General features: G+C 40.4%; 1 protein-coding gene across 1 annotated transcript; it reads left to right on the top strand.

Annotated features, from left to right (window-relative positions):
- The first annotated feature begins 19882 nt into the window (after window positions 1-19882).
- BCAS1 (brain enriched myelin associated protein 1) lies at window positions 19883-67347 on the top strand. Its single transcript, XM_086623033.1, has 12 exons — window positions 19883-19951; window positions 20056-20137; window positions 27945-28528; window positions 34086-34241; window positions 34805-34849; window positions 39414-39554; window positions 42740-42775; window positions 43114-43317; window positions 51507-51674; window positions 57767-57832; window positions 61632-61898; window positions 67273-67347. The coding sequence occupies exons 1-12, from the start codon at window positions 19883-19885 to the stop codon at window positions 67345-67347; spliced, it is 1893 nt and encodes a 630-aa protein (XP_086479159.1).
- Window positions 67348-72089: the final 4742 nt, after the last annotated feature.

Raw genomic sequence — 72089 nt, 5'->3', positions numbered from 1 at the left:
TGAGACTAGTTCAGACCAAACACAGCCAGTCGTGTGGCTTGAGAGACAACCTGAGTCATGTCATGGCTTACACAGAGTGGGGCCGTGGCTGGACAAGAGGGGGAGGTAAATGCATCTTCAGAAAGTTTCTCATGCCTAGATTGGACTTTTTGTTCAAAATGAGAACAAAGGAGTGAAGTTAGACTAGGAAATAATAGGAAATACAAGGAGTTGATCTCAACAGCTGGCACATTCATGTTCTGTTCAGTTTATGCTAAAGAGAGAAATTTGATAGTCAATTAAAGAAGTGTTCAAGTCACTTTTAATTAGCCAAGTGTCAAAGAAATCTTAGCTTGTCTTGGGTTTTGGTTGTATTTCTTTATTCAAAAGACCATTAAAATGGTAACATACTGTGGCCTACCTAATTTTCTTTAAGGATGTGTATGCATGTCCTTGACCTGATAAAGCCTTGTTTTCTGGCAACGGAAGCTGCAGGACACAGATGTCAGAAAGAGTTGTGTAAAGTATGTTCTGAACCTCAGCCCCTTGCTGACACGGGTTTGAGGGCAGATTAGGCAAACTCAGTTTCAGAATACCCTATATCAGTTGCCAAATGAGTCAAAATCCCATGGCAAGGTAATCTCTGCCAAATTCACTGACTTTCCAAATTTCTTTTCCAAATAATCCTCGGTTTGACATTTCAGATGGCTTTTAGCTTGGTGTCAAGGATAGCATACGGCTAAAAGGTGGTTTCTGTTGGGGAAATGATGCAAATTTTACTGGCTTGGAAAAAATTTGGTGATTTTAACAGGACTTCACTTGAGGCATTGAGTTCTTTCTGATCTAGAATTCATAAACTGACTCCAAAAGTGTCATGCAAAGATAAACACAGCGAACAGCTACAAACCAGACCAAGCAGGTTTGTAAAGGCAAACTTCCAAAGTCATACCTGTAGGATGGATTGAGAAGGCCAGAAGTCCACATGCTCAGATTGCAATGTCCTCTGGGAACTTGAATCTAGATTGGAAGAAAATACCAGATATGGACAGAATTGAAGTTTGCTGGAACAATGGAACTTTTTAGTGGATACAATACCCTCATTTGGTGGAAATAACGTGACAGAAAATGGCTTGCTAATAGAAATGTTCTTCTTTATTGTAGTTATCTAGATGCCATTTAAATTATTGAACAATCAGACTATTGAACCATTGGAATTACTGTGATGAGACCTTTGGTCAGTCAATTATCCCACTGTCTCCAAGAGTGATCTAAGACCTTCAAAGCAAGGCAGGAAAAAGATGGGTTTAGCTATGTACCAAACATAGTATTCCTTATTAGGCATCTTTTAATCTCTAGTACAAGATTGTCTTACATCTTAAAATGTTTTATTTAACACTATTTCAAAAGCACATCAGTAGTAACCATGGTTATCCTGGATTTTCTTTTTTTCATGTGGCAGCCAATCTCCTTTGAAGGTTTCTCAAATCGTAGCTTCACACATGCTGTGGCTCAACCTTTGCCATTTGTAACAGTCACTGTGTTCACCATCACACCAGTATTTGAAAAAAGGAGATGCCAAGCCTAAAAGTGCCAGGTGTGAAGTTGTGAAGGAGACAGATGTGGCAGGAGAAACAGCATTTACCAAACTGATAAACTCCACACTTTATTAGGGATATAAAGGAGCCAAATGATGACACAGCTATGTGTACCTGAAGTATTGCTCCGACAATTAAATCCAAAAAAACCCAAGTCCACAAGAAATGCTAGTTGTGGTGGCTCACCCATGACATGTGTAGCTGACCTTACTAATCAGATTGATGGGGAAAGTGAAATGCAAACCAGACACAGCGTTCCAGGCACTCCCCAATGAGTCACCATTGCAGCAGGCAACTCCAATGAGAAGTGCTGATGGCCGATTTTCCATTCTTTCCCCATATATTACTTCCTTAACACTACCCTTCACAAATTTCTCTTTCTTGTGCTGTTGAACGCATGTCTCTGAACAGCTCCTTCCTGTCGATCATCTGCCTGCAGCTCTCACCAGCGCTCAGGGTAATGGAGAAATGCCAGCATGTGACTCAAGTAGAGAGTTTGGCCACTGAGAATCCTCATTTGCAATTCGGAGAGACGACGCTCCTTCCAGCTGCCTACATCACTTGTGACTACCGAGGCACATACTTTCCCAAACCCATTTGCAGAATTTGCAGTGGCGGCACTCCGTAAGGGCATTGCCAGACAACAGGCTCCCATTGATTGGGACATTCTTTCTGTAAGTACGAACAAGCTGCAAGTCACACACCTGTCATCACAGCCGTGGTAACAGAGAACGGCCTTTTGTCTGGCTCAGACGTTTGGGTCTTGCGCTGCAACGTGTGGGCTCAGCCAATTGGTAAATAGGTTCGGGTAAGGTTACACAGGCAAAAGTGTACTGAGTGTGAACGTCTGGCCAAAATCATCCTATGCTAAATCCGGATTAAGGCAAACTATTTTCAGCAGGTAATTCTTGCATTGGCAAATAAAGCAGGAGGGAAATTGTTCTTAGATGTGGACAAAACTTCTTAAATCCTACGAACAATTTTGGCAGGGAAAAAAAGCAGGGAAAAGTATTCCAATAAATTCAGAAGTTTTGTTTTCATTTTGTAAACTCTTCACATCTGTTGGTTTTTTTTTAATGAATTAGAGTGGGTTATGTCATGCATAGTTTCTGATCAAATAAAATTTTCCAGATGACGTAGCTCCTTTGAGGATTTCTTTTGCACTTTTTTGAGAAATATTTTCATTTCGAGTCAACCCTAAGTAATTCTTTCACTCATTGAACTGCAATGCTCATTGTTAAGAGATGCTTCCCAGATCACCTGGAAATGCAGGACAGAACTATGCAGAAAAAGAAAAAAGGGCTTCCCATCTTTTAGCCCAACACTCCAGATGGGAGATATTGCTCTCTGAAGGCATTTTGCCTTAGTGAGATCATCTCTGACCGGTCACAACAGTGCTGAGCAGGTTGAACTACTCAGATGCAGAAATGAGCATCCCCAATCCAAAGCGCCAGCACCCGGCTGCCGTTTTACCTGTTCGGGAAGGCTGGGGCGGTCAGGAACAGCGAGGTTCAGCTCCGGAGCAGGTGTCAGACTCTGAACCCTCCCGAGTGGATGCTGCCTTTCAGATCCCAGGGACTGTTTCACGCTGCCTCTCCCGCCCCGAGGCCCGGCGCGCCGCTCCCGACGATGGGCGGCTGCCACCTGCCGTCGGGCTGCCCGGGGCCGGAGTCCGGTGCAGGCAGCAGCTTCCCAGCTGGGTGAATTCATCCCTGGTTTTACACTTCAGAATCGTTGCGATATGGAAGTTGTGGGGTTTTTTTTTTAATTATTGCTTTTTCTCATGAGAAAAAGCATGAGACATAATAATAGTTACCTACCTCCCTAATTCATAATCAGAGAAAAAACACAACAAACCATATCGCTACAGAAGTAGCGTGGGTAATTCTATAATTTGATGACAGTTTCCAAATCAGATCTACAGGGTAAATTACCTTCTATACATGAATGAATTATGTCAGTAGCAGCAGCAGCCTGATCTGTGCTCTTATTATTTGTAACAACAACAACAATGTCCAATGTCTCTTTGAAAAGTGCTGCTTGGAGAAGTTACAATTTTTAATGTTGTTGTTTTTCAAACTGCAGTTCTGGACTTGCTCCCCCTGAGCTGTGGGCCATGTAAACACCAGCACATGTTGCTTCCTACTCTGTTCAATATTAATATGGAACTAAAGGCAATAGAAGAATAGAGAAGAGAGGAATAAAAGGTGCAAAGCAGGCAATAGGCCTCATAATTGTGAAAAGCGGTGCCAAAGGTTATCAAATTCCTTAAGTAAATGTGCTTACTAACGGCTAGAGAAGCTTACTAACAAGAAGATGCTTAGGTCTCTGTAGTGTAAGAGATATTACTTAATGAAGGATTGATTTCTTTTTGTCTATTTCTCAGCAGAAACCCTGGGTGAAATCTCAGCTCTCTTTCAGAGGGCTGCCTGAGCTCATAAATACCCAGAAGTCAAAAATTAGAGTGCCTTGGTGCACAAAAGAGCTTTTTTCCTGTTTTTCACAATAGAGCTACAGAAAGCCTGGCTTTAGTGTTAGTTTTGTTTAATTCATGTGATTTCTCACTAGCCCTGACTCACCTGACAATGACTCACCTTGTTCAAGGTAAACTTTCATTTTATTGAATTAGCAGGAAAAGATGATGTGGAGAGCAGCCACCATTTATTGCACTGCTGTAAAGAGCCTGTGAAGAAGCGGTTTAGAGGATAAAGAATAGTTTACACTAGAAAAAAACAAAACAGACTTAACTATGACAACAAAACATGTTTCAATGCGGGGACCTATGGGGAAGAAGCAAAGCAGGATACAATCAATTTGAAAAGGCACAAGTAGCAAAGAATAAAAAATTCATCATTTGACTTATACTATAAGCACATAAAAGGTTTTTAAATACATATCAAGCTGCATCCCTAAAAACAAGTTAATCTTTCTGTGGTCTCCTTTGAAATTAAGGTGACATTTATGCATTTAGTCTATGTGCATCATTTCCAAATCAGCAAAGTTGAGAAAGGCTCAAGAATAACCCTCAAAATGAACTGCAGCTCGACAGAAAAAGAAACATCGAAAGAATTTGTCATGTTTAAGTATTGGATGAAAAGTTGGATTGTTCATCATTATTAAAGGATGATTAAAGCAAAATGAATCATGGATTGAGAAGACATATTCTTGAGTTTTTATTAGAAGCAATAAGAGAAAGGTGTCAACAAAATGATCTCTTACACATCTCTTGCCCTTAAGCTATTCCTACAAAGGGCGAGTTGGGAGAAAAAAAAATGGTAGATGAGTCAAGTATTTGCACTCTGTATTTCATATTTTTAACATATGCAAAGAAATCTTTTTAATTGACTATTTTGAAGCTGGACTGCCTATTTTCTACTGTAAAATGGGGAAAATGCCAGGCATCTTTTAGAAGGGTTTCGGGTCTCATGGAAGCATGTGCTGTGCAGGATGGTCCCAGTGCCACAGCCAGGCACAGGTTCCCTCTGCCTTTCGTGGGAAAGAAAGGCACGAGCTGAGGTCCCTGGGAGCCACCACGGGACCTCCTGTCTGTGCGGAGACACAGCACGGTGCCAACCAGGTTAGTCACAACCAGAGGCAGGGCTGGAGGCTGGCACACACCAACTCCCAGCTCTGCAAACAGCCCCGGCTGGGAGTAGCCTCGGTAAAAGCCATGCGACTGTATGGGCAACAACTGAGAGCGGAATAGACTTATAAATCCAGGATCACTGTGTTTTGACTGCACCACCTCACAACATTTACCTTCATGTAGTTCCTATTGCACTGAAGTTCTTTGGCAACAACCCGCCCCATGTTGTTGTTTGTTTTTTTTCAGTTCAGTTGCTTCCACACAGTTATATCTTTACTTAACCTTAATTGTCAGCACGAGCACCTGGGTGCAGCCAGATACACATTGGGGTTCATGGGAAGGTGTGAGGATGTCCTGTCCTGTGCTCACATGGACTGATTCATTGTACGTGGTGCTGCTGGCCGAGATCTTCTGGCCATTTCCAGGTATGGGTGAGTGTTTATTGCCAGGAGAGGGCCAACTCACTTTTCTTACAGCCAGCTGTACCTAGATCTATGCTGCTCTCATTTTACCTCCCCACAGGAGGATTAAACTAGTGGAGGTGTTCACTGCGTAGTCTCAACCTAAGCCAGTACTGAAGCTAGCCAGGAGACACACCTTTCCACCCAGAAGGCATTCCCTTTGGCACTGTTCCCAAAGGCAAAGTGCAATCACTCTGTACTAACAAGACCAATAGGTGCTTTCACCTGACGCACGTTTGCTTCTGGGCTTTATCTCGTCTATAATTTGCTTCCTTTAGTCAGTGTTACTCATTCAGCTGTCACCTGGATGGTTTTATTGTATTTCCTCAATGTTGATTTGTAGAGACATGCAAGGCTTTCTGATACTACAGGAATCTGGATTATATCAGCTAGAGATCTATAATGGGAGAGAATCTTCAAGTTTAGGATGTTACAAATCCATGAAACCCAAGGGACTGTCATTTTGGTCATGAGTCTGTATAATGAGCTAGTTCCAAAGAGCCTGACTGCAAAAGGTGTATTTTCTAGATGCCACACAGTCACCTGTTCTGCATTAGAAAAACCTCTGTCACAGCAATATCAGCACCTCCAGTCCTGTTGCTAAGGTGCTCTAGAATACATTGACAGATTAACTCAATATCTGAACTCAAACAAATCCTTGGATGGCTAGCAGAGAGTGCAGGAAGGAATCCCCACTGTTTGCCCTTGGAGGAGTATCTGCTAGGGTTTCTAACTGGCAGTCAGAATACGACCTCTGCCATCCAAAGCTTGACTTTGAAATGAATTTTGGGTGTTATGAGGACTGCAGTGGGGCGACAGATAAGAGAACATCATTACAACTGGTGCTGAAGGACAGGGAAGAAAACACTTGGCATTAAGTTCTCACCTTAAAAAACTGTATCCTAGACATTTTCAGGTTAATTTGTGAGGGGACACAATTTAACTAGCTATCGAAGAGCAAGCAATTCACAATGTTTGGGGACCTATCTTTGAAATGAGGAATGAACAAGCATTTTTGCATTTCTTCAAGAGTCTGAATGTCTTTTTCTTGAAGCCCAAGAACAAGGACTTGAGGTTTGGCATCTCTGTGAACCCTTGGGAGCCCTTTTGCAGTAAATATCTTTGAGCTCCCCAACCCTCTGCAAACTGATGCTGAGCATGTGTTTGGAGGTAAAGTTGTCATCCTGTTTTACTAGTGGGCAAAATGAAGCACCAAGCACCAAGTTTACATTGAAAGTACAAATCCCAAGCCTCAGTCATGGAGCATAGGTCAGGTCATACCCTGGTGACTAAATGGCACAGTGTGTCAGATAGTAACCTGGCACTCCTGAAGAGCTTCATTTAAATTAGGTGAATCTTCTTCATTTAAAGCACAAGAACTGATACGTGATTTTGAATCCAGGAGTAATTACTCCAAGCTGCATCAGACTTAGAAATCTTCTAATTTTTTTTTATTATTATTAATCTTGAATTCAGATGTGACAAATTAAAATCAACTCAGTTTTATTTCTTCCCCAGAAATATTGCTCTTCAGTACAAAATTAATATCAGAGAGCTGCCGTTGCAGCACTGATCACTCATGGGAGGAATCACACTGGGAGGTTAGAGCTGAACTGCAATGTCAGAACTGTGCATGAGACGTTTGTTTAGCTGCTGTCTTCTTATGCATAGCTCTTACTTTTGCTTTAGAGAAGCTACAGTTTTAAATATTAAATTTAATTATGAAGTTACTATCTGGTATCTTCAAAAACGTATAATATTACTGGATTTAAGTATTGCTGATGTTACTGGTAATGAGTAACAGTTAGATTGTAGATCTCTTGAATTGAGTATGAACCCTGAATATCTAATAATTCCTCTTTGCCTCTTTTTTATGTATTGAGAATTATTTTCATGTTGATAATTAAAAAAAAACCTATCAAAATATTTCTAAATGCATTCAAACACAAGAGACTAAAACAAGCATCACCGAATCAACAAGACTATGAAATCCCAAGACGCATGTCATATTTTTTTGTACCTGAAACAACGGGTTTTATGAACCAGGAGGATTTACAAGTCGTCCTCCTGTGCTTCCTGAAATTCCTGCGTTGTTTCTCCCAGCTCACTCACGTCACATTCGCCATACTGAGTTTATCTGCTGGTGTAAAGTCATTGACTTCCGTGGAGCTGTGCTGAAGGACAGGCTCATTCTGTTTAAAGCTGGGAGTTATCCTCAAATAAAGCTTTAGCTTGTAACAATCAAGAACTTGATGAGCAATACGGCAGGCTCACAGAGTATAACTGAAGGGCTGAGATTATTATTTCGGGAAGGGAAAGGGGCAGCAGAGGAGCTGACAGAGGTCATAGCTGATATTTCAGTGGAAGCTCATCTCCAGTGGTAGCAATAAAATTATATGATATTCTTATTCTTCACAGCCATTCACTGAAATTAATGTTTCCTTAATAATTTAAAGCTTTTATTTCTTCAGCGTACTAAAGTGAGGGCTACCCATGCTTATGTTTTCACTTGACAGAAGTTTAGCAAATCATATTTTTCCAGGAAATAAAATTGTCTCCAGCTGCCCTAATCCTTCAGTGACCTGAGAGACCTCTCCTGTGCTGAAGAGGAACGTTAACTCTGCACATCGCAGCAGCTGCTGGAATTCACGGCTGGAGTTGTACACAGAGTTTTCCCAGGTCGTGCTCTGTGAGCACGAAGCATGAAAACAAGGTGCCTAAGAGGCCAGCCAATGTTGTTTTCTTGGGAAAAGTCCAAAGAAAAGAAAAAGAAAAGAAAAGAAAAGAAAAGAAAAGAAAAGAAAAGAAAAGAAAAGAAAAGAAAAGAAAAGAAAAGAAAGAAAAGAAAAGAAAAGAAAAGAAAAGAAAAGAAAAGAAAAGAAAAGAAAGAAAAGAAAAGAAAAGAAAGAAAAGAAAAGAAAAGAAAGAAAAGAAAAGAAAAGAAAAGAATTTGGACATTTTCCTGAGCTCAAAGCCATGAGGGAAGCTGGTGGTGAAAGAAAGGTTTAAAATCAACACCATGACAGAAAGGCAGGGCCGCCAACACCGCTTCGCCTTCCTGGCAGCTGACACCAGGCATTTGCCATGCTGAAACCTGACTGTGGGGACTTGCCCCTTGCCTGAAAGCCAGCACTTAACCCTAGCTCAGCCCCCTTGTCTGCTTATACAATCCTAACCTCACACCCGGCTGCTCCTCAGGACAGAAAAGCATCATAGACGTGATCCACGTGCATCACGTAAACTCTTGAAGATAATTGCTTCTTTCTCTGCTGATGCTGTTGCAGGTTGATGCTGATCATGACCAGGCCAGTTTCTCACTGAAGTGAAGAATGCAGTACGTGATCCACAATAAGCCTTTTTTTCCCTACTTCTTTTTGGTAAGCCAAGCTCCTCACATGTTATATTTCAGGCTTGGGAAGGGGACGGGTGGCAGACTGATGGGGGGGAAGGACAGCCAGCAAGCTTCAAGGCTGTGACAGCTGGCAAAAGTCGTGACCCAGCCTTTGCAGAAACTGTATTAACGAAGTGAAATTTTTAACATAGTATTGTTATCATCAGTGCGTATTTGATGGAAACATAAAATGCTCATACAGGAGAATAATTGTGGCTCAAATGCCTGTCCCACCCACTGAGGCAGTACGTATACAATAACTCTTTGTTTCAGTCCTGACACAGTAACCTTTTATCTGTTCTAGAAGCTCCCACGTGAAGAAATAGCTGGTATATATTTTCTAATTCTCCCTCTTTAAATAAAATAGTGACAGCAGGAACCTGTTTTTTTGTGATGGGGGAAGGAGAGACAATAACAGATTGCTAGTTCTCTCCCTACATCAACACTGTGAACCACAGCCAGCGTCTGGAGAAACTAGAGGTTGCAATACATAGCTTGAAAAATCATGTTCAGGCTCTTTCTGGTAAGCAGCCCGAGCGAATGTTTCTCATTCAGCATGGTGTTTCAGCCGAAGCGTGCGAACCAAATTCTGCTTTCACGTTAGCGTGAATCTGGAGGGATCCCACTGGGTTTGGTGGAGTTATTTCAGAGTGAGACCACAGCAACCCAGGCTGCAGCCTCGCTCGTGGTCCCGCTGAGAGGTATGGGGAGCATGGTAATAATTACTGGTGATTCTGCTTCCCTGGAGCTCCCCATGCTGAAGCAATTACTCTCTCCTTTTCATTAGCCATTCAGACCGCATTGGCTAAATACAAGACAGATTCAACAATTAATAAGGACTCCATAAGAGACAGTGGGGAAAACCTACTTGCTGAAAACATAATTCTTCAGTAATGACTAGGCATCACTAACTGTAAAGGAGCCAGATCCAATAAAGCTTAAAACTTAAGTAGAACTTAAACAGAAACAGTTTTCCCTGTAACTCTGATTCAGGCATTTCAGTTCTGGAGGCACATGAGTTCAGATGTGCTTTTCTTTGTCTGGTTCAGAACAGCACCTGCTCTCCAAAAGATGGGGATGTTTGTGTTGCTGGTGTGATGTGTCTGACTCTTGCTCTTTCTTTCAAGCCCATGTCTGTTCCAAAGATTATGGATTTCACTCCAGGGATCAGGTGTTTAGGAGTGTCAGAATCTTATTTTGGGGTATATCAGTTGTTGAAGCCCCAGGTGTGTAACAATTTCAGTCACTGCACCACCTCTGCATTTCTGGAAACCTGCTCTACAGTGGGTGACATTGATCTGACAAATGCGAACACCAGAGGTCTCAAAGTTTCCTAGAAACTCAAAGTTACATCTGAAGACTAAGAGCAGCTGTGGTGTTTGCCATCTGCGCTGACATGTCAGACGGGACAGAGTCTCTCCCTTTCTTCTGAAATGACCGTATCAGTGTGCAAAGGCTCTCAGGGCCAGGACAGCCTTCCCTGAGACACCGTATTAAATGATGCATTTGGCCAACATTTTCATTGGGGAAAATTCCCACTGGGACATTTAGATGATATTAAATGTGGTTTGGACATTCAGATTAAGCTGAAACCACAGAATGGTGGAAAGGGAGATGGTTATGTAGCTCCTGATGGATTTATTCAGTTTCCACGAGAAATGACCCTACGTCACCAGCTCTGTTTACTTCAGAGTCTGCTTCCTTCCCGGGCTGGCTGGAACCGAAACACCTACTTCAGACTTGCAGCCCTGCTGGATTCCTTGTACGTCAGCCTGTTTCTCTGACCAAAGAAGGTAGAAATGTACCCAATTTACCATTTCCACAGGCTTCTTGGACAGGAATGAGATTGAACTCAATGAACTTGGAATTTTTCACTGTCAACAAAGCATCTTTTATTTCACAACTCATCCCTGTTTACAGCTGTTACTCAGCCATCTGTACAAGGCAAACCCTGCAGACCTCGGAGGCTGGCGTGTCCCACCTCGGGCAGTCGGTCTAGACCTGCTGGGGTGCTGTGGGCAGCTGGATCCTGCCAGGGGCTGGCCTGGCTCAGGGATTTAGATGGTTCACTGGGCTCCCTCCGCTTGGAATCTGGGACAAATTAAGCACCGCAAATGTTGGGCCAGTTCTCCCTCATCAGAAAGCAGAAGGAAGTCCGTGACTCACTTCATCCATCCTCTTGGGACTGAAATGGGAAAGGCTGAGTCAAAGCTTCATTTGTATTTTGTCTGAAACTGTCAGAATTTGGCTGGAGTTGTGCCTAAGTTTTTTTTTCCTCAGCTGTTCTGCTGCAGGTTCCTTCTCTCAGCTCTCTCTAGTGTTGCTGAGGGTGTATTGCTGCTCAACCCTCCAGCTCTGCTAAATAAACCTTGACCATAACAGCCAGATGGAAGTTCTCACCTTGAATTAACACATCAGCCCCTTTCAAGACTACCTGTAGCAAAAGGAGATGCAAATATCGACCAATTTTAATCCGCTCTTCAAATGTCAATATTCGAATGGCGTTGGCTCTCATTCCGGACACTGATAAGAGAAGCTGGCTCATCATACAGAATTGTTGGGAGCTCTGTGCCATTAATTAACAGGAAGTTTTATGCAGCTGTCAGATGCACAAGCTGAGCATTTCCTGCAGGGGAGAGAGAGTTATTTGCTGACAGTTTCATTATAGATTTTTGATAGAAAAAACAGCATTTCGATCGCTGAACAATTATGAGAGAGGCATGCAGTTTCCACTGCTTTGGAGAGGATTTTCCTCTGTGCCTGTTGTCCTCCCTCCCCTGCCACCCAGCTAAATAATTCCCAAGCATGAAGCAAAACAAAACTCACCGTGTGCACCTCTGGTCTGTCCTTGATGAATACATGGGATGTCTTTGAAACGGCTGTAAAAGAATAATAAAATCAGAGCTGAAATATGCCTCAAAGAATGGGTAGGTAATTGTCCATTAGGATCACACAACTGGGAAAAATTAAATCGGTATAAATGTCGCTCTGATCTCTCTAGTGTAATAAGGTTACACCAGTGTAATCAAGAAGAGCATCTCAGCAACTGCACATCAAATTAGCTCTCAGTATAATTGCACTGATGTTGGAGGAGTCACAGCAGAAAGACATTTCCTCTGATACTCGCTGTAGTTATTTCTCTTGTCGTAAGTGCTGCCAAACCAGGTCAGAAAAGGATGAGCTAGGAGGAGGAGGGGAGGGAGGAACAGCTTTGCTCTCAACATAAATAGCCTTGATACTGTGGAAAGACACATGGGGACACTGAGAGTGCTACATGGATTGCAAGTATATGACTCAGCTGCCAAAATTCAGGGATCAGACTTGAGAAAGGCGCTTCAGACGGGTGTCACATAACCTCCTGGTGTGTCCAGGTTCACACAGATTCACAGCGCAGCCTGTGCAGCATCCGAAGGAGACTCCTCCTCTCACTTAAGCACTTATGTTAAATGCCTGTAGCTAGGCAGTGACCTTTTCTTTTAAAAGTATCTAAATTATTCCTGCCCAATTCAAGTCATGCAGGGGAAAAAATGCCTGGATGGATAATGGGAAACATGATTCTGTGGAAAAGAAAGTGTACAAACATCCTTATTTTTTTCACGATGCACAGTAAGTTTTTAAGGCTGAATTTGATAACTTTTTAGGAGCGAATAGATCCATGGAAAGCAAAATATGGTGCAAACATATACTGAATCTTAATTATATTTTCTTAAAGAAATGAAGTATCTCTGGAATTAAATATTTACATCTTGCATTTCAAAATTACTTCATGATAACATTTAAACCCAAGGAGAAAGACCAATAAATAAATAAATAAAAGGTGAATGAAAACTAGTTCGGCGTCACTGAATGGGTGACTGCTTTCGCAGCCAGGTTGGTATTTTGTGCCTTAGCCCACAGGTAAGTTTTGTTGCCATCCCCACATGTGCTATCCAGAGACCATTCTTAAAATCATATTCTTTCTCTGGACAGGTTTATGAGGCTGAACTTGTGGGGCATCATCCGAGCTTGTAGGCAACGATTTGCAATATCGAAAGTGATACATTAAGGGAAAAATGAAAAAGATTCTTGACCAAATGCCTGAAGACCTGAGGGAATTCAGAATGTCCACTCATCCTCCCATGCGCTGCTGAGCTGGTGGGCATAACCAGAAGCTCCGTTTTCATGTTTATAGTTTCTTCATCATCCTCTGAAGCGTCTGACACTATTCACAGCCAGCACATCACCCTTGTTACAGATCTGTTTCTGTTTCTTTATCATGGCTAATAACAGAATTATATTCAAAACCGTAAAGTAACACAGAAATAAAAGTGCCATCCAGACGATATGAGAAGGTCACTAGGGAAAAAGATCATGGCAATTGCAATGGTACTCCAGTTTATTTGAATCTTGAGACACATACTGTGCAGACGACCCATACTTGAAACAAGCTCATTAATATATTTGAACACTTGAAGCTGACAGTCAAGTGATCTATGTACACCGGGCTTGGATGAAAGGAAGCCTAAAGAGAACTTCTGGGAACTCCTGGCCTCGGGATATTTCATTAATAATTAAGGAGAAGTTGACATTTTGGTTTTAGTATCTTCACATCACGACATTGTTAACAGCATTGCCAGTGGCACCGCTGTGCTGGGAGGAGCGTGTCTCCGTCGGAGCCTTGCAGCAGGAGCTCCAGCCAGTCCCCACACTGGTTTCTGGTGTCACCCTGTGTGAGCCTTTCACAACCCTTTGCTGTTGCTTTCTCAAACTTTAAAATAAAATTTTTTTGTTGGTATTACGACAGTCTATGGGAACCCCAGTTCCCAAATCCAAGTTTTATTGCCTGAGGTGGTGTGAAAACTCAGAACGAAAAGCCTTTCCCTGCTCCAGACGCCTTTGGTCTGAGCATGGGTTTAGTGACTCACGTAAGGGAGCAGTAAATTGTGACAACAGGCTTAAAATATAAACAGTCAGTTTGCACATTATGGAAGGATATTAAGATCCACTTTGACTACAGCAAACAGTCATGTCATTAAATGTAATTTGGTTTTTTTCTGCCATTGTGGGAAAAAAATCCCTGTTTGGAAGGGGTTTTTAGGTGTTCAGCACAATGTTGCAATTTCCAACCACAGAACATCCGTGTTGGGCAGCCCCGAAGCTGTAAAGTCAAGTATGCGTTTGAACAGGTTTGGGTGGCCAGAATGCTCAAGAACAGAAAATATTTCAAGAAGGGCTGGGAAGGTGGACTACTCCACCCCGCCGTGTGTTTGCACCCAGTGTTTGTGAGCACTCCCTGGGCTGATTACGGAGGCAGGGGCAGAGGCAGGAGCTGGGCGACCAGCACCTCACCTCGACCAGCTCCGGCTCCCGGGGTGCTGGGTGCCCCGGCCTCCTTCCCCCAGGTAACTCATGCTGCTCCTCTTGGTTTGGCTTTTCTTGGGGTTTGCTTTACTCCTCCTCTGCTGCCACTTCTGTCCCACACTTGACTTTAGTCTTGCATGTGCTCTCGTGCTAAATGATCCTAGGAGCTGCTGCTAGTGCTCAGCTTATTTTGTTTGGGCTTTAAAGTACCTGGTATAAATTTTCCCTTTGGGTGCACTGGCTTTTCCTGCAAAAGGGCAGAAGAATAAAAAGATCAGCTTTCTGACAGAGCTTTTCTACCAGCCGGGTTGGGATTGTTCACCTTCGTGGCATTGTTGAACTGTTCCCTCCCTGAAAGCCGAGGGTGTGAATGTTTGAACTATTTTGCTTTTCCCATTTGGCTACAATGCAGAGTGGCTGAAAGAATTGTATTAAAAACTGCCCCTAGAGCCCTAAGGACTTTAATTCTGCATGTCCTGGATGCACGGCCAGCTGCCAGGTAGCTATTCAAATTGTTCTTGGGTGTTTCTTGTTTGCTCTAGGTGAGTCATCTCAATCCTTCCTTCTCCCGTCCCTTCATTACTGTCTATTGTGTGTCCACTTCTCCTTAGCCACTGACAATGCTCAGGTGCATTTGTCCCCAGGTGTCATCATACCCAACACGTGTCTGAGTTATCTTTTTCTGCAAGATAGCAACTGAGAGCTGCACTGAAGGAAGGTAAGGAGACTTTCTAAAACCCTATCCTATTATGAGTCCTTCCTTGGCTCCACGGGAATCAGAGCAGGAGCTTCTGCCTTTCTAGCTGGACACTGATTGACATGTCCCCATGTTCACCACTTTTCCAAGAGACAGGATAAGGGACAGGGACATACTAAAGAGGATCCAGTCTTTGCCCTGCGGCCACAACACAGGCTGCTTTTTGCATGAATTAGTGAATTCTAGGTCCTTCCTTTGCCTCTGGAATATATTTAAGTTTATTTAAGTCTTTCCGTGACACCTGCAGAGTGAACATATCTATAGTGAAATGAGATGCAAACAGGACTAATTTGATTATTTTTTCTGAAATATAAGTACAACATATGGCAACTTTTAGTGAGGCATTAATTATGTACTTTTTATATTACTAGACACTGTGACACGAGCTATTGTAATATTCTAGGTTGGTCAATACAGTAGAAGGTCAGGCTTATCTGCCTTTAGCCAGAGTACACAGCAGATCACAGATTTTGTTGTAATATTCTCTTGTAGTTTTCAAAGCTCTTACCACTCTGTCAGGACCAAAACAATGATTTTTGAGAGTGAGAGAAGAAGGGAAGTTTTACCAAGCCTTGAGCTCATGCTCGGGGCACACTATGGTTCATATAAAGTTTTTAAAAATCTAAAAACTGTAGTTTCCTTTTGGATTATTTTCTGCATTACAAGAGAAGCAGTGAAGCATAATTTGAGAAAGGAACTGTGTCAGTGCTGTGTCTGATCTGGAGGCTGGTAGTTCGTGTTCCTTTTTAAACAAGTCGGGCTGCATTCCAGGTGGTCTGAATGAGCCCCCCTCAGGGATAATATCCTTGGAATTTAATCGAAAAGACTGTATCTAGAAAGGAAGCCTAAGGATGAGAATGAGCTCAATCCAGTTCCTCTCCACTTCTAAGGGTTTTCTTCTCATTTTGAAAAAAAAGTGTTCTTGTGTCAGGATCAGCTTTTTTCTCTTCTCAATCCTCAAAAATTGTCCTGTTTCTGTAAATGTTGTCGAACCTCCTCTCATAAAATAGATACCTTGCCAGCAACACCTCTTAGGTCTGGTGGAGGTTTGCTCCATACTCACAGCTTACTACAGAGACCAGCTTTGTGCTTTTCTGACATAGAACAAAGGGCACAAATAGATCCTGTCTGGTGGCTGTACCACTAATAAATAACCATGATTAATAACCGAGACGTACCAAAAACACCCAATGGAGGCACGAAGTCAGCATCCCAAGAGATGACGTAGGGTTCACAGCTGGACGAGGTCCTCAGTGGTTGACAGTGTCTGATTCTGCACACCAGGAGCGAGTGCGTGGCCAGATCCTGAGAGCTCCCCAAGACTCGTGGTCCTCAGGCAACTCACCGCACACTGGGAGTCCTCAGCATCTTCTGAAAATCTGTTTGCTTGTGTGAGGACTGTAGCTGGGTGCCAGAATGGGGCTTGGTACTCAGGTTTTTGGAGCCTCCATTCAAAAGGGTGGTCTTTGTAAAAGCATTGGTGAAAAAAGACACCAAATGAGAGACTTGTGGGAACCCCTTATTTTTCCTAAAATCTTCTTGGCTCCACATTTAATAATTTTATCTTCAAGAGAAGGTGTTGCAAATGAGACAAAAATTGATTTGTTAATATAAACTGGAGTGCTGAGCACACTGTGGAAAATGTAACTGTTTCACGTTAATGACTGAGCTGGAGCAGAGCTCGTTTATGTAAATCTAGAGCCACATATGGGTGCAGTTGGATGCAATTACCTCTGCAGCAACAACTTCTAGATGCGATGGCAGAAGCGAATATCTGGGACATGACTTGCTTGGCAACTCGAAACTCTGCCAATTTGATACCATTTTGTACGTGTGTATTATCACTGCTGCTGATACTCGGTTTTGTCTATAGGTGGCAGTGACCTTTCATTTTTTCTGTAAAATAGGGCCGAATCATACGTACATATATGTCTTCCTAATTTTTCTAAGGAATCTGGGCCGGGGCTGTGGGGCTGTGCCATTGACTGTACCCAGAGGAACGGCCACAGGCTTGTCACCTTCCTTCAGTTAGCCACTTTGCCCCAGAGGATGCCACATGTATACTTGCTCATACAGTGCAAAAATCAATGCAATACAATAATCAATTACTGTTGCAAGGAGGGAAAAAGTCTGAACACGTATTATATATGTGCCTGGTGGAGAACTGCATTTGGTATTTTGAGATCACATTCCAAAAGGGTTATGTAGCAAGTTTTTCCCAGCCTTTTAGCAAAAATAGCCTCCAAGTCTTGCTCAGCTTCCTATAAGAGAGAATTCCGGTAAGTGAAAATCTTCAAAAATTCCACGACCACTGTGTGTGTTTTATTTCAGTGAGAATGATAAACTTGATTGTAGAAAATGAGTATTCTCTTAGAGTAAAATATGCCAGAGATCAGAGCCTGTGATCTCTGCTCTGGATCTGTTAAAGATAACTTACCTGACGTGAGTAGAACTGCATCAACAGGAAACTGGAGTTATTGAGAATCAAGCTACAAATCATTGTCAAAATAAATAAAAAAATAAAGGAATTCACTTTTCTCACTCCCTGCAGATATGTACTGATTTTACAGCACATGTGAAAAAGGATGCACGTAACCTGCAAATATTCCATCCTCTGTCTAAGTTGTCTTCTGGCATAAACCAGGCAGCCTTGTGAATGGAAAACAAAAGTAAATCCTCTACATTCAACCAGATACTAAATTTACCATCGAGACTAAGCAGTAGGGTTTGAATCTTGTTTTCTTCTCTTATGATAGGATAATGCTTAAAGTTGCTAGGAAACAGAATTACATAGCAAGGACAAGAGACCATTGTACCTCCATGGGGAAATGTTGGCTGTTTTCCACTGTAAATCAGAAGTTCTGATTTATAGTGGAAACATCAGCTGAGAAGATAAAATCCCTGTAAAACAACTCTGTACTCTGGAATCAAGGCTCAGTCCTTCAGTCACTATTTATGCAGCGATTCTCAGCAGCAGTTCATGTTTCAGCATCAGTGGGGGCCGTTCAGTGTCCAGCGCAGCCCTCGGCACTCAGCAGAGAACAATAACCGTCTCCGGAGGGAGGCCCAGCTTGGATTTCACATCAGCTAGGACGCAGCATAAAATAGAAACCAGATCTGGACCATCCTTGTAAAGCAAAGGTTTGTAGATTGGGCTTAGCAAAAAACCACGACCAGCTGGAGTTCTGTAAACAGTAACTGGAAGCAGACACTGGGGGCTGTGGGCTGAAAGGAAAGCTGCCCCCAGATCTCACGCTCAAATTCTAGGGAAAGTGATTTAGCAAAACTACTGTTTTCCTCCTTTTCTCCAGTAGCCAAGGGTTAATTAAAACACAAAAGAAGTTGCTCTCATCCATACCTCTGTGGCTTCACTGATTCTTACAGGCACAAACCAGAGCAATAATAAAACAGAAGAGCACTTGGTACTATGGGGGTTGTGCAGGACATCCAACGGGATGAGCACTGAGGCTGGAGCTGGCTGCAGCTCTCCTTCCTCTCTGTGGAGACTTTCCTCTTTCAAGGTGTGGCTCAGAATAGCCTCTCCTTATTGTTTATTTGTGTAGCTTTAACAGTATATATACATATATATATAACCTGAGCCAAAGTCAATAGGAATCTTCCTCTTGACTTCAGTCTGGTTTGCCCTTCAACCATGTTGCATGGAGTGTGTTTGGCCTCAAAGAATTTACAGTCCTAAAGCATACTGAGTTCAGATGGTAGATAAATGTATTTTAAATTAAGGGAAAAAGAAAATTAAAAAAAAGAAAAAGAACCAAAACAAAACACCCAACAGGTTTATGTGTAGTTGTACATAGGAAAGAGGCTAAAATTGAATCAAACACATTGCTCCTAAAACAAAGTTTAAAAAAGTTTAAAGAAATCAGAACAGTTTTATTAGGTGTTGAATTATCTAATGTACTAATAGTAATTAACTCCCCAAGATTATGCCTGGATTGTAGTCAGAGCTGTGACTCCAGGAGGTAGGAACATGCAAAAGCCATTTAAAAGCAGCTGGCTCAGGTATCGGTAGTGACAACACAAGGTGCTTGATAAACACATCCAGGACCACCCATGAATGCTGCAGTGGCTGGTTCATGTTGTCTCTGACTTGCTGCAGCTACAGCCTGGGCAATGCTCGAACGAGCCAGGGAAACATAGCACAGCTACATCTGTGAGCCATAGTAAACCGGTGGAGCTGTCTCGAGCAGGCTAAATACCTCCACAGCCACAGGAAAGAATTTTCCCCGGAGGATTTGTTATACCCAACTACCTGACATACAGGGCCTAATTCCTGGAGTTTACATACATGATTGCTTTACATGCTGCCTCTTTTCTCTCTTCTTTTTTTGAATGAAAAGCAAACGAAAATGTAAAACCCCACTAAGTTGCTGTAATTTATTCACATATTTTGGTCTTTTTCACTTTATTCTGCTGCTAACTCCATGTTACTATCAACTGAGTCCTAATGAATGATGCAAGTGTGATTACATCCAGTGTTCCACAACAAACAAGAAAAGTTTGTTAGTTTGTACCATTTTCAGTGAGCAGCTGTGAGCCCCTATGTGTAATCGGGTCTGAGTAAGACAGGTTGGTGCAGACTGACGACTGGGGCAAGTGCCTTTAGGGAAGCAGGTGGGGTTTATTAGGAATTTAAAAAGCCTGTCAAGGTCTGTCACCATTGGCTGTCTCTTAATTGGAATGAGGCAGTAAATTCATATTAATAAGCACGAAATAGCTATTTGGGGTTTTTTCCTCCTCCACCTTACAGGAATCATGGGGAATACAATGAGTGTCCCAGAGGAAGCTGAAGAAGACAATACATGCACAGTAAAGAGCTATCAGGTAAGCAAGAGCTGCCCACTCTCATCTCCCCTGGCTATTGCATACTGCAATTTTCAAACCTCATGATGTACCAGTCATAAGAACTGTATTCTTTGCTATTTCAGGCTCTATCTGAATCTCCTGACAATATTAAAAATGGATCTGTTGCATTTGTTCAGACTCATTCTCCTGCAATGAATGGTGAAGGTATGTACCAGGAAAGGGTGGCATATTTGCATTTCTTTTGCCGCCAGACAGGCAGAGATAGGTTTATACTGGAGCAACAATAAATACTAGTGAATGGTCTTGAAATAAAAGATAACCTTATGTTTTAGCTTTTACTTGTGAATCAGTCCCTGTGGTTTTTCAGAAGCTTGAAAGTTTAAAGATAACAAAGAGTTAAATAAGAAAATATTTTCAAAATCCTCTGGAACCTGTTTGTTTAGTTGTTCTAAGAATTTGGTTCTGCATCTGGTCTGCAAAAAGTGGTTTTATAGACTGACGATTTAGGTCAGTGCGCAGTACTATAAGGCAGGAGTGGTTTGGCACTGGTCCCTTTCAGGTTGCTGCACAATCCTCAGGGTGTCCTGTGACAAACTACCTCTGCTTGGGCTCTGGTGGAAACAGTGCCTCTAACGAGCCTTGGTGGGGTCATGGCTGCGAGGAGCACAAACTGGGGCTCTTGGAAGGGATATAACACAGCAACAGCATCAATGCAAGAGTCAGTGGCCTGTTAGTGAGGTTCTGTGTTTGTGAGGGACATAAAGAAATGTTTTGCAGACTGGAATAAGAGGGCAGTTCATGCATTGCAAGGGAGAGCAGGTTGCCTTTAAATAATGTCACGGCGTCTTTACTGGGTGATGTTGTTGTGCTCGGATGCCAGATTGAAATATCCACTGGTGTGGAAACTGATAGTCTGGAGGGGATGCAGGAGACTACAAAAAAACAAACAAACAAGGAGACTGAATGCCCTGGAAAGAGTAAACTTATGCAGGCTAGAAACTAAATTTGTTGAGCTTTAAAACATTCCCCAAGTATTGTGGAGTAATCTCTGAAAGACAAATGTTTGTGCTGTTGATCAGGCTGCTTTGCTTCGCTCACTGGTCATAGTGAGCACAACTCTGGGGGACTACGCAGAAACTGGGCTGTTACATAAGAGAGCCACTGTAATCTTCTGTTTATGAAAGAAATCAGCTTTGTGCCCTAGACTTAAAGTTCCATGCTCAGACTGCTTAATAATAATGCCTAAAGCTAGGCAGGCTAGAACTGTACAAAGCTTTGCAGAAATGGAGTATCTTGGGATGGATAGAGGCGGTAAGACAGTGATGGGCCAGAAAAATGACTGTTGTCTTGCTCCAGGTAACACTGATCTGCTTACCAATGAGCTCAGTGCCTCTCACTTGGTTTAAGTTTTGTAAGGAGCTTAAGGAAGGTGTTTCAGGGGATACCTGGAGTTGGCACAATGTGGCTTACCCTGCTGATCTGGCATTTTAGCTACATGACTCTGAGGGATGCTTACCAAGTGCCCTGGGTTGTTACAATATCAAATGTAGGAAAGGGTAATGGAATCATGCAAGCCCAGAAGAGATGTATTAATGTAAATTATTTAAAGCCCAGAGTTGAAAAGTTATCTCCACGTATTCATGGGCAATTGCCCTCATCCACAGACATGTGTGTCTCTCCTCATCTTTCAGCACCTCATTAATTTCTCCTTCCACCTCTGCCGGCTTTGGAGCCTTTTTGAGCAGCATTCACTGGGAGCAGGGCTGCTTCTGTTCATGTCTCTGCAGGTTCAGCCACGTTAATTTTACTAGTGTTTTCCTTGCGTTGGATTTTTTTCTAATTTTAGAATACAATAAAACCCAAAAATTCTCTCCGATCTCTGTAAGGAAAGAAAATATTATTGTATTATTCATTAAGAGAATCCTCTCAGCCTGTTACATCCAGTTGAAAAATCTAAGCTTAGACAAAAATAATCAAAGACTGGTATGGCAATAAGCAGATGGTACTGATTACAGTTCAGATTCTCTGTTCCATGGCTAATTTCCTAATGCTATTTAGTTACAAGTCAGTTTAAATGGTTGCCTACTAGAAAATAAAAGCCTGTAGCTGTGTGTTTGTGCTGATGTAAAACCAGCAGAGTTCTGGAAAGTAAATAAAAGCCACATGATTTACACTGTCTGAAGACCTAGAGAATAAGTGTACGTTTTATTCTTAATATATAAAATGAAGCCTGTGGCATTGTTTTACTTAAATAGATTACCTAATTAATGTAATTATTAAATCAGTTCAAGTAGCAAGTTGAAAAATTGGACTGTCCTGTGTTGATATTACTTGTGTTTTAACTTTATTGATGTTTAAAAAGCGGTTAAAATCAGGAACTATTTAGATATCACTGAAATCGCACTAGTTTGTGTAGTGTAATCAAGGTCTTGGTGAAATAAAAGTGGAAGTTCTGTTTGGAGATAGAAGTTATTCCTATAAAAAATGATAGTATTTCTAAAATGAAAAAATGCAAGAAATAGTGCTGTAATCTATTTTATGGTTATAAAGTGAGCGCTGCTGGAGAAGACAAAATTGCTGCAGAAAAAGCAAGTGAAGCAAGAGGATTTTATTAATAGTGTTAGATGTGTTTGTGGTCTTTGCCTTGTTAGTTTGCATTTCTGTGATTGCCAGTGATCTGACCATGTGCTGTGCATTAAATGGTATAGTTGATAAATGAGTCTATGAAATCTATCTCTGCTAATATAATGAAAAAAGAATCCAGAGAGTTAACTTAATATGACCGGAGGAAGTAATGTTATTTGGAAGAGTCCCGTCACCATCTGCTTCACATCTGGGTGAGCAGATTGGTGACTGATTCCCTACATTTGCTGCTTCTGCTCAAACAGGCTGACAGATGTGTGGACTTAGGGATTCTTTCCATGACTTGCCTTTCCTGCTCCTATCGATTATCAGGGCTGCAGACATTGCACAGTGCTACCATCTACCTTCTCCTCCTGTAATGCCATTTCAATAGCAGTAGTGCCCTTACTGCTACTTCATGACATTTTGCTCTACAAGCAAAAAGGTAACAAACCTGATCCTGACTTTTCCTAATGTTTTGTGTTGCCCTTTTTGAATTTTAAGCAATATAAGTATTTGGTGGACAACAGGGGAAGGGAAGAAGGCCAGAACTAAAAGTATATATCTCTGACATTTGCACTACATAGAGCAGAAACGTATCAGGAAGACAAAATGGGAATAAATTTGTTTATATTTGAGTGGCAGTTACATGCAGACTAAAACAATGACCAGCACATAAAAAGAAAGACTGGACAAGGAAGAAAAGTTCAGTCAAGATGCAACTCCTTTGTTCCAGAGGATAAATCTGATTCAGCAAATTCTGCTACTAGCCAGTATCTAACACAACTGGGTGTATTGCAATAATTCTGCATCCCTGTGAGGTGTGAAATATGATGCATTTTTATCTTTAAGAACAATCATTACCATTCTTGCTGCTAGCTTCTTTTCCTCTATTTCCATTAATTTAATTAAATCTGATGGGTAAATAACTATGCGAGTTAACTTAGTGAAACAAAATTTTTCTAGCATAAATGTCAAATTTTTTTGCAATCTTGTTTAACTATTCCATGCAAATAGAGTATCAATATTTGTGGGTTTTTTTTAAGAAAGGAGGAAAATGTTTTATTTTGGAATTCTCTAATGCTTGTGAAAACTCAGGCATTTAGTCTTGTCACAACAGATTTTGGGGATCTCCCACACAAACATGAGGTGTACTTGGAGATCTGAAAACTCTACATCTACTATAGCATTATGATACCAACTCCATTCTAAATAACGAAAGGAAAAATTAACCTACCCAATATCTACAAAAATATATCACTATATATTACTATGTGTCAGTATTAGCCATGAGGGTGTGTATAACTACTGAAACCAGACTCGCAATGGAAGGCTAAGGAAAAGGAGGGTGTTTTAAGAAAGCAGCTGAAGGATTTAACTTGGGCAAATTGAGCATCAGAAATAGACGCCTACCTAGTACGTGGCTTACGCTGCTGCCAGGCATAAAAAGAGCAAAGTAAGCGCCACTGAAAATCAGGTTATAGTGGAGGAGGGGGGAAGGCAGTCTGGAAGTGCTGGACAGAAATGCTTTTGGTCCCACTTGAGGGAGTTTGGCTGCCATCTGTTATGTGCACCAGGCTGATGTCTGGTTATGTTCCCACTGATTAGCAAAAGCAAATCAGCTGACAAAAGCTCAGGCAGCCTTTTCCTTTATGTTGGGCTGGCAGCTCTGAACTTCCTTTCATGTCAGTCACATCCACAGGATTCCTGCCTGCATCTGCTGTTCCCTCTGGTTGAGAGCTGCATCTTGCTCCCAAACACATGTGAAATAGGTGCTTTGCTGCAGGCACTTGACACCGATGCTTTCTGAGCTCTGCTGCCTGCCCATGGGATTCTGGGTACATTAGGTCCCATAATGAACAGAAATAATTCCATATCTATATGGTCAGCTTGAAGGCTATGTTCACCTTAAAGCTTTGTCCGTTATAATAGTTTATTTGCTGGCTCAGGCTATTAAAAGCTAAGAAGTTACTTTTTAAAATTCAGTGCCAATTCTACAGGCTTGGTCCCACCCTGTGTCAGCAAACACAGTGCTGTTCTTCATCCTCAGCCTATGGAAGTGCTTAAAATGTTTAAAGGTACAAAAAGAGGGGGGAGAAAGTCCATCAGCAATTACTTCTGAGCAGGGAAATTATATTGACATAACGTTGTGTTAACCACTGCTCTTCTCTGTACAGTTTTTCTTATAAATTGAGGAAAAAATATTGGTCTAATCTAGCAAATTTCTTTAAAAATCCTTATTTTGAGTGTGTTCTTACAGAAGAGGGACTTTATGCAGCTACAGTATTGCCTTTTTAACATATCCTGATGAAGTGAAAGGGAAGGAAGGACAAATCTTCTGCAGTGTAACTGTCTCTTGTTAAATACTTGAAAGGAAAATGCCTGTGCAGCAGTAGTATGAAAGGCAATCTCACAGCAGTGCCGTAAATTGTGAACTGATCTTAGTTTCAGAGCAGTTCTTAATCTCATTCAGAGTGAGTAGCTTTGATCTACTTGCAGACCTGACCTAGAATTTAGGAGATTTTGCTTCTATTCCTAATTCTGCCTCTGGATTATGGAATAATTTTGGAAAGCAAGGCACTTCTATGTCTCTTTAGAAACAAAGATATCATTCACTTTCCATCCAAATACTGCAGTTTCAAAGCCTTTCTTCTTCACGGTTTGCTGTGAATGTGGCATGAGTCAAGCTCTTCTGTTCAGCCCACCGCAGTAGTGTCTCCTCACTAGCGGTGGGATCTGCTTTGCCTGGTGCCTGAGCAGACTTTCTCTGAAAGAGTTTGAACTGTTTTGACACAAGAGACATGCTGCAGAGCTCATGCCAGTGATACTTTCCAGGTCTTTCATTCCTTCCATGATAATTAGAGATAAAAGGAGCTTGATAGGTTCATGAGCTACTCTTTGGTTGGTTTTCTTAATGATGAGCTTATATTCCTATTTTTATACTAAAGACAGTGTTCCTGTGTTTCATTTTTTTATCTGTTACATAAAGCAGAAGTTCAGCATCTATTACAATTATTTTCCAATGGATATTGTTTCTGCTTTCTTTAGCTGGGGAAGGGTTTGCTTTTTGCTTCCATCCCAAGTTTCCAACTATAATTAGAAGTTGATGCTTCAGTACTTTTTCATCTAGTACTACAGGAGACTTAGAAAACTATAACTGATACTTAGTGGCCCTGATTGAATAGGTAGTTAAGTAGCTAGTTATTTGTACCTTTTCTTTGCATGTCAGGGTGTTGAAATAGGTGTTCATGAAATATTGCGGAAGAATATTGCTGGCAAAGGATTCTTGCCAGTGTGTTATTTTCTTACATGAATAGTAACAGAGAATCCAGGGAAAGAAATTTTCTCTGTTAGAGTGCACACAAAGAAGCGAAAATCTATTTACCCAGAGAGAACAGGTTGTACAGAGGTGCTCTGGCCTCTCTGCACGCTTGCATACGCTCAAAACACAATCAGAAAGCAAATGTCAGATGAAAAATGTGAGAAGTAGAGAAGTTAGGAGCCAGCTCCCTGACAGCTGGTGAAGCGCTGGCCACCGTTGTGAATCCTGTGGCCACAGCCCTTACTCTGTCAGCTGTTGCCTCCACTGCCAGCGAGTATCTCAGTAAAGTTGCTGGAGATTCATGCTGGTGTGCTGGCACGCTGGGCACTTCTCATCTCTCAGGGTTATGGGAGTTCCCACCTCCTGCTAGGCAGGACCAACCCTGAACTGTGCAACATGGGTTCAGCAGGGACACCTGGTCATAGAAGTGAGGCTGTGGAGAAGGGGCTGCCACAGCTGGATGTTGAGGCTCTGTTCTCCTCCTGCATTTGCCCAGGGACACAACCAGGGTCCCCGGGTGCTGCTGCAGGAGGACAGTGTCAAATGGACACGTGTTATACAGCGCTCAGTGATGCTTGTGTGTTGTGCAAAATCCTTGGGGCAGGGTGGAAAGTTGGGGTAGCTGTGAAAAGCTAAGGGGTAGTTTTGAAAGCTGTGATCTGAAGATATTCTGCTTTCCTGATCTTAAAAAGGAATATAAAAGCTGAAACTGAACACTAAAGATCTGTACTGTGGAAGACAGGCATTTCAGTCAGGTTTTGTTGGTATCTGGGGTTTTATTTCTGCTGAAGTGAAATGTGAAGGGCATAATATTGACTAGACTATTACAATTATGATTTGAAATAATTTCAATTTTACAGTGAAACTGACAATTTTAAAATTGTAATTTAGCAAGTCAGTTTGAGACTGTCAGTTTTATGCAGTTATAATTAAGTAGTTCTAAATTCATCCTTGAAATCTGTGTGGGTGATTGACAGGGAAATCAGACATGTATTCTAGTCAAAGCAGGGAAGAGAAGTTCAAGATGATGCGGAGCTGTAAGGTTCACCTCTCAACAAACCTCCTCTTGTTTACTGGGGTTTCACACCACATAATCTGGGATTCTGTCTCCAATCTGCAAAACAGACACAATAAAGATTTTTTTCTTTTGTCTTCTGTGAAGCAGGAGCCTTCTCCTCCTGTCTGCAAATGCAATATTAGGGGTTTTCACCTCAGCTGTATTATCAAGTTGAAATTGTAACATAAAAATCATAAAACACACTTTTAGGATGAAATATTTTTTCACATCTAAAGTGTGACGGCCATGTGTGTACACAAGTGTGAATTATTTGTGAGAAGTTTCAGGGACGGGGAGGGGAATGTGAGTAAGAGCCATATTGTCTGGCTAAAAAGTCAGAAGCGTTAGGCTCAGATGTGATTTATAAGTATTCAAATCAGGCTTAAACTAACCACAGACAATAGAGGAGAAAGTGCAAGTAGAAACTGCACTATGGAGAGCAGGCAGCAAGGCAAGGAGCAGTGTTGGAAAGATGAATGAAATAAGCCATGACTGCAGAGCCCTGTGGGGAGTTTGGCAAGCCAGGAAACGAAAACAGTCCTGGCAATTTCCGTTCTTTTTTCCCATTTAGCTTTGACAGAGGAAAGTGTAATATATTAATACAGAACTTTCTCAAGTTTGATTTTTTTTTTTGCATATCACTACTTCAATTTTACTGGAAATTAAAATATCCTCAGCATGTCCACTGGGCTAAGTAGGCAAAAGCCTGGACTGGTGTCTGACTTTGGCACCTGAGGGGGGGCTGTGGAGAACATACAATTTGCACCAACATCAATGAGGAATGACAGGAAAGCAAATCAGATGGACAGGTCTGATGGATGAGCAGCAGCTCGTATTTAGCCCAGGAAGACAACAAGGTCTCTAAACAAGCTGCGCTCTGTGTGGTCCTCCTCGAGGCTTCGCGTTTCAGAATTAGGTTATTAAAGAGCGAAGTCACCGTGATTAATTGTACAACCAGTATAACTTCTTAGCTGTGCCGGATAATTACCGTTTTGTGCTTCTGTTTGTAGTGGAAGCAAAGGCAAGTGTTGCACGGGATAATGTGGCCGTTTCTTCCCCGAAGACAATGGAGCAGAGCCCCGTTCCCGACGCGGGCGGGCAGAGCCTTGGGAGCACTGCCAGGAGAGCTCTGCCATCTGCTAAATCCCGCTCTGTCTTCGCGTTCTCATGGTCTGTACCAGGGCGTACTGAAGATCCAGCGACAGATTCATCCGTTGGATCGGCGAAACTTGATGTCAGCTCCACGGCGCCCGGAGCGAACAAAGCCCCGAGTGACAGGGCGGGGGATCCCGCGGCAGCTGCGCGGGAGGAAGGCACACATAAAAACCTGAGCCCGGCCCCGCCAGCAGCATCGCTTCAGGACATCGATCTCGCAGCATCAGTGACACCTGAGGGAGAGGATGCGGCCGCCTCAAAGCCAAAACAAGTAACCTTCTTCGACAGGATCTTCAAGCTGGAGAAGGGAAAGGAAAGGAGTAAACCACAAAGTGGTACCCAGGAGGAAGGGCAGACCTCAGAACTTCCTGACGGGCACATCACAGCGAAAGAGGCTGCTGGATTACAGAGCACATTCAACGGCGTCCCGCGAGGGAAGGCAAGTGCTTGAGTAGGAGTATCCGTTTCACTCTTAATGAAACATCTTAGGAATATTAATAAAGCAGGACAACTAGGTGTCATGATGGCTGTGTGAATGAACCGGTGTTGCTCTTAAAATTATTGCAGGTAACCCCCTGACGGGGTGGCTGAACAGAGGTATGGGAGAAGAACCCATGGTGGAGTGGTGATAGCTCTGCTGTCTGCCTCACGACTAAATGCTGGCACCTGACATCGAGTTTAAGTTCGTTTGTATTTCTCTGAAAGGTTTGGGCAAGATGGCTGTGTTCATGCTCCAGTCACTGGGATGGTGAACAGCAGCCAGCTACAGATGAAAGCAAAAATACCTGAATGTAAAGTTGTTTCTTCTACTTTAGGAGTTTGGAGTTTGACACTGCCTGGTTTAAAGAAGTTCTTTACCATGTTTTGTGCCGTTCTTATAAAATAGTCACTCTTCTTGAGCAACAGTTCCTTGTTGCATACCTGATGTACTAGAATACTCAACATACTAGAATAGGGAATATTATGCAGTAGCAATTTTTGCATTCTTAGCTATTGTGGGGTTTTCTTTATCAGGGAAATGTGGTTCTCAGAATTGATTTTACAGGATAAGAATGCAATATAAGAAATTAACTTATTTGAGAGAGCACACTAATCAAAGGAAGGAGCTGAAAACAGACATGAATCTAGATTTTACACTTTGTGCAAAGACTGATATCAGCAAAAATACCAGCATTAATATTCAGGTAATTAACTGTTGAAAAAGCCCATCCCCTGGATGGGGATAAGTGGTACAACTCTTACTAGTTTCACTAGAGAGGTGTCAGTATACACTACCCAGTGATCTAGCTCAAATCCTGTCCAACACTGGGAACAGGAGGCAGAAATTAGCTGCATGGCCCCCTCATCAGAATGTGTGTAAATGCCATTTTAATAGTAACTGCTTTTTTTTGGCCTAGTTCAGGCTTTCAAATTACTGCTCTGTGGTTGCTAATGCTTTGAATGGTGTTGAACATAGCTCACAAGATGCTCACTGCGTGCACGCACAACATTGCAGGTTGTCCCAAAAGGTCTCTTCAATTACTATTCTACCTTGTCTTTTCTATCTTATGTCTGCTCAAATTTGAAGATCATATTTCTTGTATAAACTCATAGATTTTAATATTTTAATGAAGATTCATTTGTAAGGCTAAACAGTTCTATTTTTGACCATTGCTCTTCAAAAGTGCCACCCATTGCTAGTATTTCAGACAGCTATACATGTGCATTTAAAGAATCCATAGTCTCAATCTAGCAGAGTACTAAATCATTTACTACATAAACAGAATGGGGTGAATAATTCAGAATGAATAATCTATTCAGTGCATGCTGGCACTTCTGTTTGTGGCTTATAAGACTGAAGCTTTTCAACACTGTAAATTCCTGCAGATGTCTTTGACTAATATACACATATAATAAATTTTACTTGTGGCTTGCAAGAATTGTTACTTTTGCAATCAAATGCAAAGTTCATAATTTCCTATTTTGGTGTGATTGCAAACTGCAGAGTGTGAAAGGTCACAGTTCGTGCTGTGGAAGTAGTACAGTGTGAAACTCTCTGTAACGAAATAATCTGACATAGCTTTAGCCAGAAGTCTGAGTTAAACATTTGCTGGTAGCAAATAGTCATGTTGGGAAAGCTCAAGAAAGCAAGCGTTTGTAATGAGCAACCATCAGGGTAGTCTGGATCTCATTCTGCCAGTTCAAACAGATACTAGAAGCACTGCTCATTCAGATCAAGCTTTTTTATATCAGTACAGCCTTATTCATTCTGAATTCTTACTAATTTTGAATTCTATTCCTGTCTTCATCTTATACCTATCCACATCCTGAACCTCACTGATGGGAATAATCTGTAAATCCCAGACACTCATCAGCTGTAGGTCATGTTTGGGGTGTGTGTAAGTATTTGCAGGATCCTAGCCTGCACAACAGCTTTTTGGTGCCTCGGGACCTGCCTGAGGACAGGTCTCCTGTTGAATAAAAGTGTCTGTACATCTTTTACGTGCGTGTTTAAAGCTGCACCAAAGAAAATCTTTGAGGACTCTCAGAACTGAGGTTCAAATCGCTCAGTGTGAATGAATGGCAGAACTGTATCACAGAAGGGAGTGGAATTTTAACTTTACTCTTGAATTTCTGGACTAGAACTTTTGCCTTTCATCCTTCAGATATGAAAAGGAGTATATGTTGGGAGCAGAGAGGAGTTAAGGACCTCTTCTGGGAAAAATATATCAACTAAACACCTGATATGTAGTCAAACTTACAGCCTTTGTTTAGAAATGGAATTAAAGTGGTTCTGCCTTGCAGCACAGTTGCCTTCTGTTCCCTCCAAATTGCTAGTTCTCATGTAGGGTGGGAGAATGACCAAGTCTAATTTAGTTGCTGTTACTGTAGTGACTACAAACTGTTACTAAATAATCATACTAAAAATCCAGATATTGCTGCCAACAGTTTCTTTTTTCTTTTTTTTCTGGTGGATTATGACTTGTAGTATCTGTAAAAGCTAAAAGCAAAGCAAAGTTTCCCTGAATTGAGTGCCAACACAAAACAAACAGCATTGCTGGTAAGTAAGAGAGAGGCTCCACAGTTGTAGCTTAAGAGCTGCACAAACATTCTGTGTTTGGTGAACCACTCTTTATTTTTGTGGTCTACAAAACTACATTCAGAACACAGCATAATTAAAACAAGGACAGAATTCATGAATTCATGAAGCATTTACTATGTAAGCCAAAGAAAAGATAAATTATATGCCTGAAATGTTTCACTGAGCCATGATTCATACAAACAAAAGTGCTGGCAGGAATACATTCTTTTGATATGTTTTTCTAATGACTGAACTGAAACTACAGTATAAGTATTTAAGGTGTTTATTACCCCTAAATTTGGCTCCTCAAAGAAATGAATTGAACATTTACATAGTATCTGTTAACTTTTAATACTGACTTTCTTCTGTTATTTCTAGAGTTTTCTTTCATTCTTTGCCTCTGGGGCTTTGCACAGTATATTATGCAGTGCGCTGCTGCAGAGGCTCTTGTGGTTATTTGGCTACAGCTCTGAAAATGTGATATTGTAGGACTCCACATTATCTCTCCCTGATTTATATGCTGATGACCTGAGTCTGTGCTCCTTCCTACAGCAGTAAACCTACGAAGGCACAAGATGGATCGCAGCATCTATCGAAGTCCAGATTTGAGTTGTATCTTGGTAGTTAACGGCAGCCTTAGTTTGGGAATACTGGAGCAGGGTTCCTGTGCAGTAGTGAGTCATTATGGGGCCTGTTAGTGCTCTGCAAGTTGGAGTTCAGGGATTTTTGCATAGCATCATGCCTCAAGCTCTGCACAGTCTGTAATAGCTGTCACTTCTGCAAAGTGTGGCTTTAGCAGGGAAATACTCTGGAGCAGCTCGTGCTGCCAGTAGTGGTACCTGTCACCTCTGCCATTGTCCCAGGTGGTATCTACTGGTGTTAATAGCTGTTTGCTACAGTGCTAAGCAAAAAGATCCCTTCCTTAACACAGTGCAGCCTGATGCCAGAGCTTGGGCTTGTGTGTGTTTAAAAAAAAGGAGTTTGCTTGCTTTTCTTTGATAGCATCTAGTAGTAAAGAGTTTGATAGCATCAAGTAGTTCAGTTATGAAGCTCGTTTTGTTTAGCAACATATCTTCTGTCTCCTGCTTCTTTGGTCTCTTGCCTCATGTCTTTGTTGCCTCTTTAATATCTGAAACAGAGCCAGCATTTTTCATATGCCCAGAGCTCTTTAGATGGCATCCCTGGAAGCAGGGCTGCTGAAGCTGGCGTGGCCACGCATGTTCTGCATAGGACATATTGTTCTTGGAGCCACTCTGGCCTGTAACTGGCAGCTGGACAAAGTGGTGTGTTAGACCCTTGTAAGAAACTTCTAAATAGCCTGTTGAAGCATTACTGTGCTGTGTTTCTTCCTGGGAAAACTTGGAAACTGGTGGGTGGAGTATTAGAGAGAAGTCTGTTCTTGCAAGTAAAACCTTGTGTATTTTAACTCCTTAAACGCTGCAAGGAGACTGGCCACTCTGTGCTCGTCTTGGTGTCAAATTAGCCCTCTGAAGTTTTAAAACATCTATGTATCTTTAGTCTACTTCCTTTAGTGACCTACAGAAATTAATGTCCTATACAAATGCTATACAAATATTGTGGGGTCTTTTTTAATCACACAATTCAGGGAAACATTCTCAAGAGTATAATTTTATTTTAACTTTTCCTTGTAAAAATGGCTCTGAACAACTGTTTCTGATTGGTAGATTAGGAAAAAAAGCCTTGGTGTAGCTTAGACCTCCAGGTGGTCTTTGAGAGCAGTGATTCAAAGATTCTGTTTACTGGAGACACCTGGACAGGCTCATCAGTTTTATTTCTTGTCCTGATTTTTTCCTCTGGAGTAATCTGGGCATCTAGTATCCCAACAACTGCTTCTTTAGTCACTGTTTCCTAAGTGACCAGATGTGTACTGCTGTCTAAATAGTTGGGGATGATAACTTCTGCTGAAAAACTATGACACTGCTATGATTGTCCACTCAATTATGTTTAAAATCCCCTACCAAAGTCAAGGCCACCATCAGGCTGTGCACAATTTACTTTAATAACAATTGCCAGATCCAGCCCTGCACTTACAATGTAAACAGATAGACAAAAGGGAGGAGGATTATCAGTAACAGACTCAGACATTACTAGCCAGACGTAGTACTCTTGAATATTAAAAAAGGAAATGCTGAATGGGCCAGGAGGACTTGTCTCAAGCTGCTCTCTCCTGCACAACGTTTGTTGACTTTACCTGTGCAGGCTCAAGGCAGAAGTGGCCAGAATGGTATGCAAGTTCAGTGTAAAAGGGTGCTGAGCTCTCCAAAATTGGTCCAAGAAGACCTTTTTTTTGAAAACAAAAAAAAAGGTGTCTAAATAGAAACTGAGTAACTTAATATTACATACTTGTGAGTGCTTGAGCACTGGAAAACTATTTTTAGGCTCTGAGAACTGTAATTCCAGGAAGAGAGGAGTTAGCTCCATCTGGTTTAGAAGAATTACTTTGAGTTGGTTTTTTTTCCTTCTTTCAATCTGTGCCATGTTTGTGTTCGCCAGATAAAATTATTTCTGGAATTGCAGAATACAGAGTATAGGAAGCAATCTTTGTATGGTACAATCAGACACTGAGCCATCAAAGGCCCAAATCTCAGCGTTTGTTCCTATTCACAAGTTCAGCCTTGGCAAGAGAGAAGCAGTGTTGTTTGGGATGCCGTGTGCAACTTCACTTCTGTTTGTTATACTTGGTAGCTGACAACAATGTTCCTCCAACCAGTGGCAAATGCTGAATATATTAGAAAAGAGGGGAGAGAGATGTATAAACGCTCGATTGTTCTGTGTACGTAGGCTGGAGAACTATGGTTGGAATTAGGGTTGTGACTCTCAGAGCAACATAATGCAAGTCAGAAATGTTACTTTTTGCATTCCACTGGAAATTAAGCAAGCTGGGATTGAGGAAACTCTGCCCCCTTTATTTTAGGAGATAGATGACTGCAACCAAAAAGACCTACAGCAGGACTCAGCAGGTGTCAACGCTCCCAGTGCTGAGCAACCTGAAAAGGCAGAGGTAAAACAAGACAACCCCCAACCAGCTACTGCAGTAGATAACTCCGTCATGAGTTTCCTTAAAACACTGGTAAGCTTTTGCCTTTCTTTTCATCTCTAGGCTATGCTTTAAATTGCTTATAAAAATCCCAAGTGGACATGTTGATCTAAATAGAACATGTTCACTGTCATGGGCACTTAGAAGTAACGAAGCCAAACAGATGCCTCAGAGCGACTTGAGAGTGAGAGAGACGTGTAGGTACAGTGCAGTTATGATCAAATGATGATAACCTACTCTGGAAACTTTTTCATAGATACTTGTAGACATGGAGGTATTTATTCATCTTAAGAATTTTCTGCATGATGCAACTTTATATTTTAATATCTTTAAAAGCTCTTTTTTATGGGTTAATTGGATGTATAAGCTTGAATAATATATCTTTAGACCAAATATTTTTCATTTTAGCTGTTGACTTTAAGTTGTTCTTGATAAATATTTATGTTGCAAATTTTTCCACATGGCAGAAAAGCAATATTTGTACTTCATTCACCTTAGTGCTAGAAAAAACTTCTAGTTTCAAGCAGATGAGCTTTCAGATCTTCTGAAAGACTGAGTTGGGTGTGACTGTTTGTTTTTTCTCAAATACATTTAAGGTCTCCCCAAGTAAAGCTGAAGGCAAAAGTGATTCTGAAGACAAGGTAGGCAGATTCCTCATTCTGTCACTGGTCACTAGATGTTTTTGACACAGGTATTTCTTCATTGTGGTGTTTTTTCTCCAATTTATGTTATCATTTGAAGTAACTTAAAATATTTTTCGTCTGAATAAATTTGAAAGGAAGATGAGCATAGACAGTGCAATTCTTCATATCATGTCTTACAATCAAGATCTGAACTGTAGCATTTTCTGCAAGGTTGATGATGACCTGGCAACACTTGTGTTTGTTACTCTGACTTGTCCTTGATCTAAAACTACAGGTCCCTGCAGTGAAATCCTCCCAAGTCCACAGAAAAATCCATTTGCTCATAGTCCTGTGCAAAGTTTCTGGTTTTTTAGATCATTGTGTATATGCATGTCTCCTTTATCTCTCTTCACATCTGCTGGAGCTTCCATGTCCTGATGAGGAGGACATGTGAGATCTCCCTGCCTGTGGTAGCTTTGTGGGTAGGTGGGCAGGAACCTGCTCCCATCCACTGCCCTGCGGTCCATCTACAGCTACTGCTGGGTCCCCCCTTGGGGTGCAGAAGGATGGCTGAGGATCAGCTTCCCCCTGAAATCAATAAAAAGCAGGAGGAGATCCCAATGTTTCCTCTCTGGGACTCTTCTGGCCGAAGCAGCCCCATATGGACTGTGCTGCAGTCTGGGCTGATGGGCTGTTCCTATGCAGCAGCTGAAACCTCAGGAAGGTGATGGAGCTGCTCTGAGCAGGACTGGGACTTGCAAAGAGTGGTCCTTCCCTGACTGCTCAGGAGCTTTCTCTTTACGTGCAGAGAAGAGGATCAGGTTTTTTTAAGGGGGAGCAAATTGAACACTCAAGCTGTTGTAATACAATGCATCAGGCTGTGTGATATTCCTGCTGGGAACTGAAATCTGTATTGGCTGGATGGGTACAGAACCAGTTCGAGAAAAGATCTTCCATGTAACAGGCAGACACGGCCTCTTGCTTTCCTCTTTACAAACCATTTGTTCTTGGATTCCACTGGCAAGAGAACTTGATTTTGGTATCCATGAGCAGTGATGGTCCTTTATATGTGAATTCAGAAAAGCTTCATTATTATGGCTTTCCTTTGCTATTAGAGATACTGAAAATATCAGATGGATCCAATATATTTAACAGAACTTGTAAAAAAAAAAAAGTGGAAAACTTCAACTGTAAAAACTTTAAGTTGCAAATGTAATCTTCTAAAATGGAAAAATGTGGGTGTTTAAAGAATTCTCCTTTCCACTTTTTTCCCGTTCTGTTAGTGTCAACTTACAGTTTCAGAAGAAGCAGAAGTGAGACAATTTGTTAAGCTTGTTTCTATCTTCTGGTGTTTCAATGGCTTACAGGCATATCACTGTCTGCATAACTGGGAATTTCTAGATTAAATGTCCTTGTGTATTGTTATGACTAGTTTTTCTTGCAATGTCTGTGATAAAATTTAACACAAAAAATAAAACCCTAAAAAAGGAAATAATCTTCCTATGCAACTATTAGGTAGCCAAAATCACTATAGGCATCAACATTTTTTTCTTCTATTCCATGTTTTATGCTTTTTGTCCCATTCAATTTTTTTATATAGCCTGGTACTAAAACAGTGAAGTTGGTCTTTCCAGAAAGCTTGGTGAGTACAGGAGGGATACACATCCCTTCCCAATTATAGCTCAATAATTCTGGAAACTGTTAACCAGGGCTAAGGTCTTCCAAGATATCTAGAGAAGCTAGTTATCAAATTGCACTGTTTCAGTGAGACTTGTAGCTCTTTCAACAACTTCTGAAAAATCCAGTTGTTCAGTCCTGTTTGCATACCTCACTTTATCAAGAGCACCCATGAGCTTCTATAACAGGTGACTGTTGGTGTGGGCGTACTGTAATTTGGAAACAAATATGCTGTTTGGGTTTGGTTTGCTATCACACCTGCGAGGGTAAACAAATCCAGATGACTAGCAGGATATGCTAATGCATTACAGAGAGGTTAAATGGAAGTTGTTTTTTACAAAGAATTCCTTTATCGTCACTATCTTCCTGATAAAAAGAATGGCATTTTCACTACATTAAAGGAAAAATATCCTTAAAAGGTTGACTTATCTGTCACACGGAAAAGCTACAGACTTTTCAGCTGATATTTATAATGAACTAACAGTCATTTTTCCCCTGAAAATTCTGTCTTGATGGTAAAGATATGTTCTTAAGTGAGGCTTTCCCCCTGGTGCAGCCTGAGTGCTGTGGGACTTTCAGGTGGTGTGGCTGCACAGGGACCACTGTGCCTCTGAGTCCTGATTGCACTTTTGTTTTGGATGCTAGTGCTCCCCCTTGCAGGAGAGAGCTGGGTTGGGTCACCCAGGGGCTGTGGTGCATTACCCTTATCTCAGCAGTGCTCTCCCATCAGGGAGGATGAACTCGGTGGTTTTTGTAGCAAGGTGGTGGCATCAGCGATGCCTCTGGCTTTAATCAGCTGGCTAAAGCCATGTGTGCTTTCAGCAGCCTGGGCACACCCTTAACAATTGCCATTTCATCCATGTAAACACAGGAGTTCAGTGTGAGTTGAGTCATACTTCCTCAGATTAATTGATCTTTTGCAAGTTTATACCAACCAGCATGGCGTTGGGGTCAGATCTGCCCCACGCCACCTATGTGATCCTTCTGTAGCTGATCCTGACCCGTTCCCGCATCGCTGCACATCTGAGAATACTGGGAACAGTACAGAGTACTGCAGGGGAACATGGTCAATTTTGATGGGACTGGCTGCAGCCTCTTTGTAGTACAAAGCACTTTGCAGGAAGCGTGTAACTGCACTGAATGGAACAACCTTGAGACCAAGATCTCAACTTCACGTGCTCATCCATGTTACGTTCCATACTCTGGACCTTTCCTCCTACCTTGTTACTTGTGGTCAACCACAGCGCTCGATACTACATGTTGTAATACTTTGGAGTTTGAGCCTCTTCATACTTCCATAGTTCCCAGAAATTTGTCAACTCATTTTAACGCTTTTTACTGGTTGGAAGCTTTTATTTTCGCCTTGTTCAAGTGTAAAAGAAAACAAAATGAAGCTTATAAGCAGACAAGCTTATTAACCAAAGGGTGAACCCTTGAGTCATTTGTCATTGAAATATAATTTTTAAAATTTGTATTTCCATATATTGGCCTGATTCTTAATTAAATCAGGAAATAAATTGCCTAAGAGATTTGAATAAAGTCCAGGATACTAGCAATTAGTAAGTAAAAAAAAAATACTACATCTTCCTTTGTACTAGGAAATCAAAGGCATCTTACTCCTTTAAAACCTGACACTGAGAGACACTGAAGAGTGAAAAATGCTACACTGTGTTATTTGTGATTAGCCATTTGTTACCAGCAAAGGTACAGTGCAGTTACCACAGAACACACTCTTGTATTAACTTGTTAGAATGTTGAAGCTCAGTTAAGCAAACTTGGAAATTTGTGGTTTTGTTCCCCTCCTTTTTTATCATTGTAAAGATGGAAATGGTGAGGAAGGAAGGGAAACCCTATTGTTCATAACAAGAAAACTTCAGCTTTTTTCTCCACTGATAAATCCAGAAGGTTGTGTTGAGGATGGGGGATGTGAGGGGGACAACAACCACTTGAAGTGATGTTTTGAGGAGGTACTTGAATTACAATTTAAAAAAAAAATCCAATGCTGTGGAAAGCTAAATGGAACATTTTGGAAAAACTGACTAACATTTGCTGAGACTTGTAGAAAAGTCATGTGTTTGAACAGGCCCACCTCTACCCTATGCAGGGTAACAGTCTGCATTGAGCTGCAGGTAATCTGCTACCACATCTCAAAAATAGCCTGATACTGGTTTTTTTCCCCCTTATAGACATCTATCAATGCTTCTTTATTTTATAGCCCTTTACAGTGGATTTTTCAACGTACTTTTTTTAGTTTTTTAGAGATCCAGACTCTAACACCAGTGGGCAATGATTCCCAAAACAAGTGCCTCCTGCAGGTGTTTAGAACGGAATGAAAAGGAAGCAGATCTCATTGAACACTTTCAGTATTGGTCTATCACTATCTTTCTGATGCTTTCATTTCTAACTAATTTCATGAACATTAGCACAAACTTGTAATATTTTATGTAGATATACATTTATTTATACTCCCCTTTTCCTAAATAATGCATTAGGCAAAACATTTTAAATTCCCTATAGTACTGCAATAAAAAGAATTAAGTTTTTTTCAAAGTTTTAGATTTCTATCTATTTTAAACTTATAAATCCCAAATTCAGTTGGTTACTCATGAATTTAAATACAGAAGTCTCACTCCTTGTGGGATTTGAGTCTCAATTTAATTAATATTTTGGGAGGAAGTTGTGGTTCGATTTTTAGTCAACTGGATTGCCCCAGCTTTTATATTCTACTAGTCATGTGAAAGAAAGTCTAAGGAGAACTGAGTAATTAGAAGAAAACAATTTGTTGTCCAGGGCAAAAAGGAAATGTTTGTTTTTAATACTACATGTATGAGTGTTTGAATGTTTTTCATGAACCGAGTAAGAACTTCCCAATTAGTACTCAACTTCAAATGCTGTTATATAAAAGGGATCAAAAGCGGAAAAAGGCCATGGAGGGCAACCTGCTCTGAAGACAGCGACAGAATCCCAAACTAAAGGAGCCAAGAAAAAGAAGGCAGAGAGTCCCAAGCTAGGACACAGCACATTTAGTAAACTCTTTAGACATAAGGTCTGTATGAAACTAGCAAGAGCAGAACCCTGAGTAGTAACAGATGGCTCCTGGCAGAGTGGAGTTATTTAATTGGTAACTGAAATCAGCATCTGTCCAGCTGTGCAGTGCTCTGAAAACTACTGGCATGAGCATTTCTATGCCATGTATTGCAAAAACAATTTTCATGTGCAATGTTTCTCTCACTACACCATCTGTGAATTCAGGATTCTGAAACAATTCCTCTAACCTTCCCCACTATATCCTTCCCAGTCACACATACTAACGCTGCCTAAACTTCCCTGGCCACTTAAAATAAAAATAAAATAAAAGGTACTGACAGGCAATGAATTATGCAGATATGAACAGCACCTGCAGTTGTAGGACAGGTTTAAGAGCTCAGACCAACTACAATTAAGGCTTTATGATCCACATTGCCTTAATATGCACTGCCATGTAGTTAAAATCAGTGATTTGGTGAACTGGGGTACCTGATATGACACAGAGAAGGCTGGAACATGGAACTTCCTTCAGAAATTGTTACTTTTCACTGAAGAAAAGTAACTATTGATGGAATTCTAAGTTTAGTTTGGATTGGAAAAGCTTGGTTTTCAAGGATGCTTTAAAATTGTTCAAGACAATTTTTGTGCAAATGGTTGTTTTAGAGGACATTAGCTTCTATCTTTAAAAAAAATCACTGAAACTTTTCATCAGCTTTGGTCTCAAGGTCCATATTTGAGCGTTTCTGCATTCTCTGAGGAAGATAATCTGCCGTGATGTTCTGTGGCAGGGAAGCAGAGAATTGTGGCTTTTTAGCCCAAAGAATGCAGAAGCAGAGACCCTTCCACTGGAGGAGGAAAATAATTAATATTTAATGTTCACTCAAAACACCCACGTGGAATTTCTGGTGAGTAGGGGGCTTTATAATCAAGGGCACAAGGCAAAGAGTTCCTTAAGATATTTTCAAAACAAAATGTTCTTTCCACTGTCTCATTTTTGAGATAAAGTCATCTGTATATTACTGAAGGAATAATATTCTTCCCAATAATTTTAAGGTTACATTTCTAGCTAACAGATTAAAGTTAAGATCTTTTCTTGTATATACTCCATTGATAGCTAACAGTTTTGATATTTAATACAATTAAAATACAAATTATTTGTTCATGATAAATTAGAGTTTCTTGGTAAAAAACATACCTTTTTTTTTAAGCAGCATTTTTTAAGGTGCCAAGCCTCTTTTATAGTAGTTCAAAATCTCATGATGAGTTGTTGGGAGAAATGATTGGTCTTCATTAGGCTATTTGATAGAATTTTCAAGACTTTTGGTCTGGAATGAAAGCAGTTATCTTGACAGAATGCAGCAGCACTAAATTTTTACAGTAATAAAATCTGTCTAATAAAATGCCATTACTTTTTAAATAGTTTTTTCTTGTTTCTAAGTTTACTTTCACAGCTTTCTTTCCACATACAAAATACAGAAGCAATTAGTGGGATATCATTTATGACATATTAAGAATAAAGGAGATGGATTAAAATGGTGCCAACAGTTTGCTTGTAAAGCTGATTGAGAGTGGAAATTCAAATCAGAGCAGTGATGTGACAGGCAAGCCCTGAAGTTATCACCTCTAGTGGAAAAAAAAAAAATAGTTCTGTTTATCTCTTTTCATTTGAAATGCCTTAGCGTGATGTGTCAATTAAATGAACAGATAATGAATTTCTTTATTTGAAATCGTCATTTTAATAGTAGTCATACTTAATTTTAAGCACTTCACTCTCTCCTCTGAAAGTTTTGTCTCTGCAAGTCTTCCAAAATGCACTTCTCAATACCTCAGTTAAGAAAAGATTTCCTATTAGATTAACAAAGATTGTTTTTCAGTGCCCTGTGTTTACATAAATACTAACTTTAAAGTGACTTGTGAATGTTGCTTTCAAACAGCAATGTGCATCCTAATATAAATCCATAACATGAGCTGATTGAATGGGATTTGGCTGTTTAACCTCAAAGACTGAGTTTGGATGGCATTTGACAGCTGAGTGCCTGTCAGTTCTTTTATTTCCATCCATGTATATTTGCCTTGCATTGCATGCCAGTTTTGCAGTATAACTGTACTTATTTATGGAATTTTGACGGAGAAGAGGTAATCACTTATTTTCAGCATTAGTCCTGTCCCAAAGCCAGCTTGTGGCATTAAACTACTTTTTACCGCTTGTTCTGGATCTTGTTCATTAGAGCTAACCACAAAAAGTTCTTGGCTCCTGCAAAACAACTCCCGCCTATTATTTCAAGAAATCTGCAAAGCATACTGCAGACTGTCTAAAGCCAGGGATGCTGGGCTCACATTTACTTGAGTTTGTGACTTGCTGCTCCTCTTTTTGTGCAGCTCAGATACTCATCTTTAATGTAAGTTATGCTGGATGTTAGGGTCAATAGATACTGATATATATCACTGGCCAGAAAGGAGTTTAATGAACTGGATCCCTCCTGGCTTCCTGTATTTTGATGAAACAAGGAGATCCGTGATTGTCAATGATTTTTTTCTTTTTTTCTTACAAAAGAGTAAATCTCACCTAATGCACAAAAGTGTGAGTGAATGGACTCAACCAACCTCCAGCACCTGCAGATTTTCTCTTTGTAGACCGGCAGCTCCTGCTTCTAAGTTACAAAGCTGCTGCTGTTCTGTGGCCTCCATTTCCATATGTTTTGTATCCCAGAAAGCAAAGCCTCCTGCTTTGAAGGTGATGTTAGCAGGTCCCTGACAGGTATGCAATTCTCTCAATGGAAAAGAACCAGCTCTGGCTTGTACGTGTGCACTGAAAGTTGTTCAGCAGACCCAGCTCAGAGAAAAAAAAAAAAAACAAACTGCTAATGTCTTAAAACCCTGTGTAATATCTTACCTGAAGAAACTGGAAATGTGTATGTAAATACAGGCATTTTTAAAGAGCAAGTTGAGGATTGCTAGCACAGCAGCATGCGCATAAAACAACTCAAAGCAAGGCTGCTGCAGGTAGAAGGACGAGAGCTAGCAGTCCCTGCAGGCAGCCTTGCCTCTGCCAGAGAGCAGTTTCCATGGCTGCAGGAGCCAGGACTTTCGCAAACATTCACTAAAAATAAAATAATTTGTGACACAGACAATTCCTGAACTGTGCAACTGTGAGCGCTGACATTGCCAGGGACAGACTTCTCTTTGTGTTTTGTTTCCCTTCAGGCTGCAAAAGAGACCCAACAGACAACTAACACCAAAGTGAGTAGGATGATTCGAGTTATCTGTATGAATAACGCAAAGGGTAATTATCCTCACCGTCATTTTCAGCCTCAAAGACACTGTTTTAATTTCTTAATTAATCATATCTGTTACCAAGGGTGGGTTGCTGTGTAATTTGCTTCCCCTGCTCAAGGTGTTACGTCATTTGAAAGGACAGGGCAACGCAGCTGATGAGCTGCACCTCATTGCTTGGTGTGTCCTGTGCAATGGTGGCCCACTGCACACCTACCTCTTGTGCCAGGTGGTGCCTGAACGTGCTGCAAGTATCTTGTCCTTCACACGTTTCCAACAGCCTATGTGTTCACGTTTCTTTCTAGAGCCCTGAACAGCAGCCTGTTACCTCTGTAAAATCAGACAAAAATGTCCCTTCCTCCCAAGAGCCGCAGGCAACTAAGCAGAACACAAAAGCCCTGGAGCCTGCAGCCCAGCAGCAGGCAGTGGCCAGCGAAGCCCCCAAAGAGGTGACGAAGGAGAAAGCATCATCCACTCCTATGCCATTGAGCAAGCTCTTCTGGAAAAAGGTATGTCTGGATTTTAGAGCTGGTCTATCCCACAGCATCCAGAGTTCTTGTGAAGTGCAGAGTTACAGTAAAGCAGTCCAATCTGCAAAGTTGAGCATGTCCCACGTGCTAAATGCATGAGGGATATAAATTATGTATGTAGTTACAAACGTGTACGTGAGCTTTGGGCAGACACGTATACATACAGCTAACAAAGGCAGTCAGACTCCTGCAGAAGAACCTTAGAAAACTGGAGTCTTTTAAACTTGTCCGTACTATTGTTGAATGACATTGTGGAAGAAGGAATATTATTCTGTCAAATCAACATCATCTTAAAAATCCTACAGGGATTATAGTATTCTTTACCAAATCATATCATTAATAGATATTTTACACATTTTGGTTTTGAGAACTGTTTGAATTAGTTCTAAATATCTGAAAACACAGAATCTAGTGCGTTTATTCTTACTCAGAAGAAAAAGTTTCATACCAGAGTGGATCAGTCTTTAAATTTGGGGATTGAGGTTGATAGCTTGGGAAGACATGTTTTTCCTCAGGTTAAATAATGATTTTAACTAAAATTAGGACTAACTTTGAAAATCATGGTTCCTGTTTCCATGATCCTCAGTGATTTATAAACTGAAGGCTTATTCTTTTCTCATTTCATTTAAGAGAAGGGCGGTATTAAACTTTTCTGAATCACTGTATGTTGAATAACTGCTTTCCTGGGCTTCTGTTCAAGTTCAAATCCCAGAAATGAAATGCTTCCAAACACACAGATGCTGGCTGAGCTGCTAGCCCTGCAGCTTCTTTAGCTGTGTTTTCCCTACTAGGCAGTGACACCGGAGATGCAGTTTGGGTGTTACTTACATTAAAAATACAAAGGTACTTAGACATTCACAGAGTAAACATGCTTGAAAACAATCTAAGCTTGAAACACTTGTTACTTGGGACTTAATTTCCAGTGGAACTGGGTGAATCAGGTACTTAGAACAAGAGGAAAGTCATGAAGAAGAGGGAGAGGGAGGGTTTTTATATAGTTATTATTGCTACAGAAACCTCCTTCTCTGTCTGGCTTATTTGAAAACAGAGAAGGGAAGCAGGATGTATGCTGAACGTCAGGGTGAAATAAGGAAAAAAGAGGTCTTCTGGCAGGCAATTGTATGCCATTTCAGTGTAAAACTGAGAGTAATAAATCTGTTTGAGTATTTTCATAACGAAGTAACAAGTCTTTTGTGTACTTGAGAAGGAAAAAGAATGCAAGAAGGGAAAGTTTTCTTGCAGAAAAACAGTGAAAAATCACTCCTGGGGAGAGCGATTGGTGGTGATGGCTGGTTTAGAAAAAAAATATGAAACTGATAAAGTTTTGGCAAGATTTCTAAACCCCGTTTTGAAAGATTAACCCAAACTAATGTAGCTATAGATATTTTACTGCTCTGTATAATGTAGGTTCTGCCCACAGTGAATATCAGCTCCCCGCGTCTTGTATTACAGCTACACTGAACTAGGTGTAGGTAACTATCCTGTGTCTCTTTAACCTTACAACAATCCTCATGTGAAGTTCTGGGATCTCAAACGTGTCAAGGGTATAAACCTTGTACCAAACACCTGTCTTTTGCTTCTGTTTGTACATAATGCTGGGTTTAATTTATCCTACATCATCATTAAAATAAAACTGCCTGCACCAGTGAATGGAAAGTGTAGTGAACTCTCTACAACTCCAAGCAGGTTTCAGTTGCTACCAAAAATATTAAGGGTTAGTTAAATCATTTACTTAAATGCACTGAACTACAATAGTATGTGAAATCTGACTTTTAACTTTGTAAAATAAGGCCATTTCTGCTTAGTTAGAACTTCTTGAGTCTGAAATTGTCTCAAGACCAAATGTTTTTGCAAGTCTTCTGGAGTAAATTTCTTTAGTAGGGAACTGAATTTGGTCCTATGGATTTAAAAAAAAAAAAATCTGCCCGCTTGAGCATTGAATCCTTACTTATAAAAGGCTGATGTTGCTTTACTGGATTTTCTTGACAGAGAATAATATTGTATTTCCTTTGATGAAAGACCTTGGTGACCCAGTCAGCTTGAAGCTTAAAAAAAAAAAAAGATGTAAAAAAAACCCTACAGATGTAAAAAAAAAAAAGGATAGATGTAAAAAAAAAAGTCCTTAGTCTACAGGTTAGCCTCAAACTCAGCTTGGTTTGAGGATTTTGTCTCTCTTTTTTTTTTCCCTGCAGTGATTTTGTTTTTCTTTCTGGCACCCTTAATGTATTGCCTTTTTGCTGAGACAGAGAATCGAAGCTAGCAACTGTTCCAAATAGGTGTATAATTCAATCCTGTAGTTTCTCCTTTTGTACCAACGAATAGCAGCTACAACTCTCATTAGATCCAGGATTCACATCCAACTTCTCTCTTTCCAGGCAGTCTCTCAAATATCTATCTTCTGGTGAGCTTTCACTTCAAAGCAAAGCTAATGAAGTGCCTGTCAACACATTGCAGTTAATGCTGCTCCAACTACAGACAAATAAATATGTAAAAGAAAAAGAAATAAAATCTTTATTCAACTTCTCAGACGGAAACTACTTTGACTATATTTGCCCCATTTCCTGAGCAGTCTGCACAAGAATTTTCATAACTGTTACTAAAATGTTGTCATACTAGTATATTTTTTTCAAACACTAAGGAATATTAATAGAAAATTACAGTTAGTAATTTCACATATTTATGTTAGAAACTTGGTTTTCAAGACCTTGTAGATATCTGATCAGGGCAGAGAAACATATGATGCTTCATTTATATCTGATCAAAGCATGCCAGTAAACGAGGGAGGAAAGTGATTGAGGGAGTAGTAGTTAGACTGCTCTGTGATTTATCTTTACAAGTGGATATTTTTTTTAAAAACTAGAATTTTAAGCTGTTGCAACTCTTGCCATACAAATGCAGAAAAATCATGCCCTTTTTACTGAGGTGGTTATTTGTGCGCTAATAATACAAAGAGCAAACTGGTTAGCTACTTGCTGAAGCAGAATAACACCTTTTATTGCTGAACCTGCAACCATACTCTGCTGTAGGAAGACAAAGATAAATATTTGGGTGGAGCATGCTAGATAAATGTTAAAATCACCCAGGACTTAAATTCCCGTATATTCCAGGGTGGGAGCAGGTAAACTGCTCTCCTGGAATATACTACCTATCAGGTGAGAGGGAAGGAGATTCTGGCCGTGTGTTGCTGGGTAAATGGATGAAGAAGGTTGAAAAAGAATTCCCTTTGGTTGAGGGATTGAGGAGGACAATCCGCAAGGGGTTTTTGGGGGCCATTTCACAACCTGACTGCTGGCACAGGTGCCATCCTTCACATCCTCAACCCAGCACATACCTCCAACAGAACTTGTAAACGTTTTTGGACTGTTCACGGACCAGTGTGGTTTTAGACATAAGCTGACAGTGGATAATATTAATTGTTTAATACTCTGAGCTATTATGGCTCATGATCTGCTAAGTGGTACCTTCAGGCAGCAGCTGCAGGTCACAATGGGCTTCAGGGTGGAGGTCTGAGAGCACATTGGTGGCTAAAGCTGAGCTACCTTAACTGCAGGAACCTCTGTCGTCTTTGCTTTGGCAAAGGAGGGCAGGAAGGTGGGTTAAAGTCTCTCTAACCTTCTCTGCTTCCTGTCTGCGAGCGGCAGGAGCAGATCCTCAAGCATGACTGCTCTTTTAAGTGGAAATTTCTTGAGCAAAAGGTCATCTCTCATCTATGTTGTTAAGATAAAAGAAAAGCTGCTTCATAAAGGTATGACCCAGGAAAAACAGAACTGCTCCTTGAGTCTAATGAAATGCAGTGGAGAGTGCCAGTCCAGATTCTAGCACAAGATCAAAGCAGGGTATAGTGTTTACTTCAATTTTGAGGAAAGATGCAGCAAGCAAAAGGAAAACTCCTATGAAAGTTATCCAGGTCACGATATAAGTTACACTCTCATAGGGCGACAATTTGTATGGTCAGGAACCTAGATAAGCAAATGGTGTAGTAATAGTTCACCAAAACAATAGGAGAGTTTGTAAGAACCAGAAAGAGGACTGAAAGGGTAGAGACAAACTTTCTACCATAACTGTTTTAAGTAAGCTTATTGCTACAGGAAAATTATGGATGCTATCATTTAAGAGATGGCAGAATGCTTCCCTAACATACTGAAACAGAGAGCCTAGTAAAATACTCCTATCTTTCCTAATTGTGTTTTATAAAATAAAATATTTCGGAAAATAAAAAAGAGATAGTTCTGTAATAGGAAGAACAAAGGATGGTGCTCATCTTATTTCTTCAAACAAATGTATCTTGAAATGTTTTCTGAGCTTGGCAGAGTGCCTTTAGAAACAGAAAATAACCCAACAGCACTTCTATCTCCATGGCACATAACAGCAGTAGCTGCTGAGTTAGGTTGAATTTATTACAATTTGTGTCTAAGGAAACTGGAGGCAGAATTTGGACCCATGAATCCAGCAACCTTAGTTGATGCAATTTATAGGTATAAGGTGCTAATTTACATTTATGAGAACACTTATGCATTAAAGACTGATAAAGCCAATACAGCTAGGCTGTTTGCAAATTATTATATACAAACAGCAGTTTCCTCTTAAAACTAGTCACAAAACTTGACATAATTTTTTTTCTCCCAGGTGACGTAAAGAAACTGAGCCCATTGCTCTAAAGAACAGTTTAGGTTAATGTAACATCATTCAAAGTTTATTGACTTTGTCGGGCTTTTCCTACTATACTTTCAATTCCTGCCAGAAGCACCTTGGCGATTCTCTTGAATGCACAAATGGAAAATTTTCTTCTAGTTTCCTAGAGAAAACAGGAACAAAATTTAAAACTGTTCTTAAAAGTATGTCAGAAAACCTTCTTAGCTGGAAGGGGTTTTCCTCTCTACTGAAAGACCATGTGCATCTCTGTGCATCTCTGAAGTACACAATATACTATGGTCATGTGTCATCAGTCTCCAAGAATCTGCCACCTTGATCAGTCTTACTTGAGATGGTTTTCCAATGTATCTAGAGTTTACTTTTGTCACAGCACATTTGAAGACTCTGATCTGATTGCATGGATGTTGTGGAATCTCCAGCCTTGGAGACACTGAAAGCTCAACTTGATAAGTTCCTCAGCAACCTGATGCAGCTCCTGCTTTGAGTGGGAGGCTGAACTAGGCCTCCAGAGATGTCTTTAAGATCACAAAATTGTAAAAGAAAATCTTCAGCATTGGCTAATTCAGTCTTACAGAGGGAGATGGCTATACAAGAATGATTCCCGGAGATAATTACAAGAAAATTATCATAAAATTTTAATAGCAAGCCTAAGACATCAAAAAAGATAACCTGTAACTTCTGCAACAACTTTTATGTGCCTCATAGTACAAAATTCAAGTAACTACACAGGTATATCTGATATCTACGTTTAAAAAAAAAATAAGGTATTCTAAAACAGGATTTAAACTTTCCGGAAGCCTCTTATGGAATCCATGAACAAATGTACAAAAAGTCCCTGATTAAACAAATCAATCTGTCTGAATAGTTGATTATCACTTAGCTCTTTTCTTTATTTAAATAGACAGTGCTTTTCAGAGTTTGGCATCTCGCCCCAGGATGCATTTGTTGTCAGTAGTGACACTAATGCCGTTGCATAGACATAGCTTGAGAGACAAAACTCATTTGGGTTGCAGCTGTAACAGCATAGCAGTAATACGATCCCAAACTGTAATCTTTGAATGATTAGCTCCCAGAAGCTAGGTTGCTGCTTTATTGAGCCACTGTTTCAACTCATGCAATGAATCATTTCCTCCAAGCAACTAGATGGTGAATTGATTATATGTGTGTGTGAATAGGCAGAAATATAGATTAAAATTATTACAGATTGATTATCTAGAAAATGTTCATAAATATAAATTAAATCTACAATTCCATGGGAACGCAGGCTGTGCTGCAGTCATCTTAGGCAGCAGGGGACAAGGAATATTTATTCCCTCATCATTCTTCTCCTCCCTACCTTGCCCCCAAAATTTTTGTTCCTTCCACAAAAGAAGAGTAAAGAACAAAGCAAAATCTCTTATGCTGCTGGTAAGTCCTCATCTTGCATGTGGGGTCCCCTCAATTCAAAAAAATATAATAGAACTAAAAGGTATAATACTGAGGAAAAAAATGCATTAAAATATTGAATGGCTTCTGCATGAAGAACTATATAAATTAGGATTTTTTTTTTTCAGTTCAGAAAGGAGTTTGCAGAAAGGAAGATGACAGCAGCATACAGAATTACTATTATAACATAAAAGGTGAACAGGAAAGATCAGTCATTGCTCAAAATAAAAGCAGTAGAGCATCAAATAAAATTACTTGGTGATGAACAAAAATGAAGTACTTTAAAGGAAAAAACATACTTTAGCTGTAGAATCCTTTGCCACAGGATGCTGCTGGATGTCAGAAATTTGTATCAACTCAGAAAATGTTTAGTTAAATTCTTGTAGGAAAATTATCCACCAAGGGCTATTAAACCAAAGACACTACATGGGAATGGCCAAGTTGAAGATAATTGGAAAAGTGTGAGTGCAGAAGTACCGTAAGCCGCTGCTGGAAGAGGAGGCAGTGTCCGTTTTCCACCACTCAGTCAGGAACTGGGGCTGGGGTGAATCTTTGATATCATCTTTTAAATTGTTCTCATGTTCATGTGGCTAAAACTAATTTGGTCAAAACAACCCTGAGTTACATGTGAGTTCCTGTGAGTACATGTAAAAACTGTGGAATATCATTTTGAGATTTATTTACAGCAGTTCTTTCCTACAGTAACCATAATATAAACTTCAGCTGTAACTGTGCTGCATTTTTAGGCAGCAGCATGTGTTGAAATGCCAGTACCTAAGGTAACTGCTTCTGTTTGATCCAGTATTGGAGGCTGAGGGCATAACTTATCCTGCTTTTATAATGTTCTACACCTTTCTGCAATATGCTGCAAAATGATAAAGGGCTTGCTTCAGGTCAAATTATCTGCTTATTAGCATAATAGCTTCTTTTTATGGCAGAAAGGGAAATACTTCTTTATACAGTTACAGTGAGATAGAAAATAATTAGTGGTTCTTCAGGGCACAGAGGATGTTATTTACCGGGGCATTCATAAAAGGCAGAATAGTCAGCTAAGGAACTGCATGTTGAGCCTCCTGCCCAGCTGTGCCTCCACCTCCTACAGCAGAAACGTGCCTCCTGTTCACATATTCTGCTCTGTGCAGGTCTTGCTCAGTTTAACACTGAACGTTCCCAGGATAGCCTTGAGAAAGCTGTGGAATGAGACATGCAGGAGATTAATCAATAAATCTTATAGGGATCCATATTTCAGAGGAATTTACAAACCACATGCCTCTGGTTGAAGTACTATTATAATGTAAAGAACTTTCCAGTAACTCTCAAAAGCTCAGTGGGACCCAAAATCCTTCTATAAAGCCAACATTGCTGAGAAGCCAACAGCTTTTCTGGAACTCAAACGAAGGTCAACACTATCAAAGAGGGTGATTGTGACCCATGAGATTAGGCGAAGTAATAGATGAGCTACTTAACTATCTTGTAGCTCAAGAAGTCATTTATATTTTGCAACTGGGGAGAGGAGTTGGCACTGTGAATGTGACCAGCCTGAGAATGCTGTGGCTGAGATGTTAAACTTACGGTTATTTCACTAAGAAAGGTGCTCAACAGAGTTTTAACAATTAATAATAAAGTCCATGGTGTGTTTTAATTACTTATCTCATCCTTTCTTTTGGGTGCAAACTCCTGGGTATGATCTTTCTCATTTTCTTTCACCTTTGTGTCATCTACTCATGGCACATACTACTGTGAGTGTAATTTTGTTTAAGTTTTATTTTTAAATTGTAATCAAAGATAAATTATTGTGTTTGAGAACTAGTACTGCAATTCAAGAAAGGTTATTTCTTCCGTTTAAACAAGTGCTTAAAATTCTCACCAACTTATATTAAATTGGAATGAATCAAATTCCTGAAGAAACCTGTACAGATATGGTGATGCTGAGAATCCTTTCGGGCCGCATTTGTTCATGAGGTAACAACTTGCTGTACTGCTGAAGCACTTTGACTGTAACCTCCTAAAAAAAAAAAAATAATAATGTCACTGATTAAGTCTGAACGTTTTTTTCCCACTTTCTTAATATTTGCCAAAAATAACTCCAGAACGCGTCGGAAGAAGCAGAGATCGTAAGCAATGAAAAAGCAGACGCGTCTTTAGAAGCTGTGGCTCCGGACAAAGCTGAGAGCAAGAGCCCAGAAGCCGCAGAAGTGAAACCGAGACGGGAAGAAAGTAAAACCCCCAAAGCGAACCTGCGCAAGTTTTTTAAGCTGGTGAGTAAAACACCGACTTGCCAGAGTTGGGAGCGATGAGCTCGTTGCAAGGCTGGGGGGGTAATTCCTGAGAAATCTTTTGCAAACACATGTCCAAGAGCGCAGGAGCGAAGCTACGCCCGTTTCCAGAGGGGGAGCGCGATCGTGTCCCGCAGCCCCGGCCCGGCCGCGGCCCCCCGCGCGTTTCGCGTTCTGCGTCTCCCTCTCGTGGCTCCGCCGGGAACAGCCCCGGGGCCGCCGCGGGCTCCCGGCCCCGCGGCCGCCCTTTTCCCCCACCGAGGTGGCCCAGGGCGCTTCGAGGGGCTCGATCCGGCATTCGCGACTGGCGCCGAGGAAGCCCTCGGCCTCACCGACCGCTTGGCTGGGTGATGGGAGAGCCGGGCAGGTGCTCCCAGAGGAAACCACCTCCTATGGGCCCCAGCAGTACCACTGTCCCGGTGTCACTCCATCATTAAGCCCCATGATTGCTTCAGGGACTCACATTTTTGGTAATGAAACTTTTTTTAGCAGCTCATGCTGGGTTAGCTGAACTGGTATGTAAAATGATACAATTGCTTCAAAGGTGTTACCTCTAAGATTGAGAATAGAAAGGCACAAAGTAGAATCTAATCCTCCTTCCCAGAAGATGACTGGAGGGAAGAAGGAAGCCACTGAGGTGATAACGTGGCTCGTATCGTCTTGTGGTTATAGATAAGAAGAGCTGTTCTGATGCATTTGTGTGCAAACAGCAGCCAGGCAGTATTCCTCAAAAGAGTCTAGAAAAGCGCCCAGGAAAATTATCCAAGTCTAGAACTATCGCCTCTCTGATTAAAATTGTAGCAGGCCTTGAGAATTTACATAGCAATTGATCTATTCTAGCAAGGTTGGCAAATGTGTATGAAAGATTTCTATTTTTAATCAATGCCCTTTTATTTTCAGGCAGCTACGTAGTGTGGGCATCAGAGTAGCTTATACATCAAAATGTGAAAAACATGGTTTCTTATAAAACAATGTAATAAATAGTCCAGGTTGTCTGAACTGTCTGCTCTCAGGTACGTGTTGGTACATACAGCTGTGAACAGTCATATTGTCAATGATTAAAATCCATGAGTCAGACCTTAGAAGGTACAAGCAACACCCCAAATCCTGATTTATTTTTTATTTTCAAAAGATTAGTGTTTCTTTTATTTTCAGTTGTTTATTAGTCTCTGCCCAAACTACTATGAGTGTGTTTACTTTTTCTTCCTTTACTACGTAACTACTCTGGTGTATTTGAGGATCTAAGCTAAAATTCTTATTAGCAGCTAAGAATTGTGCCTTTAATTCTAAATAACATTTTACAAAATTAGTTTGGAAAAATGTCAACCTTATTCCTAAATTCAAGAAGACTTGTGGTTGTCCTCCATAGAGGCTCATCACCATGGCAAATGCAGAAGGCGACTCAGGAGTGATGCGTATCAAACACTGATGTCTGTGGCAACCATGACTTCAAATCATGTCACTCTACAAAAAAAAAAAAATAGCACTGATTAAAAAATAAAGCTGTTCCACACCCGTCTTAGTCACCATGGAAGAAAACAGAGCTGTGTTAAAAGCAGTAGATAAAAGATGGTTGGTTTAATCTAGATTTTGGCTTAGAAAGACAGAACTAGTACGTAGGCAAACATCTACCCACATGAGAAACAGAGTTGTATTAACTTTGTAACTGGTTTTGCAGCTTTTTGAAACCTTTAGTATTCATCTGCTCTACTTTTGGCTATCAGTTTCCAAACAGAGCATGGATTATTTTAATATGTTTATTGTCCTTGAAGTATATCCCAGGCTGTTTCCTCTGAATAACTGTTGGATTACTGGATCACTGCCATGCTGTTGCACATGACTGGAGCTATGTAGCTGCCCTACAGCTTCGTGCAACTGGTCAATCAGTATTTCTGATTCCTAAGGCAGACAGAAGGATTTTAAGCCGCTGCTTAACAACTAGCTTCTGTAAAACTTTTGAACTAGCAGCGAGTGCTGAAAATGCATGAAACATTTAAGACTCCAACATAGACTTGATTTTCTTACAAGGAAAAGTGGGGGAAGCTCCAGTGTTGTGGGGCTGAGAGCTGAGATGAGTATCATAGTGATGTCTAAAAGGGTCCTTTTGCTCAGAATAACTATACTGGCAGACTGTGTACTAGAAGGTATAATTTCCACTCAGAAAAGATCAATTTCCATTGTAGTTTTCTCTTGAGGTCTGGCTACCCTACAGTAACAGCCATAAAGGGGAGGAATTCCCTAGCCAGCTTTCCAATAGCTAGCTCACGTCCTGGTAGCACTGTAATCCATCCTCCCCAGTCCTTATGCTAATGTCATTAGTCTGCTGTTCATACTAATGCTACTTAATTTAAGGCTAACTCAGACATATGACAGTTTACACTGCAGCTCTGGCCACAGCATGAACATACATTTGAGGAGCACAGCAAATGGCCTGACACCAGACCACCCCTTGTGCTTTCTACCTGTGTGAGGAACTCAATCCTCAGCACTTCTTACCTGAAGCACTGGGGATAAGACAATGTCTTCACGTGGTTGCATCTGTTCAACCTCTTTCACTTGCAAATCTGGACAAACCTCAGTCAATGCCTAAATGTACCTCCTGATGTTCCACCTCCCACAGGTGACACTGGGGCAGGAGGCTCCCAGAGGTGTGGGAAATGCCTCGAAGTGGTATCAGAGCCTCTACAAACCATGCCATCCATGTGATGCAGGTCATGGACTCATCCAGCAGGTGGTCTTGGAGCTCTCCTCCTGCCTTGCTGCAGATGGAGCAAGCCATGAATTTTTATAAGATAGGATCTTAACAAGCACAGGTACTTACGGCCTCTGAAACAAACCGTGCTTGTCAGTGGGAAGGAACGTGGCAGGACTTCCTTGATAAAACCCAGGCTCCTGTTTACTGATACACTTTAATGTTTAGTCTCCATTCTGGCAATAGTTGGATTATTGCTCTGGCTACTGAAAGAGATTTACTTTTAATTTTACCTTAATGTGATTCTCTTCTGGGATTCTTTTCTGCCTGCAGAAGATGATCCCAAAGTGTTCTGATAACATCTGCAGTTGTGTTACACAGGTTAACCACCCAGGTGCCTAAGAAAAGGTAGCTTATCTTCTTAGGAATCAAGACTGGGACTCAGAAATTTTTAATTCTACTTCAGTCTATCATGAGCTTTAGACAGGCAAGTCAGTTATTATCCATGTGCCTCAGTTTTGACATATTCTGCTCAAAGAACACAAGCACAGGATGATAGCAAGCAGACATTGAGATCCTCAGCATTATCATTAACAGTGTTGACACAAGGACAGCCATTGCAAGAATTAGGAGTAATTTACTCTGGAAAAGGCAGTGTGTATCTCGATGACTACCTGCTGACTTGCTTGGTACAGATGTCCCTTCTTATTGGTGATGAATTGAAAGGACACAGAAGTCATTGCTGTGGTTAAAAGGGGAGAGGGTTAACTAATGTTATAAAAGCTTTTGGGAAATTATAGAAAGATGTAAAGTATTAGTATAAAGCCCTGTGATTCAATAAGAGGTGAAGAAATACCACTGCTCTTTTATCTAACTAGGCTACACCCACATGAATATGAAATCCTGGGCTGCCAGTTGAAAGTCACTCGCGCATCATTAATCAAAATAAACAGCTATCTTATTACAGGGTGGGATGCATCAGACTCAACGCAAATGTCTTGATAGAAATGCCTGCCCTGAGCTAATCACCCCAGGTTCCCTTTAAAGGCACTGAGCAGAGGTGAGCAGGTCTGCGAGCCCCTTAGGATCTAGGTAGGACATGTCAGATGATGTGAGCCCTGAAAGTTCTTCCTTTTCTCCATAGAATATAAACAGATGCCAAGCTAGGCAAGATAAATCCTTTCAAAATGTCTGTTTTGAGATATTTTGTGGAGATAAGGGTATAAAATGGAATTTTGTTAAGCAGAATGAGCAGAATTACCAACTAGAGACTGAGGCTGTAGCCTTTCTCCTCAGCCTGGAAGTTGAGTGGCGGCACAGTTGGTCTGAGATAGCTTTGAGTATGGTCTCTGAAAATAAAATGTCCTATTTCTGGATTAATGAAGATGCTCCCAAGGAGAATATATATTTCTGGAATGACAAAAAAGGATATTTCCAAATTGTCTGTAGTTTCTATGTTTACTGACTTTCCCACTTAAATAAACTTTTACGCAATAAATAGTATTTGGAATCAAGAATAACTATTTTATATCATCCCACTTTAATTTTCCTTCACTATTCATGAAAATGTAGCAAATCTATTACCTGTCCCCACCCTCTTCCATTTAAAGATATACTGATCCATCCTTATTGTCACAGAAAGCAGAAAACGCTTTTAAGAAGCTTTCAGCAGCAGAATCCTAAAAGACCAAAGGCAAGGATAAGGGGTCAGAAGTGCTCTAGAGAGAAATCCTTGTGATCATTACATATACATTTCACTGAAGGCAAGAGGGAGCTCTGTCTAGGCAAAGACCTCAAGGTCTTTACTCTGTTATTTATGTCCTGGTTAAAAAAAAAAAAAAAAAAAAAAAAAAAGAGAACTAAAGATTTGCTAAAGCAGAGTGTTTTCTTTTCTTCTTTTTTTTTTTTTTTTTTTAGGAAAAAAGGTAACAAAATGGTTGCTGTTACAGCATAAACTTTTTTTTTTTCCTGGAGGCATTTAAAGACTTACTGAAATAGAAATGCAAAGTAGATCTTATCACGACACATCTTCATACGCTCTGGACTGAGTTTCTACCCTGTAACGTTAAGACAGACCACACTGTGCTTCCTCCCCTCCAGTTCTGCAACCTCTTACACAGATAAAGAGTCACGAGCATAAACATGCATGAGACCACACAGCCACGTGTTCCAGAAAGTATTTTTCCCACAATTTGTGACAAATAATGAATTGACATGGAGTGGTTTAGTTTTCTATCATGCTCCTGTTACATATTGATTTTCTGTGGCTTTATAGGAAAATCAGAGACTGAAACGGGTCCTTGCAATAACACCATACATAGGATCAAGCTGATACTGTTGTGCTTCAAGTAACAAATCTTCAAGCTGCAGAAAACCACAGGTCCGCCTGATCTATCTTTAGAACCAAAGTCACATCCTTTCATTGTTTTCATTGAACTTATGCAATGAAAAATGACATTTGAATTTGGGCACTTCGAAATTCTGGAGTTTATTTTATGCTTTACTGCTAAGCTCTGTGGCTTATATGGTACTCAGGAGACTGCCACACTGAAGCCTCTAATATGCTTTTTAATTAAACGTAGACATACTATTCCTTTTATTTCTTTCATATTACAAATTGTAACTAAACATTACTCTAATTGTCACAAATCTTGCGATTTTTTTCTCATTGAGCTAGTTTTGTCAAACAGGTTTTTCTCATTTTTAAATCTAGATAGAAACCTTAAAAACATATTTCAGAGTCAAGGTTTGTTCTGAATGACCTGCCAGTGCTGCAGCCTCGAGGTCTGCTCTGATTGTCCTGGCTGGGAAGAATGGGCACCAAGAAGGGCCATTATTTAGATGTATAGAGAGAAGGCACAAACTGGAAAGCAAAAATTGCAAAAAAATGGATGCTGATGGTAAAATGTAAAAATATATCCATAAAGCTGAGTGAGTTTTAATTATTCACGGGATATGCACTTAGTATGATTGTTAAATAGAAAGGAAGTGCCACTAGATCTTATGTGATAGATTCGCCTCTGAAACGCAAGCGAAAGCTCTTTCCTAGAAAACTACAGTGGCAGGGCTGAGGGCACTGGCTTGTTTACTAGCTGATGCTCTGGTCCATGACACCTCATTCATGGTTCTCAGGCCTTAATGGGAAAATTGACTTGCAAGAGAGAATCGCTTCAGATAGAAAAGAACTAGAAAAATCTGCCTTGGAGATGTGGGTGTTTCAAAAATGTTGGTAGAGTTTCTGAAATGTCTGGTTTTATTTTAGCGTCGTAAAGAGTATCCTTAAATCAAGCCTTGCACCTTTTGATTCATGTGTGCTTTCGTATTGAATTAATGCCTCAAACAAGAACTCAGTCAGAAGTCCTATAATCCTTTGTTATTTTAGTCAGTCAAGGGTGATGGAGGCACAACCAGTTCAGAAGAGGTAAATGGCCCAAGCCCCAGTCACCAAGTAAGTGCCTGGATTTTTTCATCTTTTGGTGATGGGTTCTTGTCACTTACTTCCACACACCTTTAGTTTTTGAAATGTAAAAATCACTGACAGAAAATTGCTATAGGCTCACTGAGCTTCACGTATTTACCTATTTCTTTACTTATCTATATTTTTTTACCTATTCATACTATTAAACAAGATTTTAAAGGGTTGCTATCAGATATTTTTAAAAAATTCTTTTTCCAGGTGTGTTTCTTTTCTTAAAATAATTAGTGGGTTTATGTTCAATTTTATTCCTATCTCTCTCACTGTTTCTGCACGTACCTTGACTCAAGCAGTGAAACTAAATATGCAGAGCTAGAATAATTTTTACTTTGTTGATTTACTTGTCTGCTGAGGAAAGGATCATTTAGATGGAAATTCTAAAGAAGAGAAATTAAAGCAAGACTGAAAAACGTCCACTGCAATGTAACAAAACCTTTAAAAATATTTTTTCTTATTCTGTTTTTGTTTCTTTCATTCTGTGTATATAAAAGCTAAACCAAAACTTTAAATGTGACCTTTACATTATATTCTTTATGGCTTTAAAAATGCTTCAGAAAAAACGCATTTTCATTAAAAATACAAATACTGTGATGTTTTCTGAGAGTCAAACCCTCATCTGTTACAAGTCAAGAAATCCAGAATAATTACATTCAGTAATGAGAGACAAAACACAGATTCTGTGTATAAACATACGGTTTCCTTTAACCTGAGAGCAAAACTGAAGTTGTATTGAAAACTGACATTTTGGAATATCTTTTTTTATTTCCTTTTTTGATTGATAGTAAAATTATTTTCTCACTCTTTCTATTTTCATGATGTCCTATCATGCTAAGGTTAGTCATTATTAATTATTTCTGTAAAAACATCCCAAATACAGAAGGTCCTGTCTTGTGACATTTATTCCTTGTTTCATACAGCAGCTTTGTGAAATAATCTGAGTAAGTGAGTAAAAGTTACAGTCCTGGATCTACTTTTTAATATTTTAATTAGCAGCCAGTTTCCTTCCATGTTTTTTGATCAGCTTATTAGTCTTCCTTCTTCTCTCACTTGCACTGGTGTAAATTAGCAGTTTCATTACACACAGAGCTCAAGGAAGACTGTATCTGCTGTTGACTTCTTCCTTTTTTAGAATTTCTGTGAAATGATCTCCTTAAATTATGCTATCGCATCTCTGGAATGCTATGACTCTTTGCTTTTCATCACTGCTATCCTGTATACTACAGAAATGCATTACAACACTGATCCAAAATCTGTGCAAATTTAGGGATCTGCCTTCTGTGCATAAAAAGCAGCTTTGGATTAAGGCTGTAACATGATGGGGAAAAATACTATCCTGTTAATCTTTTTTCTTGGTTGTGTTTTTTTTTTTTTTTTCCCAGCGGCACTGTTAATGTTGAGAGAGTAAAAGCAACCTGTCAGGTGCAGATCACCCTTTAGAATAAGAAACATTAACATGTTTCATTATTCATAGGCTTCACTTTGTATTTCCTGAGCTGCTCCCATCAATATAAAATATGCCAATTTCCTGCCTTTCAAGGTTAATATGAAACACCTCAAAGACATTATCTGATTGAAATTTTTTTCCTTATTTTGCCTGGAAAATGTATTATGAATATTTTTTTGAAGTGTTTTGTTTGACTAACATCAAAGGCCCAAACCTGCTCACAGAAATAGTCCTGTTGCATCCCGTTCAGATTTGGCTGCAGTACTGTAACTATCAGGCACCTACTCAACAAAACACGTGCGGTGAGGAAGACTCAACTCCAATTTTACAGCTGCAGAATAAACCCACAGATTTCACAGAATGTTGATAAAGGTTAGATGTTGTTCTGGCACCTTTGAACTCAGACTTACCCAGTCTCATGGCTTTATTTTGAGTGCTGTGGTTATTTTTGAATTGAATGTGCACATTTGCAAACGTACCAAAGAGAAGCATTTCAAAGGCGAGCTAAGGCAAACAAGAGTAAGAAGGATCTTGTCAAACTAACCGATGGATTCAGCAACTGAGAGCTTCCCATCTGATAGTTAAAGTGAGTCAGAAAGAAAGAGACAGAATTAAATCCATGTTTATGAAGTTCTGTTCGTCCTTGTGCTGGCAGAGCTCCTGCATCACTTGGGCACTCAGAAGTGCATCCAAGCAGGTCTCTCTCTTCAAGCAAGGAGAACAAGACATAGGTAGTGTGTGGTGCCTGTGCAGCCCGACACGGGTTCTCCTGTACTCTGAGGTTATTGAATTTGCTTTAATAAACTATTGATGCTCAGATGGTGCCTGCCCATGGTGGACGGGGCTACCGACCACCTGCATCTCCAGGTTTCATGTGCTGTCTTCATGTATTTCCTGCAGAACTAGAGCAAAGACTAGCTTCAAGACTGTATTTTTTAAGCCTAAAAGCAGACAAATCCAGGTGTAAGCAAACACATACCCATTTATGTCTGTCCTTTGGAAAAAGAAATAGTTAAATACAAGCACATATTTTGCTGAGGACTTAAGTTAACTGGTCAAGATTGAACGTATTAAATGATTGCAGGTTCTATAATTTAAATGGGGGGGGATAAGATCAGGTGGGGAAGACAGATGAATCAAGTGAAAAAGGCCAGTAGTAGAATTGTTACCCTCTCTCATTCTTATTTCCCCAAAATTAGAGCGGTTTGAGGGTTTTTTTAAAATAGATATGAGAGGTGTATTTGCATTCTGTTTCTCTAGCATTTCTGCTTTCAGGTTTTTCTCTGAAATCATGGTGTCTAAAAATGTATTTGTTTTTAATGAAAGCTAAGCTTGTCATGTAAGTGTATAACCCTAGGCATTTAGAAGAACACCAAATATTTCAAGACTAATGGCAAAATCCCCAAAGTTGGAAAAATTACACAACATTAAGCTTTGGGCTGTGCCCTGAGGGCAGATGTAAGGTTTCCAGCTTTTCAACATGGCAGATTTGTGTGCTATTTTAATTATTATGTTAGTAAATAAGTCAATGTGACTTTTTTGCATAAGAAAAAAGAAAATCCCATTTGCAAACAGATCTCCTAGCAAAAACATATCTAGTTATTTGCTACTCTGCAAACGGTGACAGTTTCATTGTCTTATCCTTTGTTTGCCAGATCTGATTTTTCTCCTGTGAACTTCAAACATATCCCATGCTTCCCTGAGTTTCAGAACATTTTCCTTTACTATAAATAGGTGCTCTGTCATTGAGTTCATTTTCAGAATATTCGCTATCTCTTCTTTTGCACTTGTACATGGAATTTTCTATGATGCTGTGGCCTTCCATAGCCAGACTCTATGTAGTTAACATTTTGGTGGATTGTTGCAGTCTTATAGCAGAGTTGTTTTTATCCTTTGCTTTCTGATGTCTTTTCCTTCTTTTCTCTCCCATGTTTTTCACTTGTGCTTTTTGGGTGCTTTCACCGCCTGGGATGCAAAAGCTGGGGAGTCTCAGTTGGCAATGCATACTTGTGACTCTGCATCTTTCCATGCATGTTCTCTGCCTCTTAAAACAGCTTCGGCATAGACCTATACGTAAATAAAGCAAGTCTATGCAGGGATGGCTTGATCTTGCAGTCTTTGCTCATGTAAGTAATTCTATCAGCTCCCTGGGAGTCCTTCCCCAAGTCAAGGCTGCAGGATTTCGTCCCAACTCTGTAAATGAAAACCTGTTGAACAGCAGGATTTCTCCCTGCCAGGTGGCCTTTCATTTTTAAACGTATTTATGGATCGCCTTCCAAAATGTTTACATTTCACACTAAAAATAACCATTGTTTGAAACTGCTTCAGACATTAAACTCCACAGAGAGGCCAGTTGCCCCAGCTGAAAGTGAACCTGTGGGCCAAAAGAGCAAAGAGAGTTCGAAAGACAAGAAGGCTACAGTGGAGCTGACCAAGCAGAAAGGCAGCAAGCAGGAAACCAGGGAGCAGCCAGACTCCAGGGAGCAGCAAGCAGCCGAGACCGACTCCATCCAGAACGGAGGAGACACTTCAAAGGAACCCTCCTTCAAGAAGACAGAGAAGAGGCAGTCACTTGGAGGGTTTTTTAAGGGCCTTGTACGTTAACTTTATCTTATCTTTTTAGTCATTTTTCAGCTGATTTAAGCACCCAGCCTGCAAGCTGTTAACCAGGTGAGGTTTCTGCTTGGATGGCAGGAGTGCAACTTCACGAGCAGCTTGCAGGACTAAGGCCAGACAACAGCAAGATTTTGGGCAAAGGCAAGAAATCTTGGGCCTCAGGGTACTGATTCACAGGAGGTATGGTTTACTATGGGCGAGCTATAATTGTTCCCACACCCCTGTTTTAGAGGTTCATGCCTTGGCTACGGGGATGACTCAACCGTTCCTGCAGCAGGTACTGAACCACCTACAAATTATGGTGTGTTTATTAAGGAAAAGTGGAGGTGGTGCCGGTTTACCAGAGTAACCTTCCTGCCACGATGGTGGTTCAGCTGCTGCTTCAGCGTGGCTGGGACATCCCTGCAAGGCAGGAAATCCCTGCAAGGGAAAAATCAAGGTAAACCACTGGGTGGGTGGGAACCAGCACAGTGGTCACAGATAAGTGCCTCGTGTTAGCCATCAGTTATAGGCTAGTTAAAGCACACACACAAAAAATATATGTGGTATTTTTTCTTCCTGCTTTTTTTGTTAACTCTTACGATAAATTTGCTATGCCCCCTTCACTGAAATCTGAAATATAGAAATGAAAGAATTCAGCATACTAAAAATATGGGCTTTTGTAAGGCTTGGTGTTACTGATGCAGCCAGTGGTTCCTCAGAGCATTAAATACATGGAAACTTTTTTTGCCCCTTGTCCATGTTCAGGGGCCAACATAGAAACAAAAGCACAGGTTAGACCTGGAACTGCCTCTCGAGCCCCAACAAGAGGGCAAACTTCCATTGCTTTTTATAAATACATTGGAAGGTTGCAGTTTGCTCCTTACATTGCCACAACGGCAGTGAATCCAGAGAGCTATGGGGTCATTTTCAGCATCTTTTGGGAACCTTGTGTGTAAACTGAGCTTCACCACAAATTTCAAGTGATGCAAAGAGCCTAAACAGATTTTACTGTTACCTGCAATGATTCCTAGTGAATCTGGCTTTCTTGAGAGACATGCTGCTTTTTCTCCCTCCTCCCTACCTTACTTCTAAGGCTGTCAGGAAAGAAAAAGAGCTAGACACTCCCCACATCTGAAAGAAGAAAAGTCAAGCAACATAGATTGATTTGAAAATTAGCCCTGTTAGGACACTGGGTTATGAAGTTAGGCTGCCGTGCAGATCAGTATGACTCATCCAGAGGCAGATGTTTTTCCACATCATAAGAAGTGTTTAATTTGCACACATTTCACAGAATTACTATGTGTCCTACAGAGGGCGATTTGCATTACCAAAATAATTACATATTAGAAGGGGAATTAAGAACAAAAGAAAAATAACTTTCTGCAATATTGATAAGCATTTGTTCAGCCACTTATGCTTTTGGTTTCACTCCATTGTTCTGGGGTTAAATCCTGGTCCACCGTGAATCAGTGGGATTTTCCTGTAGTTTCAATGGAGGAAGTCCTGGAGCTCACCTGGAGTAACTACCAACTTGCATCAGCTTCCACTCATCTTGGCTCCCTGTGAAGTCACGAGGAGAAATCTTTTTGCTTAGCACAGTGTGAAAAAGCCAGGGTATTATTTTATATGTATCTGTGAATTGTACTAGCTAATGGAAGTTACCAAACACATGCATGTGGATGTGCACTTTTCTCTCCTCACTCCTTCTGCCTCCAAATTCTGTATGAAATTTCCATTGTGCATGTGTGTAACATCTCATCCACACTCAAGACCATGATGTGTAGGTGTCGTATCCTGCTTTGGGTATCAGCAACTTTCCCCAACAGTGAAATCGGTTCTGTTACTTAAACCTCTTACATGATGGTAACAGATCTCTTACGTCAACTGGAGGGGAGGAAGACAGCCACATTTTTCTGGCATAGGTTATCTAGAAATGGGGCAAATGTTAACTACCTCTATTATTTCTGGAGATAATTGAGATTTGTTTTTCTGCTCTGGAGAATTGTTGAAATTGAGCACTAACAGCCTTCCTTTGGCAAAATTCTCACTACAGCCACTGTGTGAGAAAGGGTTTGTCTGTTGACAGTTGCACTTTGCTTTCTATGGTGTCATTCATCCAATCTGTATCAAAAAATCTCTCATAGAGTTTAACAATAGATACAGATTTAGAATTATTCCAGAAAGAGAGAGATGAGGAAGTGCAAGCTAGCAAGGAAACATACTTTCAAGTACAAGTTCATGAAAGAAACAGAGGCAGGAAAGGTGTCTCTGATTCAAAGGGCAATAAAAAACTTTTTGATCAAGAGAGGAGATTGTGAAGAGGTAAAAAGATCATTTGGGAAAAAAATGCAGAATAAAGGCAGAGGAAGTAGACATGTTCTGTGAGATATTTTTGCTTGCTCAAACAGTATGCTAGACAGTTTGGATGTATAGAGCCTTATCTTCTGTTGCAATTATAGAGGCCAATAGTATTCCTACAGCTTCCTTCTCTGTTAACAAAAGATGGAATTTAAAAAAACAAGTTTTTGACAACAGTGTAGCTGATTCGGTCATTTTATTGTGCTTTTGAACTGAAGGGAAAAAAACAAACCAGAACAATGGGGTCTGTGTATGGAAAATATCTCACAGAAAATGACTACCTCTTTCTGAAGAAGATTGCCCACATCTAAGAAACCTAGTTCTGCAATGCTTCTACGCATCTCTTAAGTGATCACACTAGTCCTAGGAAGGTGTAATCATTAATCTAAAAGTATCAGATCACACACAAACCAATGCCAGAATTTCCTTTTCAAGATACTAGCTTAAATATCTGGTAACAACTCTGTGGAAATATTAAGCTTGATGCTGATAAAGTGGAAGCAGGAGATATTTAAGAGGAGATCCAGCAAGCCTTACTTGCTCCTGTAATCTGTGCCCTCCAAGCTCCTCCTAAATTCTGGTGAGCTATTTCAATAGCAGCTATTTTAACACCACTCTCTCCTGAATCCATCGATTCCTCTGGGAAAGGGCACAGAATAAAAGGATGTCATAGTGCAGGAATGCAGCTGGTGAGAACACTTCAGTTCAAGCATCTGCTCCCAGTTGGGCTAATAAATACTGAAACTTTTGATAGAAATTGAACCACTTATGCAAGCAAACAGTGTCACAGCCTGGCTGCATGGTTTTAGCACAGACGATAAGGTCCAGTGGCTGTTCCTATGGTAAAAGTGATTCATTTATAAGCTATATAAAATGCAAAAGTATTTAGTGAGTCTTAGAAAGATTAGATTAGAAAGGAAAGGGAAAAAAAAGAAGAAAAAAAACCCCAGAGGATTAATGACATTGTTTTCTAAGCTGGAATAACTCATACTGAAGTTGTCAGAAGCTGGGAGTGCTTAGCATGTGGAAACTATTCTGACCTATTCTGACCAGAGTATCTGGTATACTGACACAAACTTCTCTTGAGCACAAATAGGAAAAAAATATACTCCAATACCATGACATTCCTATGTGTGCACTTTAAAGTGCTCTGCTCAAAATAATATGTTCCAGCTTGGCCATCACAAATGCAGGCAACTTCCACTGCAACTTCCACTGTTATGCGAAGTAACTGAGAGCAAGACATGAGCTGGTGGTACCTGTGCTTCTGAATCTAAGGGCAGAGCTGGAATTCGTCCATAAAAAGGGCAGGAACAAAGTTCTTTATTTCACATCAGGTTTGGAAATTCCAGTTTAACAAGAATCATCAGCCAGTCTCCCTCAAAGCTTCCTGCTTTAATCAGCAACCACCTTGAAAATGGGTGCAGCAGGGAGACTAGTATAAGCAAATAACATGGCCCTTCTGTCAATGTGCTAAATGAGTCAAAATAGGGAGTGTCTCAAATGAGCTCTACTCCTCCCTCCACCCATCTATAGGAAGAATGGCAAATAGTATCATCTTGTTTCCTAGATCAGTCTAGAAATGACTTAATATCTGCATGCATCAGACAGGAAGAGCTACAGTCGACAGACTCTACTACTCTTCTAATGTGGGAAACCTTTTAACTGATGTGTAGGTTTTTAGGGTTGCTGGATAAATTTGGAATTACTAGTTCATTTGGTATTGTTTGATGGATATTAGAACTTATCACATTTTTTTAATGTGTTTTCCATTTGCTGCTACATATAAGTGGCCAAAAAAATTTATTCTGTTCTAGAACATCTTCCAAACTGAACATTGGTGTAAGCAGAAGCAAACCCATTGCAGCCAGTCGGGCTGCACAAGATTACAGTTAGTTTAAAACAGAGGATTCTTTCAGTCCATTGTGATTTTTGGCTGCTCTTTTTTATACTTAGATTTTCAAAGGTGAAAAGTTAAAAGAACATCAGTGAGGTGGAATCTAATCAGTATTAAAAACGCCACTGTTTTTACTTCCCTGAAGGGGATAAGGAAGTTGAGATCTTTTACTCTCCCGGTCTGACACAGAATAGTCCTGTGGTGGCCTGAAGTGATGAGTCAGGTTTCCAGTGTGAAATGTACTGTGTGAAAGGACAATTCGCGTACGATTTTGCACAGTTCCTATTGTAGGGAAAGCACATAGCAGCCACCTTTAGCTTTGACATGCTGTTTTTCTGTTTAGCGTGTAATGGTTTAAGCATCTGGCTACAAAGAGGATTGGTATCCTAAGCAATGTTAACAGTGACCTCTGAAACAGTGTTTGTGGATCCATTTTGCTGTCATGTTCTGAAGTTTCGGTGGCTTCAAGGCCAGTAAAATTAGGTCAAGACATCTTAAATGAAAGACAAGTTTTTATCAATTACTGGTCAAAAATTTAGTTGGTAGAGCTAGATCTAAGCATTTCCTCATCCAAGCTGAATTAGTGTTTGAACTGGTTCCAAAACCAGAATTATATTTGTAGTGTAAAAAAGCTTTATCACTCTAACATTGTCAAATACCTGTCATGCATGAAAGTATTTAATGTTCCTTTAACTTAGAGCAGACCAAGGCTAGCTATGATACACTATTAATCAGGCTTGAAGAACTCTTAGCATGGTTTCAGTGAACCATTTAAGCCAGGAAAATTTTAGAGAAAGTTATGCCAAAACTACAACACAAGTACAAAGCAACATGTCTCTGGTACGTTAGTCCAGTTTCTAAAGACAATTGTTTTCCTTGCTGACTGAGAAAATGACCAACACGTTTAGACAAAGGCCCAGGCAGTAGCTTTCTGGGGTCATCACGATGCAGATGGTGCTCATATAATTATGCATATTAAATAAAAGGCAAATTAAGAAAAGCAGAGAGGTAAAACGAGTAGAAAGTATCTTCCAGCAAAAGTCTAATGCATAATCTCAGCCTTAACTGTTATGAAATATTTGAAATTTTTATATATTTGTATATCTTGTTCCACAGGGCTCCAAGAGGATGTCTGATGCGGAAGTGCAAACAGATCCAGTGTCTATCCTACCTGCTGGAAAATCCAAGTAATGAATACAGGTGGCTGCTGAAGGATCAGCAGCACGCTGTAAGCTCCCTTGCAGTAGAGATGACTCATTATTTTCCTTTACATGGCTGTCATCAAATGCCTGAGGCTAAAGCAAACATTGGTGTATCATTTAAGGTATATCATTTACAGGGTTTGTTCATTAGATGTTAGAAAGCAACTCTAAAGATCATCAAGCAATGTGTAGTATAGTATATTTAAAGAAAGGTCACGTGGATGATTTTAAGTCAGAGGGTAGAGTATGTAAGGTAAGAAAGTGGCAGTGAATTAAATAAATGGCAGAAAAAAACGCATGTGACAAAGGAATGCAATTTGTGCAGCAAGGCATGAGCAACAAATCCTCAGCTTTGGAGAGCTTTAAAGCAGCCAGGAAAAAAAAAAATCTCCTTTGATAAATGTTATACTTAAATGTAAAAAACAACCAAGTCACCTTTTGTGGCTTTCAATAGAGCTGAAATGAGCAAAAAGTCTGCAGTATAATAGAATCAGTGGTTATAAAGTTATGCTTCATATTGGTTATTAATGTAAATTAAAACGCTAAAACGCAAAGGCTTTACATGATTGAGAGAACTTCTCTCTTGTCTTGGTGAGGTGGGATAACAAATTAAAAACTATTTAAGGTTCTAATAGGAACACCAGGGGGCACCCGCGGCCCCGCCGCAGTCCTAACTCCGAGGCTGTACCTACGATCCTGTTATTAATGTTTTTCAGATGATAGGAAACTTAGTTGTTTTCATCCAATATTTGTTTATATCCATACTTGTTATTAATCCTAATAAAAACCAAAATCCATGCACCTCTCTGCTTCAAAAGACTCCTGTAATAACTGTAGTTAATAAATTTTACAGAAAATGAAGATTTCTGTGGTTTATTCAACCCTGGGCTAACCTGGACAGGGAACCGTGGGCCTGACATTTTAATCAACACTAGCATCTGAATGATACAGTACTGTATATTTTGACCTCCTTATGATTAAATAAATGAATACTTACCCTTTAAAAAAAAAAATCATTTGCTGTGTTAATCTTAAAGTTTGTTATTTACATCCCTGTTTTCTAATGATTGATGTGACACTAAGGCATAAACCAACACACAAAACCCCTGCTTGTGAAGTTAATAGCTGTCATTCTTTATTTGAGTAAAGATTACAACTGGAAATCAAGTGAGAATTCTGTAAAATCTGTGGAATTACATTTTGAACTAGTTGTAGAAGACAGAGGTAAAAGAGCCTTGTTTCTCCATAGGAGCCATTGTAGGTAGGTGGTATTTTTGCACTGGCCTCTGCAAACCTGTGGACTTGCGGCTGACAACCAAAACTTGCCAGTGGTTCTGTGCTCAGAGAGCGCACACAAAAGGACCCTTAGTTACAATAGTACTTTCTGTTCTCCTCTCTAGCACAATGGGCCTTTGATGCCATATAAAGTGATATCAATCAAGAGTGACTGCTTACAGATTTCAAACCTGATTCATAATGACCTACTTCTACACCTGTGTAGGACCAGTGACTTCTGTGCATCTCCATTTACGGTAGAGTGAGAGAAGAATTAGGCTTGTTATATCCAGCTTTGCTCAACAGAAAAGTCTTGGGCATTGCCTACGCTATAACAGCATATAGTTCTAATTAAGTCAATGCATATATAGCTACATATACAGTGAGATAACAACCATGGTTGCATGCTGGTATGGAAGTGCCAGATGTCAGCATAGCGAGTGTTATCAGAAAGGGGAATAAGCTATCATGCTATTTGGTGACTTAATATTGCTGTAATTGCCTCTGTATTAGAATAGTAATTAAGTCATTTTCAAATAAAAATATGCTCTGGTTAATTAATTAGATTATAGACTGCACAGGTATTATTATATTATAGATGGTGTAGATATTATTATTATATTACAGATAGATCAGGCCTTCCATGGAAGAGGAAAACTCTTCCTTAGTCTGTGCTTTAGGAGCAGGTCTGTGTTGATTGAATTCTGTGTTCCCGAGGCAATTAGGACTGCTGACCATGTGACTTGACTGTATCGCTTGGCAATAGAGCTAATTTCAGGAATCAGGAAATCCTCTTGGCAGAAAAACAAGAAAAACAGTAAGTTTGGCTGTGGATGCCCCTTATGCCACTGAGCTATTACTGCAGATGAAATAACGGTTAGTGTTGGTGCTGCCTCCCACATAGAAACTCCCCGTTTTGTTTGATTCCTCTCTGATAACAGGAACAACACAAGCTTTGAAGAAGCAAGTCAGCCTTCTCATAAAGCAGCAACACATGGAGCCCCAAGAGGAAGAAAAAAGTCTTAGGAGATGCATCCACAGTTAAGTTGAGCTTCCGCATTCCACATGCCATATAAGAAACATAAAAGTACAGCTTTTATGTTCAGGCCCGGTAAAGCTTAACAACTCATTTGGAAATCAAAGCTTTGGAAGAGGCTGCAATCCAAGACAAAGGAAAAGAGCAGCCAAAGCAATACGTTGCATTTAAACTCTGTTGTCAACAAATACACTCTGGTTTTATGCATAGGATCTTTTGAGGGGAACTGAAGTAGATCAGACAGCTTCAAGGGTCTTGAGGTGTGTTTCATGTAGACTTTTCAGAAGAATTTTAAGAAGCTAATGCAATCTCATAAATATAAAAATCCCAGGGAATGGATTAAAATTGTGACGTTTTGTGTCAGAAATACTTCCCTCCAATGGACAGATGTTTATGCCCCTCCTTTGTAGAAGAGAGTGTTCCCAGGTGAGGTTCAGGGCTGTGCCTCACCTGTCCCGCTGCCTCCAGGACGAGCCCCCAGCGAGCCAAGCTCACCACGGAAGCACAGAGAACCCAGCGGCTCTGCAGCAGGCTGGGTACTGCAGGTTTGAGCATCCCGAAAGCGAAGTATCTCCCATGAAAGTATATCTGAACTCAATTGTTCTTCTCTGGAAGCTGTCCAGATCTTTAACTCCACCGCATTTCAAGAAGGTTTTCAAAGATAACTTCTGGCAAAACTGCCCTGCGTGGACTCTTACAATGCGCAGCTTTGTAGAACAATGTGATTTCCCATACTGAACAGCCCGGCCATTAATTGTGCCTGCAAACAGCAGCTAATTACCAGCACACACAAAAACAGGTAAATGCACTTTAGCAGCTATTATTTATTTGGTGTAAGCGTTGTCTACAAACCCTTGCCTGAAAAAACCCAAAAGCCTGGTGGTTTTCAGCCTGCCCTGTCTGCTGGTTGTCTTGTGCGTGGCTCAGAGGGGGGATTTATGCCTGAAAATACCATAATTACAGTCTCATTCCTGCAATAAGAGGATCGTTGGAAGTTCCTGTTGGGCCGCTTGTCTACCGAAAGTGTTCTGTTGAATAGAGTGCATCCATCAGTCCCACTGTATTTGCATTGCCAGGGAGGTTTGCAGAGTGATAAACACCTCTGAGAGTATCTAGAAGGCACAACCTTCCTCCCTGTTGACCATGCCAGGCCTATATCTACCCTCAGCCTGCTGTTAAACTGGAGCAGCTTTCCAGTTGTGAATCTAATTAGGATCTTGCCCCTTGTAAGGAGATCTTTGCTTAAGGAGATGGTCTGCTCATACTAAGACCAGGATCTAACATCTGAAAGAGTACGAAGCTGCTTCCTGGGGGGGTGTGTTTCACATTGCAAGTGAGTAGAACAAGTTCTAAGACTACCTTAATACCTTTTTGTATGTAAATGTTTACAGCTGGCTTTGAGGCAACTTATGCAACAAAATGTATGGTTTCCTACACAGAAAAGATAGCTCGACAGGAGATAAGCAGACAGGGTTAGTGCACAGACAAGTTGTGGCTGTGGGAAGTAAGTCCATTTGTTAGGCTAAAGATGGAATAGCTCTAATTTCTGTGTACTCATTTGAGGATATCAATGAAGAATCTGGATTTGCTATAAACTCCATCTCTTCTGGATAACACACCCAAGTCTTTACTGGCAACTTCAGCAGTTCAGCAGTTCTGAGAACACAAAAACAGGAAATTCTGCAGCAGCCTTGACTGGAGGCTGAAGATGTGCATAAATTCCTTAAAGATTGTATTATTTTCTGAAAACAAATTATCAAAAGCCTTGAAGAAGAATAAATCCCTTATCAACACTCTTTGCTTTTACTTAATCGTTTCCTATTAAATTTGTCACCTACTAAAACTGCATAGGAAAACAGCCTCCTGCACAGGAAGCATTAGCGATTTGACTTTAAACCGGAAAGGTACAAAGTCCAAATTCCTTCTTTATCACATCCCACTGTAAGCAGGTGATACAGCATTCAACACTACCCCTTCACCTACCTTTACACAGAGTAGGAATAAGATTCTTTATGACTATCACAATGCATGGGGAATTATAAATACAGATCCTGGACACAATCTTCAGGACATTCAAAACATGACTAGAATTTTGCAGACTCTTTGTTGCAGTACTTCACAAATTTTAAGGATATTTGTGATTTCTTCATTAGAATTGTTTGGAAAACATAAGGGAAGTGTGGATTAAATTGCAGAGTTTTCACAATTTTTTTTTTCTGTCAGCAGTTTCTAGTCAATTGGAGAAATAGATTCTTAGTATAAACTGAAATTGTATTACTTGAGTAAATGAGATTGAAGCAACCCAGTGTGTTGAAGCACTGTCATCACAGGAAGCTTTCTCTTTGCAGGTTTTGAGCACTGGCTGTGGCTGTCATAAGTGGAAGCAAAAAATTGCTTGTGAAAAATTTGCTTGTAAAATT

This window comes from Tauraco erythrolophus, chromosome 18, assembly GCF_009769465.1.
Source record: "Tauraco erythrolophus isolate bTauEry1 chromosome 18, bTauEry1.pri, whole genome shotgun sequence".
NCBI classification, from domain to species: domain Eukaryota; kingdom Metazoa; phylum Chordata; class Aves; order Musophagiformes; family Musophagidae; genus Tauraco; species Tauraco erythrolophus.
This window is presented reverse-complemented; position numbering and strand designations above follow the sequence as displayed.

Coding starts and splice junctions, on each gene's coding strand:
- BCAS1 (XM_086623033.1), top strand. CDS start 19,883: ATGGGGAATACAATGAGTGTCCCAGAGGAAGCTGAAGAAGACAATACA. Junction 34,242..34,804: donor TGAGTTTCCTTAAAACACTG/GTAAGCTTTTGC, acceptor AATACATTTAAG/GTCTCCCCAAGTAAAGCTGA. Junction 39,555..42,739: donor GTAAACTCTTTAGACATAAG/GTCTGTATGAAA, acceptor GTTTCCCTTCAG/GCTGCAAAAGAGACCCAACA.